This window comes from Lepus europaeus, unplaced genomic scaffold (assembly GCF_033115175.1).
Source record: "Lepus europaeus isolate LE1 unplaced genomic scaffold, mLepTim1.pri SCAFFOLD_3_1, whole genome shotgun sequence".
NCBI classification, from domain to species: domain Eukaryota; kingdom Metazoa; phylum Chordata; class Mammalia; order Lagomorpha; family Leporidae; genus Lepus; species Lepus europaeus.
In genome coordinates, this window is record NW_026909276.1 from 6886406 (window position 1) to 6958494 (window position 72089).

General features: G+C 41.0%; 3 pseudogenes; 2 read left to right on the top strand and 1 right to left on the bottom strand.

The window, feature by feature from the left end:
* Positions 1-6290: 6290 nt before the first annotated feature.
* LOC133755158 (BRISC complex subunit Abraxas 2-like) lies at positions 6291-7465 on the top strand (annotated as a pseudogene).
* Positions 7466-25381: 17916 nt separating this feature from the next.
* On the top strand, positions 25382-36561 carry LOC133755159 (protein-L-isoaspartate O-methyltransferase domain-containing protein 1-like; annotated as a pseudogene).
* Positions 36562-47656: 11095 nt separating this feature from the next.
* On the bottom strand, positions 47657-48032 carry LOC133755145 (small ribosomal subunit protein eS24-like; annotated as a pseudogene).
* Between the last annotated feature and the right edge of the window lie 24057 nt (positions 48033-72089).

Here is a 72089-nt window from a genome sequence, read left to right on the forward strand (position 1 = left end):
TAAGCAAAGGGCTCCCCTGTTGGTCTTTGGTCACTCTTCAGGTGCTTGTGAATAGGTCTGGTGGCAGGCTGTTCCCAAATGCATGGAGATTCATGATTAGAGTCATCTAGGAATGTTGGGAAAGACTGCAATGGCATATCTCTTTTCTCTCCCCAGCTTGGTCTCCTTAGTTACCACCATGTATTTAGGTGACAATGCAGGAAGATACACCAGTCTCTGTTGAATTTATGACAATGCAATTGCAATTGAATCCTATGAATGGATCTTCCTTTATAAGAAAATGGTCAGCCTCCCATCTTGGCCTGAGACTTCTAAATGCATCCAACATTAGTTCCAGTTTTATTTTATTTTTTAAGATTTATTGATTTATTTGGAAGTCAGAGTTACACAGAGAGGAGAGGCAGAGAGAGAGAGGTCTTCCATCTGATGGTTCACCCCTCAATTAGCTGCAATGGCTGGAATTATGCCAATATGAAGCCAGGAGCCAGGAGCTTTTTCCAGGTCTCCCACGCAGGTACAGGGACCCAAGGACTTGGGCCATCTTCTACTGCTTTCCCAGGCCATAGCAGAGAGCTGGATCACAAGTGGAGCAGCCAGGTCTTGAACTGGCACCCATATGGAATGCTGGTATTTCAGGCCGGGCATTAACCCCCTATGCCACAGTGCCAGTTGCTCCAATTTTATTTTGGTAGGACTCTTGTCCAGGTATAGCAGGCCAGAGAATAATCAATAATGTCTTTCTGGCTGGTGCCATGGCTCATTAGACTAATCCTCCATCTGCGGCACTGGCACCTCAGGTTCTAGTCTCAGTTGGGGTACCAGATTCTGTCCCAGTTGCTCCTCTTCCAGTCCAGCTCTCTGCTGTGGCCCAGGAGGGCAGTGGAGGATGGCCCAAGTGCTTGGCCCCTGCACCTGCATGGGAGACCAGGAGGAAGCACCTGGCTCCTGGCTTCGGACGGGCACAGTGCAGTGGCCGTAGCGGCCATTTGGGGTATGAGCCAACGGAAGGAAGACCTTTCTCTCTGTCTCTCTCACTGTCTATAACTCTCTCTCTCTTTCTCTCTCCCTCACTTTCTAAATCTGTCTGGCAAAAAAATAAAATAAAAATAAATAAATTAATAAAATAATATATTTTGCAACATTTACATTAACATTTCTTTCTCCATGAAGGATTTTCCTACAGAGAAGCAACATGAAAGACTTGATTTTTCTCTTCTATTTCATGGAGTTGCTAAGGGAATAATTCTCTCATTAACCATTGGAGTGATTGCAGTGAATTTAAGTGAGTGGTGAACACAGGAGATGGAGCTAAGTGAAGGCAGAAGTTCACAGTGCAGTGGGGAGACAGACACTTCTGCAGTGAGCTCAATCAGTGTTAGAGGTACATGGAGAAGTTGAGCAGCATTGAGTGAGGAATAAATGAGAGGGTTGGATAGAAGAGCAAGAGGGAGTTATTCATTTGTGGTCACCATTTTATACTTAAAAATATTTTCTGGGATACATTAGAACATTTGGATAAATTCTTTTTTTCCTCTTTCAACATTTTGTTTATTTATTTTCAGTTTGTATTCAATGCTAATCAATTCCATAAAAAGATGAGTTACTATGAATCAAAGCACAATTACAAAACACATATATAATCCAAAATAGAAGGACAGTATTTAGATATGAAGCAAAGTCACGTTCATTCACACACACACAGTGGACTCAGATCTGGCCAACCTGGTTGTTCCCAGGCTGGTTTGTAAAGATGGTAAAATGTGACTGTGGAGAATAAGATTTCTGCCAAAGCACTCTTGGAGAAGACATTTTCTTCCTAGTACACAGCGTGTGGCTTCAGGGACTAAGTACAGTTTATGGCCCACTAACAAGAAGAGCATTGAGCCTTGTGGGAATGTTGGCTTCCCAAAGACATGCAGCTGCTTCCCTAGACATGCTTATCTAATATGTCTTCCTAAACATGTTTCAGAGAAACCTTAGAGTTAGATGAGCACATGCATGAGCTGTACAATATATGGTTCTAATCCTTATCAATAAAGAAAACACACCGGTTTAGTCTGGCAGCACTTTTCAGAGGAACAGTTCCCATGTCCTGTCTCTCCTTTCACTTGCACACCCCAACATCTGGTGCCTGAACAAGGACCCTTGGCACAACATGCAAGGGGTGGCTCACCACACCTGGCAAGGGTACAGAAACATTGCTCATCTCTTCAAGATCCTGGTGAGTCATTAAGATGTGGAATTCCCTGTACCCGGTGCAGTGGAAACATAAAGCTGGGCTGCTTTATCTCCTTTAGAAAGAGGGACACTCTTTTTTTTTTGGACAGGTAGAGTTATAGACTGTGTGTGTGTGTGTGTGTGTGTGTGTGTGTGAGAGAGAGAGAGAGAGAGAGAGAGAGAGAGAGAGAGAGATATCTTCCTTCCATTGGTTCACTCCTCAAATGGCCATCACGGCCGGCGCTGCACCAATCCATAGCCAGGAGCCAGGTGTTTCTTCTAAGTCTCTGAAGTGGGTGCAGGGGCCCAAGGAATTGAGCCATCCTCTACTGCTTTTCCAGGCCATAGCAGAGAGCTGGATTGAAGTGAGGCAGCTGACACTTGAACCAGCACCCTTATGGGATGCTGGCACTCCAGGCAGCAGCTTTAACTGTTATGATACAGCACCAGCCCCATCAAAGTCATTTTAAAAGAAACTTTCTGTCATTGCCAAAATCAGTTACTCAACCTTCAAAAAATTGTCCAGGGTCTGGAGCTGTGGAACAGAGATCAGCTCTCTGCTGATCATTTTAAGAGTAGTTAATTTTGTACTGATGGTCCTCTTCCCCACTTAATGCTGTATAATTGGTCAGACCTGGTTAATGCCACTCTTAGGAACATTGGTTATTATCCTCACCCTGTCTTTTATGACCTTGTCTAAATATGAGCAGAGTCGGCAAACTTGGAAGCCTTCCATAGCCTTGGCAACTCATGACGAGAGCCTAGGGTGGTTACTGGTGCCATAAACTAGAGTATCAATTTGTTGGGTCAACAACAGGAGTCACTGTGCACTTGCTCCTCATGTGGGATCTCTGTCCTTAATGTGCCATACATTTTGATTTAATGCTATAACCAGTACTCAAACAGTATGTTTCACTTTGTGTTTCTATGTGGGTGCAAACTGTTGAAATCTTTACTTAATATATACTAAAATGATCTTCTGTATATAAGGAGAATTGAAAATGAATCTTGATGTGAATGGAAGGGGAGAGGGAGCGGGAGAGGGGAGGGTTGCGGGTGGGAGGGAAGTTATGGGAGGGGGAAGCCATTGTAATCCATAAGCTGTACATTGGAAATTTATATTCATTAAATAAAAGTTTTAAAAAAAGAGTAATTTTGAAATTATTTCAAACTTACAGAAATACCATGAGTGAGTGCCATTCATTGAGAATGCCCAGTCATTATCCTTTTAGCACTTTTGCCCCTGATCCAAGATGTTTCTGCTAAGTATAGGGTGGTCCCATGATAAAAAGCATATGAACCCCAATTTAGGGAACCAAAATAAATTCCTCACTATAACCCAATCCACAGAACTATTACATTTTTTCCAACTATGTTAAAATATCTTTTCTCCCATTGTGAGTCAATGTTATTTTTCTAGAATTCTCCTTGACACTTTTCTAATATGAAAACTCTTAATAAGTATCAAGAACAGAGATGACTCAAGCTGGGTCTATCCAGTGTTCCTTTCTGAGAAAATGTGCGCCCTGTATTCTCATCAGAAGCTCCCTGGTCTGCTGCTGGGCTCTCCTCAGTCTTCCATCCATTCCATGATGCATGCTATCAACTTGGTATTTAGTGAATTTCTGCCAGATTGATTCACATGCAACCTTTTAAGGATTTATTTATTTATTTTGAAGGCAGAATGACAATGAGAGAGGGAACTATATCTATATCTACATCTATATCTTTTAAAATGATTTATTTATTTATTTGAAAGTCAGTTACACAAAGTGAGAAAGAAAGGCAGAGAGAAAGAGAGAGAGAGAGAGAGAGACAGGTCTTCCATCTGCTGATTCACTCCTAAATTGGCTACAACAGTCAGAGCTGTATCAATCCAAAGCCAGAAGCCAGGAGTTTCTTCCAGGTCTCCCATGCAGGTGCAGAGGTCCAAGCACTTGGGCCATCTTCTGCTATTTTCCCAGGCCATAACAGAGAGCTGGATCTCGATATCTCTCTCATCTCTATCTCTCTCATCTCTATCTCTATCTCTATCTCTATCATCTCTATCATCTCTCTCTCTCTCTTTCTCTCTCTCTCTTTTCTATCTCTATATATCTATGCTGGTTCATTTCCAAAAGAGTTACAAGCATAAGTTCTTTGTCAAGCTGAAGCTAGGATGAATGTTTCCTGGTCTTCCACATGGGTGGCAGGGCCCAAGGACTTGGGCCATGTTCTGAAGCCTTCCCAGGTGCATTCACAATATGCCTGATCAAAAGCAGAGAAGCTGGGACTTGAAGCAGCACAACATCACTCTCAGGTGGAATGCTGGTGTGGCAGGCAGTGGCAAAACTTGCTGCACTACAGCATTTGCATATACTGTGCTATATACACATTTTTATTTCTTTTTGGAATGTGTGGACTTTTATTAAAAATATTCTAATATTATGACAGTATCCTATTTCCTATAAAATTTTCATCCAGTACCTTTGATATTCATTATTTTTAATTATCAGCACTTTATGAAATGCTGGTGTTTTAATTCCCAATATTGTTTCTTCATTTATATTTTGATCTAGCATCAAAGCTAAGGGCTCACTCTTCTGTCTTAGTTATTGTGTCATTATGTGCTATATCATTGTGAGTTCATAGATTCTTATCTTGTTAAAGGTATTATAGTCTGAAATTATGTGTTCTGATGCTCAAGTTATTCCAGATCCTAGTGGAATCCTCTTCAACACACCAAATTAGGGTCCCAATATGTACAGTTGGTGTAAGTACCATCCTAGGATAAAATATTCACTAATTCTTATCTCCCTTCCCTGAACTGCATTTCCCTTAAAGCTGCCATTTCTTTCTTCAAATCTTGTTATTATTAATGAAGATTTACAATTCAACTGTATCCTTCAATGTTTTCTCTGGAGATGTTCTTTAGTACTTAATTAAAAGGCCATTTTACAAACCAAAATCTCATCAAGTCACACTCCTCTTTCAACTGTGTGGATGGTTTCCCACTGACCTTTGAACAGGGACCATAGGACTTACTGTGGTCTTTAAAAAGACAATGCTATGGGTAGTACTCTATTAGGTCTTGTCTACCAGCTGTCTGCTCGCTATTCTCTTCTTACATGCTAGGACTCAGAAGGCTCCCAGTTGTACCACCAACTTTACAAATTTCCTCTCAACCCATCCAAAATTACTAAAAGTTCCAAATGTGAGGCTAAACTTTTTTTTTAATAAAAAAGATTTTATCATTTCATTTGAAAGGTAGAGTTACAGACACAGGGAGAAATAGAGAAAGATCTATCCACTGGTTTACTTCTAAATAGCCACAACAGATTGAGCTGGGTCAATCTGAAGCCAGGAGCTAGAAGCCTGGGGCTTCACTCTTCTCCCCCACATGGATACAGGAGCCCAGGCATTTGGGCCATCTTTGACTGCTTTCCCATACCAAAGCAGAGAGCTGTATTGGAAGAAGAACAGCTGGAACTTGAACTGGCACTACAGGCAGAGGCTTAGCCCACTATGCCACAGTGCTAGACCCTAAGTTTTTTTAAAATAAGATTTACAGTATTTTAAAGGCAGAGATAGAGAGAGAAGGTTGCAGGGAGAGATAGAGATCTTCCATCTGCTAGTTCATTCCCCAAATAGATGCAGTAACAGGGAGATGGGTCATAATGGAGCAGCTGGGACTCAATCCAATGCTTACATGAGATGCTGCATTATAGGTAGTGGCTCCATGTGCCAGCTACTTCATTTCTTCTTTCAAAGGAGTTCTCATCTCTAAGTGATTCAGAAAGATGTACCAAAGGACCTTTGAGGTGGTTATGATAAATTATCTCTTTTAAACTTTAACTTCCACAGAGAACACACAGAGAATTCCACAGTTTATAACTAAATTATAAACCAACACAACCTCATTCCTTGAGAGCGGCCTAACTCAGAGGAAATGTGTAATGAATACTAATCTCTGGGTAAAAAGAAATGATCATGTCCATAAAGAAGATTGCAGTATAGCTCAGCTGAACAGACAAAGGATAACATGATACTGTTAGTCAATAGCAACACAAAAATGTAATAAGTGATTATTTAAGATGCCTGATATTAAAATAATGCACTCAGAGAATTTCATCATTACAGCCTCCATTTTGGACTACACCTTCAACACTATAAGTTTCTATATCACTAGCAGCAATGTGGGTCATGAAATATTGTTGCTGAGAGAGAGAAGACAAGAAGCAACTTTTAGCATCAGTGACTGGCACATTAGCAAGACAGAACTTCTGCAAGTAATTGAAATCCATAACTAACAGGTTTATTCAAAACTTCATTTTCTGTGAAAGTGAAATTAAGAGAAGAGATTTGGGACAGAATTCTTAAAGATACGTGAAAGAAGGTTATTGAGTGGTACGTAACTTGGCAAACCCGCAGCAGTAGGTTTTATATAAAGAACAGATCACCCATAAACAGCTCACTCACACCATCAGAGTGCCCAATCTTGGTTTCCTTCTCTTCAGCTTCATCTTCATTATCAGTAATTTTATTCATGTTTTAGAATTTAGTTCAAATTGAAGGTATAATCAGAGGATATCACTACTCCTAATCTAGGTAACACTAGTGAGAAAAAATACAGTGGCTTCAATGGAAAATGCTCCCACCTTTCAGTGTTATGCCAAACTTATTAAAGAACACAATACTGGCATTTTTACAATGATGGAGTAATAAAAGTCATTAGGGCAATTTATCAGGTTTATAATGCACATCAAGAAAAAGTACTGGCAGGGTGTGCAGGTAAAGAGCACAGTGTGCAAATTGTTGGACATTGTCAGGCAGAAGTGAGAAAATTAAGACAAACTATGCTGGGTAAAAATACATAGGAACAAAAAGATTTCAGCAGGCAATGTTAAGCAGAGAAGCACCACATGGAAGTATGGAATCATTGTTTATTTGTTGGATGCCCTATTCTGGGTTCACAGCTGGGAGGTAGAAATACACTTGGAGACACAGAGGTCCTTGATCCTCTTCATGATGACTTTTACCCAACCAAGACAGTATTCTCAGTCATTCTCACATGGAAGCAAGTGTCTTTATGCCTTGACCTCAGCTGTGGGCTCTTTCAGTTATGCTTCCTCCACTGCTGGACTTAAGTATCCCACAAATGGAGCACATTTTCTTCCCCAGCAGAGCAGCTGGGGACAACAGTGGGGAATCAGATGTCAATGATTGTAAAAATGTAATTGACCCTACAGAGCCCTCTAGTGGTGAATAGTCACATTCAAATGATTTTGACCCATGATATATCCCAATAAGGACCCCAGCAACACTCAGACCTCCTGGAGTTAATTAAACCAAAGATGCTCTCCAGTTAGCACACCTTCTCTTGCTTGTTATTGAGAGAGGCGCTTGCGGACTTAATCTAGGAGAGCTTCCTTGTCAAATGCTTTGACCCCCAACAGGAGAGTTCTTGCACACAGTAATCATAAGCCTCTCTCCCTGGTCCATGTCCTTGGATGCAATGTGGAAGGAAGGAAGGAAGGAAGGAAGGAAGGAAGGAAGGAAGGAAGGAAGGAAGAAAGGAAGGAGAAAGAAAAGAAAATTGCATTCTGGTGCAACTCATGGGTTTGCTGTAAATTTAGGTAAAGTGGGGGCCGGTGCTGTGCCATAGTCATTAAGCCTCTGCCTGTGGCACTGGTATCCCATACAGGTGCCAGTTCATACCTCAGCTGCTCCACTTCCAATCCAGCTCTGGGCTAATGACCTGAGGAAGCAGTGGTAGACAGTGCAAGTACTTGGACCCCTGTACCCATGTGTGAAGAAGCTCCTGGCTTTAGATTGGCCCAGCTCTGACCATTGTGTCCATTTGGGGAGTGAACTAGCAAATGGAAGACCTCTCTCTTGGTCTCTCCCCTTGTCTATCTATGCCTGCTTGTCAAATAAATAAGTAACTATTTTAAAAAATTAGACAAAGTGAAATTTATCTGTGTAATTTCTGTTCTATAAAGTAAATCAGAAATTAGAGACTAAGCGTAATTGGTTTTCAAATTTCCTATACATCAAAAATTTACCTCCTGCAGTATCACACAGTAAAATTTACTTTTTCAAAGAGGAACAAGTTTAACAAGAGCCTTCAAAGAGCTTTCTATGACAAGCCAAATTCACTGTTGCCAGAAAAAAATTTGTAAATTTTAGGAAGGCTGATTAGAGTAAATCAGATATGCCTTCTCCTAGCCACATGACTTTGTGAGATTAAGAAAGTGCTTTGTTTCAACTTTTTTCTACTGATGAATATTGTCACTTGAAATTTTTTTCTCTAAAATTAAATATTAATGACCAGTAATCAACCATCCAAATAAGTACATGATAATATACATTAATTATTTTTTATTCAGCACATCATAGTGACAAATGTAGAGTAGTAACACATTTATAGTCAGTTCTGGACTCTTTATTAAAAATAATTGTTTCTATGAGTCTGCTGTGTATCCTGCTTCCCATGTTGGATCTTTCTCTCCCTTTTTGATTCTATCAGTTAGTATAGAATGGTAGTTTTTTCACTTTATGTTGCTATATGGGCAAACTGTTGAAATATTTACCTAATATGTACTAAACTGATCTTCTGTATATAAAGAGAATTGAAAATGAATCTTTATGTGAATGGAAGGGGAAAGGGAGCAGGAAAGGGGAGGGTTGCGGGTGGGAGGGAAGTTATGGGAGGGGGGAAGCCATTGTAACCCATAAGCTGTACTTTGGAAATTTATATTCATTAAATAAAAGTTAAAAAAATTGTTTCATAGTATCTTTACACTTTGTGTTTCTGTGTGGATGCAAACTGATGAAATCTTTACTAATTATATACTGAATCGAGCTTCTGTATATAAAGATAATTGGAAATGAAAAAAAAAAACCTGGTGTTAAATTGGAAATGGCATAGAAAATTAATCAATTTTAAAAAAATATTATGTAGGATCTCTGTCTTTAATGTGCTGTACACTGTTATTTAATGCTATAACTAGTACTCCAACCGTATTTTTTTCACTTTGTGTTGCTATATGGGGGCAAACTATTGAAATCTTTACTTAATATATACTAAAATGATCTTCTGTATATAAAGAGAATTGAAAATGAATCTTGATGTGAATGGAAGGGGAGAGGGAGCGGGAAAGGGGAGGGTTGCAGGTGGGAGGGAAGTTATGGGATGGGGGAAGCCATTGTAATCCATAAGCTGTACTTTGGAAATTTATATTCATTAAATAAAAGTTTAATAAATGAAAAAAAATAATTGTTTCATTTTTTCTTGAATCTATTCTGCTTTCTTTGTTTCTATTTTTAAAAAAGATTTATTTATTTACTTATCTGAAAGTCAGACTTACAGAGGAGGGAAAGGGGGAGATAGGGAGAGAGAGAGAGAGAGAGAGAGAGAGAGAGAGAGAGAGATCTTCCACCTGCTGGTTCACTCCCCAAATGACTACCATTGCTGGGATTGGGCCAGGCAAAAACCAGGAGCATTGAACTCCAACTGGTTCTTCCATATAGGTGGGAGGTGCCCAAGTACTTCAGCAATGTTCTGCTGCTTTCCTAGGCACATTAGTAGTGAACTGGATCAGAACTGAGACTTGAACCTGAGTTATCTGGGATGCCAGCATTGTGAGCAGCTGTTTAATCTGCACCAAATGCTGGCCTCTCTTCTTGATTCTTAAAAGAAGGACACAGTAATGTCTACCTAAAGAGATATGTACCAGACTTGAGTTTTACTATGGACAGATGACAGACACTGTAGATGTAGCTGAGTTTATGTCCAAGGGATATGACTCATTTAAGTTTCTTTTTTTTAAAAGATGTATTTTATTTACTTGAAAGACAGAGTTACAGAGAGAGGTAGAGCCAGAGCAAAAGAGAGAGAGAAAGAGAGTGAAGATTACTTTCTTTCCACTGGTTCTCTCCCCAGTAACTGCAATGGCCAGAGCTGAGCTGATCTGAGCCAGGAGCCAGGAGCCCGGAGCTTCTTCCAGGTGTCCCATATGAGTGCAGGGGCCCAAGAACTTGGGCCATCTTCCACTGCTTTCCCAGGCCATAGCAGAGAGCTGGATCAGAAGAGGAGCAGCCAAGACTCGAACTGGTGCCCATAAGGGATGCCAGTGCTGCAGGCTAGGGCTTTAACCTGTTGCATCATAGCACTGCCCCCATTTAGATTCTTCTAACAAATCCTGGTGTTAGCTTGACTTGTAAATAGAGACAATTAATAACTTGCACAATAACCTTGGTAAATAACAGAGATATCTTTTGTTTATTTAGAAGGAGACTTTTTAAATTTTTTATTTCATAAATGTGAATTTACAAAGTGCAACTTTTGTATTGTTGTGGCTTCTCCCCCAACCTCCCTCCCTCCCGTGGCCCTCCCCTCTCCCTCTCCCATCCCACCCTTTATCGAGTTTCATTTTCAATTACCTTCATATACTGAAGATCAACTTAGTATATATACTAAGCAAGGATTTCAACAGGCTGCATTCACACAACCGCACAAGGTATAGGGTATTGTTCAACTAGTAGTGTTTTTAAGTTTCATAGTAAAACACATTAAGGACAGAGATCCTACGTGGAGAGCATGTACCCAGTGACTCCCGTTGTTGATTTAACAATTGGCACTCTTATTTATGACGTCATCAATCACCCGAGACTCTTGCTATGAGCTGTCTAGGCTATGAAAGTTCCTTGAGTTCACCGACTCTGAACTTGTTTAGTCAAGGCCGTGTCACAGTGGAGGTTCCTTCCTCCCTTCAGAGAAAGGCGCCTCTCTCCTTGATGGCCTGTTCCTTCTGCTGGGGTCTTGTTCACCAGGGTCTTTCATTTAGATTGTTTTTTTGCCACTGTGTCATGGCTTTCCATGCCTGTGAGACTCTCATGGACCTTTTAGCCAGATCCGAATGTCCCAAGGGTTGATTCTGAGGCAGGAGTGCTGTTTTGGGCATTTGCCATTCTATGAGTCTGCTGTGTGTCCTGCTTCCCCTGCAGGATCATTCTCTCCCTTTTAATTCTATCCTTCATTGTTTGCTTACACTGGTCTAGAAGGAGACTTTTTAAAGTAATTACATAAAGAATATAAGGAGGGAATAGCATTTTTTTTTGGACAGGCAGAGTGGACAGTGAGAGAGAGACAGAGAGAAAGGTCTTCCTTTGCCATTGGTTCACCCTCCAATGGCTGCTGCGGCCGGTGCACTGTGCTGATCCAAAGCCAGGAGCCAGGTGCTTCTCCTGGTCTCCCATGGGGTGCAGGGCCCAAGTACTTGGGCCATCCTCCACTGCACTCCTGGGCCACAGCAGAGAGCTGGACAGGAAGGGGGCAACCAGGACAGAATCCGGCACCCCAACCAGGACTAGAACCCTGTGTGCCAGTGCCACAGGCAGAGGACTAGCTTATTGAGCCATGGCACTGGAGGGGCTAGCATTTACGCCACCATTTGTGAGAATGAAATCCTATATGGGTGCAAGTTCAAGTTCTGGCTGCTACACTTCTGATCCAGCTCCCTGATAACAGCCTGGGGAAACATCAGAGAATTGGCCAAGTGCTTGGGCTCCTTCATCCATGTGGGAGGCCTGGAAGAAGCTCTCGGCTTTGACCTAACCCAACCCCTGCCTTTGTAGCCATTTGGAGAGTGAACCAGCTGATAGAAAATCTGGCTTTCCCTCTTCTCTGTAACTTTGACTTTGTAATAAACAAATAAGTCTTTTATAAAATGATTATAAATAAAAATAAACTCTTTAGAAATAGGTGATTTAGGAGGTCATCAATGCGGCTGAGGAGGTTATGTCCTACCTGCAATGCTGGCATCCTTTATCAGCACCTTTTCAAGTCCTGGATGTTCTACATCCTATTCAGCTCACAGCCAATGGCCTGGGAAAGCAGCTGAAATGACCCACATGATTGGGCTCTGCCATCCACATGGAAGGCCAGGATGAAGCTTCTTTCTCCTGGCTTTGGTTTTACCCAGCTCTGGACATTGCAGCCATCTGGGGAGCAAAGCAGCAGATGGAAAGTCTCTTCGACTCTGTTTCTCCATCCTTACAAATCTGCCTTTCAAATGAGTACAATATATCTTTAAAAAGAGAAAAAATAGGTGATTTTATCCAATGTTAAAATGAATTCTTCAAAGTTTCTTCAAAGGTACTTTATTATAGGAAATAGTTGAAAATATTTATACCCTTTTTATAGAGATTTTTAAAATTTATTTGAAAGAATTATAGAGATAGCTATAGAGATAGAGATATAGAGAAATATATATATATATATATATATATATATATATATAGAGAGAGAGAGAGAGAGAGAGAGAGAGAGAGAGAGAGAGATGAAAGACCTTCCATTTGTTGGTTCATATCCCAAATGGCCACAATGGCCAGGGCTGGGCTGATCCAAATCCAGAAGCCAGGAGCTCCTTCTGGGTTGCCCACATAGGTGCAGGATCCCAAATACTTGGACCATCTGGGACTTGAACTGGTGGCCATATGGGATGCCAGCACCATAGTTGCTGGCTTTACCCACTATTTCCACAGTGCTGGCCCTCAATTATTTTAAAATGAATACAAAATAAGTTGCATATTCTACTTACAATCAAATAGATTAATAATAAGTATATTTGTTTTAGGAACCTCTAATACTTTCAATCATTATACCAATTTAAAAACCTTAGTACATCAGCTTGAACAGATATGGAGATCCAGGTTGGGTAGATTTTTCTCTTCTGTGGAATTAACATACATATATTATATAATCCTAATGATTTTTAGTTCTTTAAGCTTTATATAAAAGCACTCAAAATTTCATGGTTATAAAATTAAATGATAATGTATATTGCCCACGGACCTTTTGAAATAACTTCTTATAAAATATAGGGGCTGGCACTGGCATAGCGAGTAAAGCCACCACCTGCAGTGCCAGCACCCCATATGAGCACTGATTTGAAACCCAGCTGCTCCACTTCTGATCCAGTTCTCTGCTATGGCCTGGGAAAGCAGTGAAAGATGGTCCAAGTCCTTGGGCCACTGCACCCACATGGGAGACCTGGAAGAAGCTCCTGGCTCCTGGGTTCAGATTGGCACAGCTCTGGTTCATTGTGGCCAATTGGGGAGTGAACCAGTGGATGGAAGACCTCTCTCTCTCTTTTTCTCCTCTTTCAGTGTAAATGTGACTTTCAAATAAATGTCTTTTTTAAAAAGAAATATTATATACAATTAGTATGCATACAGGCCACAATCTAATACCCCTGAATAGCAGCAAGTTACAGAAAAATACAGAGTGAAGGAGTCTGGAGAAATCAACTTTGCTTCATTTGATATTTCAGGTGAAACTCAGTCCTGTATTAATAATCATTATGAGCTACAACTTCTTGTATTTCATGTTAGTGTGTGAGATTTTGTAAACTAGTTATGCTAGGTCATATTGTAGATCTGTCAGATTTCAGAGAAATCTCTATACTGCCTCTAGTAACGGTTGCAATAGTTTACATTCCCACCAAAAGTGTACTAAGGAACTTTTCCCCCTACATCCTCACCTGCATTTATTGCTTCATAATTTTTTTGTATGAGAGCCATTCTAACTCTGGTAAGGTGTAACCTCATTGTGGTTTTTATTTGCATTTCCTGGCCAAGAGCTTGGAGCTTCTTCTGGGTCTCCCACATGGGTGCAGGGACCCAAGGACTTGTGCCAATGTTACTTCCCACCACTACTTGGGTTGACTACATTCTATATCAGAGTAGCTGGGTTTGAGTCCAGGCTCTATTTCCAACTCTACTTTTGACCAGTGCATACCCTGGGAGGCAGCAGGTATGTGGTCCCTGCATCCACATGGGAAACCTAAATTCAATTCTAGATTCCTGGCTTCAGTCTACCTTGCCCCAAGTGTTGTGAGCACTTCAGAATTGGATCAGCAGATGGAAGACTTATTCTATCTCTCTCATATTAATTTAAAATATTTGGAAATGCAAGGGACATAAAGGTCATTGAAATTTGAAATTTGACATGTAAAAAAGCCATAGAATTTTGGCATAGAAAAACCAAAATAATGTTTTTATCTGGTTTTGTCCCTATACATATTCTCTCCTTCATGTGACTATAATTTTATTTATATATATCACATTAACACATGATATGCAGTTTTGCTACATTCCTTTTCCATTTTCTTTTTAAAATGTTATTGGTTTATTTATTTACTTTAAAGACAGTGTGACATAGAGGGAGAGATGGAGAGAGAAATCATCCTTATTTTTGTCAATTTAAATAATTATGGGACAGATTTTCTGTATGTGGGATCATTGCATCAAAACATAATGAACAGAGAGTTTCCTAAAAATCTTCATGTTCACTTCCACAGAAGCTGTGACAATTTGAATTCCACACAGAAATCTGTGAGGGAGCTAATTCCTCATGAAAACATTTTCAATTTGGGGGACTTTTGCTACTGCGTTAGGTGGCAAGTGTATATCTCTATAGTTTTCCAAAAATACCAAATTTATGCACCATTTAGCTTATGCCTTATTTTTAGCACTTGTGTAAATATAATTTATGATAATGAAATGTATCCCTTCAAAGTACAATGTTGGGTGAGTTTTAGTAAATATAAACATTAGTGTAACCACCACACTTGAGATTTCTAATAATTGCATCATTCCAGAAAGCTCCCTTTGGATTCACTCCCTCAAATAGCCCTTATCTAAGACAACCACCTTACCACATTTTCTCCAGGATGGTGTTTTTAACATTTTTCAATGATGAGAATATCTGTGGTTCTATAAATTTACTCTAGGTGATACAAAATTTTAATCCCTAATTAATGACCCTTATGAATAGATCTTTGGTGAAATTCTTGTAAAAATATTGGTGTGTGTGTGTGTGTTTTTTTTTCTTTTCTCTTGGGAAAATACATAGAAGTGCAGTTGATAACTCATGTAATACGTGTTTTAATTGTGTAAATTTGTCAAGCCACCAAATGTTCCATTTATATTCTGAACAGCAATATATGAAAGGTTCAGTGATTCCACATCCTAACCAATGTTTGGTATCCTCAGTGTTCTTAAATTTAGTCAGTCTGCTGGTATTTAGTGATATGTGAAAGTGTTTTAATTTGAACTTCCATTAATAGGACTTATGTTGAGTTTCTTTTCTTGACACTAGTAGGCATACACAAAGCTCCTTTAAAACATCTTTTGAAGTATTTTTCATGTATCCTAGGACTTACTGTTTTATTATTATTGAATTATTAGAGTTCTTCATATGTCTGATTTAAAAAAGTTTGGCTTGGCTGTGGGCATTTCATGTAGCAAGTAAGATGCTGCTTGGGATACTTACATTCATATCCGAATGCCTGCTTGCAACTTTTGGCTGCACTTTGGATCCTACTATCCATACAGGAGCTTGGAATGAGTCCAGGGCTATGATTTTTAATTAGGCACTGTGAGGCTGTTACAATCATTTGGGGAATGAAGCAGCATAGGGAAGATGTTCTTCTGTCACTGTATCTCCCTCTCCATTCCTCTCTTTTTAAAAAGATTTATTGGCTGGCACCACGGCTCACTAGGCTAATCCTCCACCTTGCGGCACCGGCACACCAGGTTCTAGTCCCGGTTGGGGCACCGATCCTGTCCCAGTTGCCCCTCTTCCAGGCCAGCTCTCTGCTGTGGCCTGGGAGTGCAGTGGAGGATGGCCCAAAGTCCTTGGGCCCTGCACCCCATGGGAGACCAGGAGAAGCACCTGGCTCCTGCCATCGGATCAGCACGGTGCACCGGCCACAGCGCGCCTACCGCGGCAGCCATTGGAGGGTGAACCAGCGGCAAAAAGGAAGACCTTTCTCTCTGTCTATCTCTCACTGTCCACTCTGCCTGTCAAAAAAAAAAGGTTTATTTATTTTTTTGGAAGGAAGAATTACAGAGAAGTAGAGACAGAGGCAGAGACAGAGAAATCTCCCATCTGCTGGTTCATTCCCCAAATGGCCGCAAAGGCTGGAGCTGGGTCACTGAAGCTTTAACTAACCTTTAACACTTTGATTACATGAGTGCATTAGTTAAATATCATCAAATGAAATCAGGTCAGTTTTTGGACTCTAGTAATCATATATTTGAAAAACAGAGTTCCAGAGAGAGAAGGAGACACCCTCCACAAACACACGAGAGAGAGAGAGAGAGAGAGAGAGAGAGAGAGAGAGAGAGAGAGATCTTCCACATGCTGATTTACTCCCCAAATGGCCACAACAGCCAGGGCTGGGCCAGGCTGAAGCCAGGGGTCAGGAGGTTCTTCTGGGTCTCTCATGTGGATGCAGAGGCCCAAGCACTTGGGCCATATTCCACAGCTATCCTAAGTGCATTAGCAGAGAGCTGGATTGGAAGTGGAGTAGCCAGAACATGAACTGGCACCCTTATGGGATGTCAGCACCACAGGCAGCAGCTTTATGCACTATGCCAAAATGTCATTCTCCCATTTTAACTCTTGGTATGAGGTAGTTGAAAATCACAATATTTGATCTTTCTTAAAATTAGCTTTACTCTTTTATGTCCTTTTCATTTTAAAGTATGTTTTTCAATTAGAAGGTGATTTTTCATGAGGACACACACACACAGAGTTGTTGGAATTGTAATGGCATTTCTTCATATTTTAAAATAAATTTGGGGAAATTCATGTCTTGAATTACTGAATTTTCTTAGCTTTATTTGTCTGAAAGTCAGGGTGACAGAGGGAAAAATAGAAATGAATCTTCTATCTGTAATTTTAATCTCCAAATACTTGTAATAGACAGAGCTATGTGAAGCCAAAAACAAAACAAAGATAAAAACAAATCAAAACTCAAAAACACAATAATCTATCTAGGTCTGCCACATGAGTGGCAGGGGCCCAAGCACTCAGTATATCATTTCTGTCCCCCAGACACAGTAGTAGAGAGTTATATCAGATGTGGAGGTGGGATTTGATCAGAAGTAGACTAATATGGGACATTAGCACCCCAAATGGCAACTTAACCCACTGCATGACAATGACCACACCGACATTGAGTTTTATAGTCAATGCAGGTATTATGACTTTCCACTTCATTTGGATCTTCTTTATATACTATCATGAATATTTTGTTTTTCATAGCATGGGGTATTACATAATATTTGTTATTTGTTCCCAAGTAATTTTTTTTAATGGTTTTGTAAATAGTTTTATTTCATTTAATTTTTTGTTCTTAAAACATATTTCATTGAATTTTGCATGCTCACCTTCCTTGCTGGGGTTTCTTCTAGTACATTCAGTTTATTTGATATTTTCCAAATATTCTCTTGTTATCATTCAAAAATCTTTTGAGAAAAAATCATTTAAATTCCAAATATTAATGTGTCCTTATTTTCAAACTATTTTTCTATTGTAATCTGTTTTATATTTCATTTTTATTCTGCTGTGATCTCTATGTATTTGGTTGTGCAAATATGGGATTGTTTTCAAATTATTTATTTTTAATTTTAAATTGTGATAAAAATGTATAATATCTATGAATAAACATAAAAATTGTGTATCTATTTATGGGACAGCATGTGCTATTTTGAAACATGCATACATTGCATAACATTCAAATCAGGGTAAACAAATCTATCTCCTCAAACATATTATTTCTTTTTTTTTAAAGATTTACTTATTTATCTGAAAGGCATATTTACAGAGAGAGAGAGGAAAGTTTTCCACTGCTGGTTCATTCCCCAAATGGCCAAATTGGCCAGAGCTGGGCCAATCCAAAGCCAAAAGCCTGGAACTTCTTCTGAATCTTCCATGTGGATACAGGGGCCCATGGACTTAGGGCATCATCTACTGCTTTCCCAAGGAATAGCAGAGAGCTGGATCAGAAGTGGGACAGCTGGGACTTAAACTGGCACCCATATGGATGCTAGTACTGCAGGCAGTGGCTTTACCTGCTACGCCACAGCATCATCCCCAAATATATCATATCTTATGGTGAAAATACCCTAAATTATTTCTATTAATTTTCATTTGTTTTAAAATTTCTTATGGTAAACAAATTTCATTTATTTCATAAATACAGATTTAGGAGCATAGTATCTAAATAAACATTTGACATTTACTTAAAATAAAATAAGCATTATCATTATGTATTGTCACTCTACTGTGCAATGCAACAACAGAACTTTCATCCCCAATGTGTAGTGTAGGATTTTACTATCACTTGTACCATTTACATTTCCCTATCCTCTCTCACCATAGTCACTTCAGACTCTGGTAACTATCCAAATACCCTGACTTCTGAGATCAGCTTTATTATATTTCACATATGAGTAGAATTTTGTGACTTATTTTTCTGTTCCTACCATACTACCTAGATCCCCCTAGTAACAGGTGTGTTTCCTAATAGGGCTTCAGACTGCCAACTCCCACGTACCTCCCCATGATGGCCCCTGGAGTATGCTGGGAAAACCGGGAGGCACCTGCTGCAACTCTGATGGAAGTCTCATTCAAGAGGTGACAGTGACAATGAGTTTTGTACATTGAGCATGAATCAGCAAGGCCCTGCTAGAGTGGTAGAACATACACACCCACAGGATACTCATGGACTTATTTTATCCACATGCACAGTGGCACAACCATGAACTACACAGGGGAATGCAGTCCAGGGTGGGGAAAGCAAGAAACAACTGGAGTACAGCAGGAGCTAGTTTGTCAACCTACAGAAAACTGACCAGTCTCTTGCTGCCTCTGCAGGGCCAGAAGAGAACAGGAGGAGAGTAGGACTTGGAGAGATGGGGCTGCTCTTTGTGACAGGGATGTCTGCCACTCTGAGTCAGGGTCCTCCCAGTGTGCAGATATCCTAGGTACTCTCAACATCAGCCTTAGTGTTGGGCACATGAGTGTCAGGAAAAGTAAGCGTGATCCACCCCTTAACCCCTCACCTGCATCAAGAAAAGTGTCCCTGTTCTTCATACAGATTGTACAGCTCAAGATCCCAGGCAGGCTGTGCTCAGTTACACTCTCCCCTTTCCACTATTCCAGGAGGACTCCCTGGAGCCCAATGTTGACAGCACAAGAGAGATGGGGCAGTACTAGAGCAGAAGGCATCAGATTGGATCAGCAGGGCTGGTGTGAAGACTCTTATGTGGAGGAGGTTTTACCATTGTATTACTCAGTTTTTATTGAAGGAATGGAAGCAGAGTATGGGAACCTTAGGAAGATGTAGTAGGTTTGTGTGGGGCCTCACTGCAAAAATTTTGATTCAAAATTAAAAGGGCTTAAAAAGCTGTTACAAAATATAATTGCATTGGGGGAAGGAGGATGGGTTTGAGGTAGAGGCTTGCAGGAACCTGGGACCTTGTATAGCAAGTGTAGAAGGCACTGGTATAGCTGGTCACATGGAATACCTACCGCAGATCTTACTTTTTGCCCGTTTCCTAGAGAGACCCCAAGATCTATCCCTGGAGATTTTGGTTATTCAGTGTGTTGAGGAGGCTGACTTTGGCCCTAGTATCTGTGGAGTGTACCATTGTGACAGGGCTGGTTCCATGATGTCACTGTTGCCTAGCACCCCTCTATGTTCTACTGCAGTTAGAGGCTTACTGACTTGGAGTTGTTTTTTTTTTTTTTAATTTAGGAAGCTCATTCATCACAGGAGAACACAGGTGGCTGGGACCTGCTTTCTTCATTTCCTGCTGAGTTTGGGACAGTCCCTACAAGGTATGTGGCCCTGACTTCTCCTGGCTAATGAGGAAGGTGATATTTGCTATACTCCCAGTGGTGTCCACTGTATACTGCATATGAATATAGTTGTTTCTGACCCTGTGGGATGGGTGCAAATTTCCCTTTGATATGGATCTGTGGAGGGACATAAATCCCTAGGGAGCCATTATAGTCAACAGTGATCTCAGAGCTGTGGGTGCACCAGACTTCATGACCTATAATGTGATGGGAATGGCCCTTTATGATGGAAAATGTGGCTGCTGGAGGATACTCATAACCCAATCTGTGTGAGGAGCAGTCTTCCTGTGTGTCAAAGAAGTTGGACAAAGACCCTAAGTCTGATGCTCCCTCTGTCCCTGTACTTCAAAGAAGTCACCTTTCTGGAAACTAGACTCCAGGTGTCATACATCTGTCTGTGGACCTGAATCTTCCTTTGATGAAATGGACAAGAGCTCTGTGAGGGGTAGTTCCCTGCAGTTATCCAGTATTGTTTTATGTACATGTTTTTGTCTTGTAGCTTCTAGCAGATGTGGGCCCTGAAGGTGTAGTAGGCAAAAGGGTGAGCAGACACCATGGCCAAGGATGAGAAGTTACAGACCTGGATACTCCACAAAGGAGGAAGAATCCAACCTTGTTCTGTGCCTGTGGTCACAGGGCCCTGGGATCCCTCAGGACAGACAGGCTGCCCTGCTGCCCCTAGACTCCAAGTGCCTCTGGTCATTCACCTGAGTCTCCTTGTTGGTTGCAGCATTACAAAGGAGGGAAGCAGGTGGGGCCTAGGGAGGAGAAGGATGCAAGCTGCTGCCTAGTCATAGATGGGTTGGGGGTCCTGCAGTGAGTCATTGGTCTGCATCTCATCCTAGTTGTGAGACCATTTTTAGAAACACCTGCCTTGAGATAAGACAGGTCTCCGTAGGGTTGGGACCCTGTTTCTGGCTGCCATCACAGTGCTCATCCTGGTGAACATTAGATTAGAGCTGACTGACCCGGTGAGTGATCCAGGGTAACTGGCAGGGATGGAGCTGGATGTGAGGTAGTTGTGGTTTATGCAGTGCTGAGGCCTCTTCTGCACAAGGGGAGGGCCATTCTGAGGTCTCACTCTGTGCCTGATTGAGCTTGCCTTTTTCTGCACCATTATATAGGTTGTGTCCCAGGGTTAAAGACATCTATTCCTTAATTGTGGCCAATGGTCAGAAAGGAGCCAGTGGGTCCCTGAGTCTCAGGGGGTCAGGCTAAAATCTCTTAAAGAAGGACCAAGGGGAGCCACCATCTTGGAAAAAATACGATCCAGAAAATAAGAATTTCAGGGTAGGCCTTGTAAGTGTGCTTAAGATGCAAACAAACATGAAACTGTTCTTCCTATCTGAGACTACAGTCAAATTATGCAGATTTCCAAAGTCTGGTGTTCCTGGTGTAGTCAATGGAATCATTACAATATAAGATGGAGGTGTCTTCTAACTTGATGTAGGCTTGTGGGGCAGCTTTGGTTTTTTTCCTTGATGGATATGCAGGGATGTGCCTGTGTTATGTTCCTACTTATCTCAAAATCTTCAGTAAGTTCTTGCTAATTGTAAAACTTGCTCTGAGGTGTTTTGTGGGAAGTTAGAAAGTCAACTATAACAGTTTAGTTGGCTGGGAGAGCAATGCAACTTCCTATCTGAGACAGACTGTGGTCATCCTGAAAACCATCCAGGACAGTTTGAAGGCCAACTCTATACTCATGAAGGAAACTGTGGGCACTGAGGTGGCAATGTCTTAGGGTTCTGTGTCCCAACTCAATGTTGTAAAGGAGAAAAGACAAGAATCAGAAAGATTCCTGGGAAACTCAGATCTAGCTGAGGTAACCATCAAGAGGGGCTAAATTCCAGCAATTATAGTGGACAATATTGACAAGTAATGGTTCAAAGATCATAAAAAATAAGAAAAGCTATATTTTAGCAGATATGGGGTGCACAATAACTTTTGAGTCGTAATAGTTTAATGACTAGATGTGTTGACATGACTTCGGATATGTAAGTTTCTATCACTTGAACTAATGGTTCCATAAAACATAGACACTGTTAAGAATTCAATAAAAATGCTAATATGCATGTGCTTATTTCCAACCTGAAGTAATTTTTCCCATTTGTTCTCAAGCCTCATAGTGAGCATCAAGATAAAATTGCCTCAAATACACAAATATCAAACAAACTTGAATTTATTTGTTTTAAATTTTTATTTTCTTGAAAGGCACATACAGATACAGAGAAATAGTCGTTCATTTCTCCAAATGTCCACAATACCAAGTGCTAAGTCAGATAAATCATGAGAGAGGAATTCAATGAGTACCTCTCATGAAAGGAGCAAGGAGCCATTCACTTGAGTTATCATTTGCTGCATCCCAGAGTGTACAGCAGCACAAACCAGAAGTAGTCGGGATGTAAACCCAGGCATTCATGTATCAGATGAAGGAACACCAAATAGTGATTTAACATCTGTGCCAAACATCCACTCAATGGTGAGCAAATTGACATAAAAATATAAGGCCATCCTATAATAGCATACTGGGATGTTATAGAAGACCAGGCAAGATTAGCCAGAGCTGGCCCAGATCAGCAGCACTGTCCACCAGACCTCCAGTACAAAATTCACACCTAAAATAATTATTTTTAAATTTCATGGCACCAGGTGCTGTTATTTCAAGCAATTAGGATTGCCAGCTTTATCAAATAAAAAGTGCAGAATGGTCTAATTGGATACATACAGTACATTGAAATACCATACATTTTGAATACCATAGTGGGCAAATTCCCAACATTATCATTTTAGTCTGATATACTGAATATACACTGGAGTAACATTAATAACTTTGAGAATTAATTTTCTTTCTTTCTTTTTTTTTTTGACAGGCAGAGTGGACAGTGAGAGAGAGAGAGAGAGAGAGGGAGAAAGGTCTTCCTTTACTGTTGGTTAACCCTCCAATGGCTGCTGTGGCCAGTGCACTGTGGCCAGTGCACTGTGGCTGGCGCACCATGCTGATCCAAAGCCAGAAGCCAGGTGCTTCTCCTGGTCTCTCATGCGGGTGCAGGGTCCAAGCACTTGGGCCATCCTCCACTGCACTCTCAGGCCACAGCAGAGAGCTGGACTGGAAGAGGGGCAACCGGGATAGAATCTGGCACCCTGACCGGGACTAGAACCCGGTGTGTGGGCACCATAGGTGGAGGATTAGCCTAGTGAGCCGTGGTGCCAGCCAATTTTCTTTTTTAAAGATTTATTTATATATTTGAAAGTCAGTGTTATACAGAGAGAAAAGGAGAAGCAGAGAGAGAGAGAGAGAGAGAGAGAGAGAGATATTCAGTGCATTGGTTCACTCCCCAATTGGCTGCAATGGCCGGAGCTGGGATGATTTGATGCCAGGAGCCAGGAGCTTCATCCAGGTATTCCCACACAGGTGCAGTGGCCCAAGGACTTGGGCCATTTTTTGCTTTCCTAGGCCATAGCAGAGAGCTGGATTGGAAGTAGAGCAGCTGAGACTTGAACTAGCACCAATGTGGAATGCTGGCACTGCAGGCACTGGCTTTATCTGCTACACCACAACACCAACCTTGAGAATTAATTTTTAAATTTGATTTTGTGGAAGCATATAATATCATTTTCATGTCATAATTGACTTTTTCAATCTTTAACATTATGCTACATATCTTGATCAACATCTTTTTTTCTTACAAAAAGAGCTTTATTATATGTTTTTATTCTTTGCTTCAATACTGCATATCATGATTTCACTTATTCTCACACTGGAAGAATGTTTACCAACATTTATTTACCAAAATTTATATATTTATTTGAAAGACAGAGTTACACAGAGAGAGGGGAGGAGAGAGAGAGAGAAAGAGTGAGAGAGAGAGAGAGAGAGAGAGAGAGAGAGATCTTCCATCCACTGGTTCACTCCCCAGTTGGCCGCAACAGCTGGTGCTATGCTGATCCGAAGCCAGGATCCAGGAGCTTCTTTTGGGTCTCCCACTTGGGTGCAGGGGTCCAAGGACTTGGGCCATCTTCTACTGCTTTCCCACTCCATAGCAGAGAGCTGGTCTCAAACTGGCACCCATATGGGGTGCTGGCATTGCAGGCCAGGGCATTAACCCACTGTGCCACAGCGCTGGCCCCCAAAATTTATTTTTTTTCAAGTTTTAAACTTCATTTCAAATATAGTCATGACAAACATCTAAATAATTATACACTTCAAATCAAAATTTATTTTGCCAGGGATTCCAAGGTAGCAGAATAGAGAAAGATCATACTACACTAGGCTAGAAGAAAATAATAAAAAAAGGTGAAGAAAGTGCATTTTCAGGAGTGAGTTGGAGGGAAAACTGCAGTGAAGATTCTGTGGAAGGAGGCGAGATATTGTGGATCTGTATGGAAGGTGCAGATGTGCAGCAATGTGCACAGACACACCACATAACCCCAGAAGCCAAGAGCTGGAGAAAGTACCAGCTTTGGAGGGTGAGGTGTGATCAGACTGCAGCACCCTGTAACACTGGTGATATAGTCGGAATGAGAGCCTAGTAGACTACACTTTGAATCTGGCCTGGAGACCTGAGGGGAACAGGATGCATGCTCACCCAGGAAAAAAAGGGGCATAATTCTTTCTACCCACCTGTCTCCCTCACACACACAACAGTGCCTGGAAACCAACTGAAAGAGGGTGGGTGCCATTTTGTACATAAGTACTTAGCAGCTATAGCAGCTCTTGTGCACTTGCCCAGAAACTAGCAAGGACAGATGCCATCTTGGCAGCTCCATGCAATGGGGGCAGATAAGGTGCCATGCTGACATTAGCAACAGTTGAAGAGACTCTTGTATGTGCCCAGTAACTGGTGGGAAGAAGGGGTGATTTTGAAATGATTAAGGCTGCAGCCAGTGTGTATTGTGCACATGTGGGATCCAGGGATTTTACCAGAGGGAAAAATCCATGTTTCCCACTGTCTTTGAGTCTGCTAGTTTGATGGGGGCTGGGCACCCATGTACAACTGTGAGGTGCCCCCAGCTTCTCAATGTATTGCTGGCACGAGGTTCAAACCATCTATGCAGTATACTCACATGCAGCTGGCTCTGGGAACATCTCTGCCTCTCTGTGAATGGGGCCAGGCTAGTAGGGCAGAGTGGATCCTATGTACAACATGACTGTGATTGTGCCTTGTGGGATAACACTATGGGAACCCTGCGATTGAGAGAGTACAGAGTGTTGCTGGTTTTCTGGGTAATTACTGTTTATAGCTCCACACACTCTGAGCTCCCTAATTAGGGTGGGACATTGCAGCAGGATCTGTGCTCATCCTTTGTGCAATTCATATACCAGCATAGGTGAAAGTTACACCCACTGCGGCCTAACACTCAGGCATTGGACACCTTAGAAGAGCAGAGGGAAAGGTGTGATGATGTCAACATAGGTGGTCATTCCCTCCTTTCTGTTGGCAATTAAGAAGACATACCATGTCCAAAATGGGTGTGACCCTGGATACTCACTCCATCCTGAAGCATAGACTAGAGCCCCCAGGACACACTCAGTTCAAGCATCTGGGTAGTCACTAAAAGAGCAGATGCTCCGCTAAGCCACAGAAGCATAGTTCAAAAATAATCCATCAGAGGAAATATCCAATAAATGTCTCCACAAATGCCTAAAAATAAATGCAGAAATTCAAGATAAAGAAAAAAGAAAACAACATAATTCCACCAAAGGAATGCAAACACTTCAATATTAGACTTTGAAGATGAAGAGGTTGATGAAATACCTGAAATGTAATTCAAAAAATTAATCAAAGGATTAAGAAGCAATGAGAAGGCCGGTGCCATGGTTTAACAGGATAATCTTCCACCTTGCAGCACCAGCACACCGGGTTCTAGTCCCGGTCGGGGCGCTGGATTCTATCCCAGTTGCTCCTCTTCCAGGCCAGCTCTCTGCTATGGCCCGGGAAGGCAGTGGAGGATGGCCCAAGTCCTTGGGCCCTGTACCCGCATGGGAGACCAGGATAAGCACCTGGCTCCTGGCTTTGGATCAGCGAGATGTGCCGGCCACAGTGGCCATTGGAGGGTGAACCAATGGCAAAAAGGAAGACCTTTCTCTCTGTCTCTCTCTCTCACTGTCCACTCTGCCTGTTAAAAAAAAAAAAAGAAGCAATGAGAAAAAATTCAAAAATGAAAGAAATTCATAAATGACATGAAAGAAAACTTGTTCCATAAAGTTGAGATTTTTAGAGAAACCAAAATAAATTATTAGAAATGAAGAGTTAAATATGTCAAATAAAAAGGCAGTGGAAAGTCCTAACAACAGACTGGTTGAGGCGGAAGAAAGAATATCTGAGCTAGAACACAATCACTGGGAATTTTTCAGTAAGAACAACAAAAAAAGAAGAAATTAGAAAAATTTAAAACAGTGTTGGAGACTGTTGGGATACTATCAAAGGACCCAGCATATGGGTCTTAGGAGTTCCTGAAGGTGTGGAAAGAGAAAATGGATTAGAAAACATATTCAGTGAAATAATTACAGAAAACTTCCCTAATTTGGAAAAAAAAAGAGAAGTCAAAGTACACGAGGCACACAGAACTCCTTATAGCCATGACAAGAAAAGTCTTCATCACAACACATTACAATCAAATTTTCAACAATAAAACACAGAGAAAAGATTCTAAAATGAGCATAAAATACCAAATTGCTCTCACAGGGTCTACAACTGCACTCACATCTGAATTCTCATCAGAAACTCTGCAGGCTAGGAGAGAATGGAGAGACATAATACAAGTCTTTGAAAAAACAGTTAACCCCGCATACTGTACCATGTAAAGCTATCATTTATGAATTAAGGTGAAATAAAGAGCTTCCATAACAAACAGAAATTGAGTGTCACCACTCGCTTACCCTTACAAAAGTGCCTTAAGAATGTGCTACACACAGAAACACAGAAAGTTAGACTTCATTATGAAAGAATGTGAAGGCAGTAAAAGTACAAAAGAAATATAAAGCAAACAATATGAATATATATAGAAAAAAATGCCAGGGCCAAGCCATTACTTATTGATCATAACCTTGATGTAAATGGCCTGAACTCTCCAGTTAAAAGATACAAACTTGTTGAATGGATTGAAAATCGAGACCTGTCTATTTGCTGCCTACAAGAAACACACCTCAACAGCAAGGAGAAATGCAAATTGAAAGTGAAAGAATGGGAAAAGTTATTCCACACTAATGGAAAGCAAAAAAGGGGCTGGTGCCATGGCTCACTTGGTTAATCCTCTGCCTGTGGTGCTGGCATCCCATATGGGCACTGGGTTCTAGTCCTGTTTGCTCCTCTTCCAGTCCAGATCTCTGCTGTGGCCCAAGGGGGCACTAGAGGATGGCCCAAGTGCTTGGGCCCCTGCACCCACTTGGGAGACCAAGAGAAGGCACCTGGCTCCTGGCTTCTTATTGGTGCAGTGCCAGTGGCCATTTGGAGAGTGAACCAATGGAAGGAAGACCTTTCTCTCTGTCTCTCTCTCTCACTGTCTATAACTCTACCTGTCAAATAAATTAACAACAACAACAAAAAAGAACAAGTGTAGTCATCCTAATATCAGACAACATATACTTTAACCAAACTATTGTTAAAAGATTCAAAGAAGGGCACTATGTGGAGATTGAGTGATCAATTCAACATAAGATGATACAATAATAAATGTTTAAAATCCAATGCCAGGGCATCTGGTTATTTACAAGAAATATTAACAGATCTAATGGGAGACATAGATTCCAATACAATAGTAATGAGAGACATCAACACTGATTTTCCTCAATGGACAGATCAACTAGACAGAAAATCAACAAAGAAACAACAGAGCTAATTGATATTATGGATTAAGTAAACCTAAATGATATTGACAGAGCTTTTCATTCCACAGTTGTAAGACACATTATTTTCATCATTGTATGGAACATTCTATATTATAGAACATATGCTAGGCCATAAAGCAAGTCTTAGAAATCTTAAAAATCTGAATCATGCCATGCATCTTCTCTGACCATAATGGAATTAAACAGGAAATTAACAACTCAAGAATTTATAAAACATATGCAAACACATGGAGACTGAAGAACATGTGCCTGAATGAATAGTGGGTCATAGAAGAAATAGAAATAAAAAAAAAGTTCTGGAAATGAATGAAGATAACACAACGCATCAAAACTTATAGAATACAGCCAAAGTAGTGTAAGAGGGAAGTTTATAACAATTGAATGCCTACATCAAAAATTTGGAAAGGTACCAAATAAACAAACTTTCAATACATCTAAGGTGTGGGGTTTCAAAAATGAATGAGACAGAACACAGACATTTTCACATACAGAGTGCTCCCCAGATTGCTCTGGCCAGCACTTTTTATTAGAGGATACCAGCAAGTCTAGAAGCTAGCAAGCACATAGGCACAGTTGGTGTACAACTTTAGGTGGAAAAGGAATCCAGTCTGGTGATCCATGACAGAGAACAGAGCAGTGGTGTAAATCTTCAAAGACAGGTCCATTCAAATACTTGGAAGTCTACAAATTCTGGAAAACATCCCAGGTACCAATTAATGTCCATTAGCCCCCTGCTGTCTCTGCTGCCACATTCCTTTGAGGGTAAGTGTGCCCATTCCCCAGCCTCTTTTGGTGGATATCAGAAACTGTGGCTATACCTCTAACTTCAGGGGAGTGTGTTCTCCTGAGAGACACTTAGGCAGCATCCTTTACTTCCCCCTTTTCTTTATTTTAAGCATCGATCTAGATTAGGTATGCATGAGATGATGCATGTATCAAACACAGGATGAGGACCATAATAACTGGTACCACAAAGTGCAGCAGCCAATGCAGCCAGAATCCCAATTGCCACCATTCAGGTTTAATATTTAAATGAGAAATTTCATTTTTGATGTTATCAATTTCCTTTTGAATTAAATTAGAATTATCTGTGATGTTGAAACAACATAATCCTGGAAATTATTGTCATCCAATTTGATGTTTAAGTGGTAAATAATCAATAGCAGCACAATTTTTTAATTTAACGAATTCATTTTTACATAGATACAACTTTAATAGAACAGTGGTTCTTTCCCCCTAACCCTCCATCCCCCTCCCATCCCACCTCCCATTCCCTCTCCCATCTCCTTCCTCATTATGGATCATTTTTAGTAGGACTTTATATACAGAGGACCAACTCTATGCTAATCATAGATTTCAACAACTTGCCCCCATGCCAACACACAACATGTAGGGTGCAGTTTAGGGAGAGAATTTGCAGTTGATTCTTATATTACAATTCAATAGGGACAGAGGTCCTACCTGGGGAGCAAGTGCACAGTGATTACTGTTTTTCCTTTAACAATTAACACTCTTTTTATGATGTCAGTGATCATCTGATGCCCTTGTCATGGGCTGCCAGGGCTATGGAAGCCTTTTGTGACCATAGACACCATTGGTATTTGGACACAGCCATAAGCGAAGAGGATGTTCTCTTCTTCCTTCAGAGAACAGTGTCTCCTTTGATGACCTTTTCTTTCCTCTGAGGTCTCACAGAGATCTCCATGTAGGATTTTTTTTTGTCAGAGTTTTGTCTTTCCATGCCTGAAATGCTCTTGCAGGCCTTTCAGCCTGACCAGGAAGCCTTGAGGGTTGATTCTGAGGTCAGAATGTTATTTACTGCAAAAGTCATTCTAGGAGTCTGCTGTGTGGACTGCTTCCCATGTTGGTCCTTCCTTCCTTTTTAATTCTATTTTTTTAACCAGGTACTTGATGTTATTTATATTATCACTTTTAAACTTAGACTGGTCTATCTGTTGAAGCATAATTTTGTAAAACACCTTCATGAATTTGAATTAACTCTAAATGCAGCTATGGCCTTAGCAGTTTTTTTTTTTTTTTAAATAGGCAAGCTCTTCTAGGAAGATGGGTGATAACAATTCCAAAAACAGGATAACAACACAGGGTTTCCTACAGGTATCTTTACTTCAGGAGTAACAGTTGTTAAACAGTAAGAGCCAACAGGGAGGGAAAAGCATAACATAATGATTAACAAGATCAAAGTAGAACTGTATGTAAGTTGAGTAAAAATAGTGGTAAATAAAGTCTCAGGAGTTTCTAGAATGTGTTTCTGTTGTGCAGAAGCAATCAGCAATCAATGACTTCATATCTCCCCAGGTGGTCGATTTGTCTTGGGGGACTTGCAATGAAGTGGCTTTGTTTTTGATTCTTTGAAAGAGGGTGAAACAGTGGCACTGATTTTTTGTCTTCTTTAGTTGTAAAGGAGGAATTGTATCCTGTAACTGCTGGTGCCAACTCATGGTGCCTGTAGGTCAGACACAGTGGGCTGGAATCCACACAGGACCTGTAAAGGCATAAAACAGAAACAAACCCTCTTCCCCATGTTTTGAGTGGTTTAGAGCCCTTTGAGTTAGGATGGGGGGGCTACTTATAAACTAACAGTCGTGGTTCTTCATGAGCTGGATGGGAATGCTGTTGTGCTAGGGTTTTAGAATCAAGAGAGGTAGAATTGAATTTTGAAAAATAAGTTAAATGATTAAGTGTAAATAAAAGAATGGCCATTTTATGATTAATCTCCCCAGGGGTGTTTCCCCCTTTTCTTTTGTTTTTGAAGAAGAGTTTTAAGCATATGATGGGTGTGCTCAACAATGGCTTGACCTGCAGGATTATGGGATATCTTATAATATCTTATAATTGACAAAAATGATTGAATGCAGAAGAGGTATAGGTGGGCCCATTATCAGTCTTTAATTGAATAAGTAACAAATCTTACATTATGGATAATGCTTTACTTGTCAAGATAAAACTAATGTAAATGGTTTATACCATCATCCTTCCTCCAAATAGATTTTTATAAACAAATGTCTGGGCTTGATTTATTAAAAAAAATTGAACACAATGACATAGCAAGTAGATTCTCCTTTAAGTGGAATTGTCCAAATGTAACCTGAATGGGTATTAATAATAACATGTCAATAAGAGAAGGATTTTGATAAAGGACAGTTATGTCCATTTGTCAAAGCTCATTGGCATGATGGCTTGGTTTTGCTCTTATTGGCTCCATAAAGACCATGTGGCTATGCCTGGGCATGACAGATCCCCTGTCACACTGTTACCAGATCTGGTACCTGCTCCAATCACCACCATTTGCCAAGGCTAGAGGAATGCTTTCAGGAACATATCAGCTTTGTGAACTTAGAACTTTCTATACCATATGGATAGCAGTTGCTGCCCATGTCCTGGACCTCAGCACATGTCATTGTCATATTTTACATAAGATCACATCAGGGGAACCATCATCCTGACCTTGATTTGACATCTGCAGTCACAGCCCTGTTGGCCTGACAACTGCACCTGGGTGGGATGGGAGGAGAGGAGCAGTTGCTAATGAGCCCAGCTGGCTGGAAACTCCATTTCAACTACCACACCTTGGTTACCATGGGTTTGGCAAGCTGCTTTTTAGTAAATTATATATTTTTGGAAATGAACCAGTGTCAGTTGACAGACTTCCTGAAAAAAAAACAGCCAGGTGGGCTCAGCCAGCAAGCCCTTCTCTCCTTAGACTCAGAGGCTCAGTGGTGAGGGGTAGCCCTGATGAGTAGCCAGGGAAGATTGAAGGCAAGCCCTGGGAGGCCCTCTCAACCAGACTTTCCTTCACATTTGAATGTACAACCCATCCCACCTGTCAGAAGGCCTCCACCCTTAGGCCTTGCTTTCTGCTGTTATGCTGTTTCTCAGGCCTGCAGGTCCCTCTCCCACCGCACACTAAGAGCTGGAACAGGTGGCCTGGAGGGAAGGACAGACACCATGGGCCACTTGGGGTAGACACAGAAACATCAATATCTGCCATAGAAGGTGTCCCATCCTCTTCACTCACAGCTAATGTTAAGCCCATTTCCCTCCATATACATGGCTTGCTATAGTCCCTACTGCCACGACAGCATTTTGCTCCCTCCCATCCATGGAAGGGGCCAGGCAGAGACCTCATACTCCAAGTACAGGAAAAATAAATAGAGGAAATATATGTTTTGAACAATAAATATGGTATCTAGAATGTAACACTGCATGACATTTAAAAATGTTACAAAAGCGCTTTTATAGAATTATAATCAATATATATCATTTGGACACAGTAACACAATGGAAACCAGTAACTTTATTACTGCTATTGATTCTGAAACAGACAATAAAGATAGACTCATTTATTTGATGGGAGGAATGTCTCTGAAAGAGTGGAAATTGAAATGATACCATACACTGCCTTTAAGGGTGAATACACACGTAACTGAACAACAAGGAAGATTGTTTTTCACTAGGTTGATGTCTCAAATTAAAATGTCTAACTCATTAAAGTTAGAGCATCTTATCAACCCCATCACACCACACTCCTTGTCAACCTCCCAAATTCACCATCTCTGTATATTAGGAAAATGATTTTTTTTTTTTGACAGGCAGAGTGGACAGTGAGAGAGAGACAAAGAGAAAGGTCTTCCTTTGCCGTTGGTTCACCCTCCAATGGCCGCCACAGCCAGCACACTGCGGCCAGCGCACCACGCTGATCCGAAGCCAGGAGCCAGGTGCTTCTCCTGGTCTCCCATGGGGTACAGGGCCCAAGGACTTGGGCCATCCTCCACTGCACTCCTGGGCCATAGCAGAGAGCTGGACTGGAAGAGGGGCAACCGGGACAGAATCTGGCGCCCCGACCGGGACTAGAACCCGGTGTGCCGGCGCCGCTAGGTGGAGGATTAGCCTGTTGAGCCATGGTACCGGCCAGGAAAATGATTTTTACCTAAAAATATGCACACTATAGGATAATCATTTTTATTTTCAATATTTATTTTGATCTTCTGCTTTGTTTCAGTTTGTCTGTTTTTGAATAATTTATTTTCCATCCATAATCAGATTTTTAGGCCCTATGCTTTTAATGTTAATTTTCCATGTAAAACCTTCAAATGTATTAAAATTGTATTGTTATTTTTCAATTCATTTTTGCCTTTTTAATTTTATTTTTGAATAAAGAACAAAGAGCTAACTTTGAACATTTTGCTATATTTTTTCATGTGTATCAAGAAGACTTGCATAAAATCTGTTTAGCTTATCTTGATTAATAGCTGCTACTGTAATTCACAATACATGAGCAAAAATATCTGTTGTGATGTATTTTCTTGGTAACTAAGATGAAAGTGGAAGTCATTGAGATAATTTTGTTGGAATGTTGATTATAAAGGAGGAAGTTTTACCTGCAAAATCATTTTCTTTATCCCTTCCTAGAACACAGTGTGTTGGTCATATATGTAGCCATGAGATAAGAGTATGGAGACTATAAGCCACATGGTCATGATCATGTTAATGTTACACTCTCAGACTACTGTATTATCCCCAGATCATATAATTTGGGGAGCTTGTTAGAAAAATACAAATGATTTAGAAAAGCCCATGAGTTCAATTATCTATTATACTCAATCAGGTTTATTCTTAACTGAATGGAAACAATATTTTATTTATTTATTTATTTATAATCACTATCAATCACCCTCCTTATCTCTTACCCAGGTTGTCCATTATGGTAATTTAGTCTCCCACAAATGATGCATGAAGCCCCTCTGGTATTAGGGAAAAGACTTCCCAGTGTCTGTCCCCCTCAGCTTCAACACAATCCTAGCATTACTTCAGGAGCATAACTGTGAAAGATTTACCAAATCATATAGATATATTGTAGATGATACTATTTTTAGAGTCTAAAACGATGCTTGTTGTTCCTCTTTTCTATTAAAAGAGACAGCTGGGGAAGCAGGACACACAGTAGACTCATAGAATGGCAAATGCCCAAAACAGCACTCCTGCCTCAGAATCAACCCTTGGGACACTCAGATCTGGCTAAAAGGTCCATGAGAGTCTCATAGGCATGGAAAGCCATGACACCATAGCAAAAAACAATCTAAATGAAAGACCCTGGTGAACAAGACCCCAGCAGAAGGAACAGGCCATCAAGGAGAGAGGCACCTTTCTCTGAAGGGAGGAAGGAACCTCCACTGTGACACGGCCTTGACTAAACAAGTTCAGAGTCGGTGAACTCAAGGGACTTCCATAGCCTAGACAGCTCATAGCAAGAGTCTCGGGTGATTGCTGACATCACAAATAAGAGTGCCAATTGTTAAATCAACAATGGGAGTCACTGGGTACATCCTCCCCACGTAGGATCTCTGTCCTTAATGTGTTTTACTATGAAACTTTAAAACACTACTAATCGAACAATACCCTATACCTTGTGCGGTTGTGTGAATGCAGCCTGTTGAAATCCTTGCTTAGTATATATACTAAGTTGATCTTCAGTATATGAAGGTAATTGAAAATGAAACTCGATAAAGGGTGGGATGGGAGAGGGAGAGGGAGAAGGCCACGGGAGGGAGGGAGGTTGGGGGGGAAGCCGCAACAATACAAAAGTTGCACTTTGTAAATCCACATTTATGAAATAAAAAATTTTTAAAAAGAGACAGCTGATTATAATTAATTTAATCAAAACAGCAGTATTATTTTTACTTCAATATGACTTCATTATTGTAGTTTTTTCCTACAATAAGCAAACGTGTAGAGAAAGCAATTTTCAAGACATTTCTTAAAATTTTCCCTTTAAATTAATAAATAGATGGCAGTCAGAAAGCTAGAGAAATTAAGAAAAGGTATTATAATTTAAATAAATACCTATTGGGGACATACTAATACTTGCCTGTTAATTATACACATTCAATTCTTGCTAGTAATGCCTGGCTTATTTTGTTATCACTTATTTTTATCCACAAAATAATTGTAATCGTAGCACATCAGGTTAATCTGACACTTAGAGTGTACACAGCAATCCACCTTCCTGATAATTCACTTGTGAGGAAGCAGATAGTGGCTCAACTAGATGGGTTCCTCCCACAGACACAGGAGACCTGGATTGAGTTTCTGCCTCCTGGCTTTGGCCTGGCCCAGCTGAAGCTATTTAGGGCACTTGGGAATGGAACTAAAAAGAAGATTCATTCTCTTCTCTCTCTGTCCCCCTCTCTCCCTTTCTCCCTCTCTCTCCCTCTCTTCCCCTCTCTCCCTCTCTCCCTCTCCCCCTCTCCTTCTCTCCCTCCCTCCATCTCTACAATTCTACCCTTTCAAAAATAAATAAATAAATGAATTTTTTTTTGACAGGCAGAGTTAGACAGTGAGAGAGAGAGACAGAGAGAAAGGTCTTCCTTCTGTTGGTTCACCCCCAAATGGCTGCTATGGCCAGCATACTGCAGCGATCCGAAGCCAGGAGTCAGGTGCTTCCTCCTGGTCTCCCATGCAGGTGCAGGTCCCAAGCACTTGGGTCATACTCCACTGCCTTCCTGGGCCGCAGCAGAGAGCTAGACTGGAAGAGGAGCAACCGGGACAGAATCCAGCCCCCAACCAGGACTAGAACCCAGGGTCTGGCACCGCAGGCAGAGTATTAGCCTAGTGAGCCATGGCACTGGCATGAATACTTTTTTGAAAAGATTTATTTTATTTGAAATGCAGAGGCAAGAAAGAGAGGTCTTCCATCTGCTGGTTCATTCCCTAAATGGCTGCAGCTGCTGCAGCTGCGCCAATCCAAAGCCAGGAGTCAGGAGCTTCGTCCATGTCTCCTGCACTAGTGCAGGGGCCCAAGCACTTGAGCAATCTTTGACTGCTTTCCCAGGCCACAGCCGACAGCTGGATCAGAAGTGGACCAGCCAGGACATGAACTGGAGCCCATATGGGAAGCCAGCACTGCAGGCAGCAGCTTTATCTGCTATGCCAAATGCCAGCCCCAGTGAACACAATTTTAAAATAATACATTTTTAAAAGTTGGCGGTATTGTGGCAGCAGCTGGCTTCCAGGAAGCTCACCAATTATTAAGAGCCTGGCCCTGCACATTGCTACAGTGAGCTGGGCTGAACCGCTGTGCCACAGGTCCTTTTAGAATAAATCATGGGATTGAGCTTCATTCAGATGTAGTGGAATACGCCAAGGAAAAACTGGAGAGCTTTGTCAAAAATAATAGCTTTGATAAATTTGAGTTCTGTGAACCTGCATTAGTAGTTGGTAACCACCTCTAGAAATGTCTTACAGTTATCAGTATGATCAAGTTTATTGTGGTGCTAGGGTCCAAAAAGGCCATGAAAACTATGTGAAAATTTTACTGAATGTGGGAGGCATGCTAGTCATGCCTATAGAAGATCAGTTAACACAGATTATGTGACCGGGACAAAACACTTGGGAAAGTAAAAATATCCTTGCTGTTTCATTTGCTCCACTTGTGCAGCCAAGTAAGAATGGTTATGGCAAGCCTGCTTCTGTGGGACTCCTCCCTGTGCTGTCAGGAACCTGCAGGACTTGGCTTGTATTTATATTCACAGCCCACTTAGAAATTTCATAAACAATGAAATGCAGGCCAAGGTTCTACCCAAAAGGAAAAGAAAGAGAGTGAAACAGAATTAACAGGCACGTCCTTGTAGGTAATCAGCTTATGCCTCAGCCTCTTAGTGAGGAGGATGAGAAAATGGAAGATCCCAAAGAAGAGGAGAAAGATCACAGTGAAGCTATGAAGCCAGAAGAGCTGCCTCAGAATTCATGGAGAAAGAAAATCATCAGCTGCCCTCCCTGAGTCTTTAAAAGCTTAATTGGCTGGCACCACGGCTCAGTAGGCTAATCCTCTGCCTGCAGTGCCGGCACACCAGGTTCTAGTCGGGGCACAGGATTCTGTCCCGGTTGCTCCTCTTCCAGTCCAGCTGTGGCCCAGGAGTGCAGTGGAGGATGGCCCAAGTGTTAAGGAGACCAGGAGGAAGCACCTGGCTCCTGGTTTTGGATTGCTACAGCCCGCCAGCCGTGGCAACCATTTAGGGAGTGAACCAATGGAAGGAAGACTTTTCTCTCTGTCTCTCTCACTGTCTATAATTCTACCTGTCAAATAAATTTTAAAATATTTCTTAAAAAGAAAAAAAAGGGCCAGCACCATGGCTCACAAGGCTAATCTTCCCCCTGTGGCACCGGCACCCCAGATTCTAGTCCTGGATGGGGTACCGGACTCTGTCCTGGTTGCTCCTCTTCTAGTCCTGCTCTCTGCTGTGGCCTGGGAGTGCAGTGGAGGATGGCCCAAGTGCTTGGGCCCTGCACCCGCATGGGAGACCAGGAGAAGTACCTGGCTCCTGGCTTCGGATCAGTGCAGTGCTTTGAACTACAGCGGCCATTGGGGGGTGAACCAATGGAAAAGGAAGACCTTTCTCTCTATCTCTCTCTCTCACTGTCCACTCTGCCTGTCAAAAAAAAAAAAAAGCTTGATTGACATGTTTTACAGACAAAAAACAGATTGAGAATAAAAAATGCCTACTGATAATTCCTGTAGACTTGAGCATGCAGCATTTGTTAGGAGTTAAAATAACTATTTCTTTCATCAGAGTGAATTTTAGGGAGGAAAAAGTATAACTTGTTTCTGTTAGTAACAAAAATAATGTACTGAGACATTAAAAAGAATCCCTTTTATAAAATCTATTTTTTTAAAACTTGGGAAAATGCTGCTGTATAAGAGTCACCCACAATGCTGGAGCTCTTAAACCAAATACTTTTTTTTATTTTATTTATTTTTTTTTTATTTTTGACAGGCAGAGTGGACAGTGAGAGAGAGAGAGACAGTGAGAGAAAGGTCTTCCTTTTGCCATTGGTTCACCCTCCAATGGCCACCACGGCCAGCGCGCTGCGCTGGTCTGATGGCAGGAGCCAGGTGCTCATCCTGGTCTCCCATGGGGTGCAGGGCCCAAGTACTTGGGCCATCCTCCACTGCACTCCCTGGCCACAGCAGAGAGCTGGCCTGGAAGAGGGGCAACCGGGACAGAATCCGGCTCCCCGACCGGGACTAGAACCTGGTGTGCCAGCACCGCTAGGTGGAGGATTGGCCTATTGAGCCATGGCGCCGGCCAAACCAAATACTTTTTACACTGAACTATAGAAAAATGATCCTTAATAGACCTTGAAAATCGCCAGAGTCAAGATAACCTCACTAACTTTAAATACTGAAAATATAAAGGAGCAATAAAAACTGAGGGTTATATTAAGTGTATATATATTTTTTTTAACAGATAGAGTTAGAGAAAAAGATCTTCCTTCCATTGGTTCACTCCTCAAATGGCTGCCACAGCCGGAACTACACCGATCTGAAGCCAGGATCCAGGTGCTTCCTCCTGGTCTCCTACACACTTGGGCCATCCTCCACTGCCTTCCCAGGCCACAGCAGAGAGCTGGACTGGAAGAGGAACAACCGGTACTAGAACCTGGCACCCATATGGAATGCCAGTGCCGCAGGCAGAGGATTATCCTAGTGAGCCATGGCACCGGCCCCAAGTATATACTTTCTAATATTCACTTGCTGTGCTCTTAAAAACCTCTGAGAAAGCAGATATCCCCACCCATCCACACACCCCCCCCCCCCACACACACACAGGTCTTTTGGCAACAGATTAAAAAGCAAAAGTTGCAGGGCTATAAAATTTCATGAAACTTGTGTTTTTTAAAAGATAAATTACTTCATATGTTGCATTATTATTGCACTCATATATTGCCTGGAATATATTTACAGCAATTCAGAAATAGTAATTGCAACAAAAGTAAGGTAAATAGGTCTACAGAGCATTTGATTTCCTTATAAGATAAGTTTTCATACAGAAAATAAAATAACTGCAATTCAAATCAGATTTATATGCTTAAGAAACAGGCAAAGAACTTGAACAGATGTTTTTCACATGAGGAAATTCAAATGGTCAGCACATGAAAAAATACTCAGGATCACTTGCCATCAGGAAAATGCAAATAAATACCAAAATGAGGTTGCACCTCACCCCACACAGAAATCAATAAAAAAATTAATGCTGATGAGGATGTGTGGAAAAGGGTACCCTAACCACTATTGTTGGGGTTGTAAACTAGTACAGACGTTGTGGAAGACAGATGTCCATCAACCAATGACTGGATATAGGAAATGTGATACACACACACACTATGGAATACTATTCAGCTGGAAAAAAGAAATCCTGTATTTTGCAATAAAATGGATGCAACTGAAAAACCATTATATTTAGTGATATATGCCAGTCTCAGAAAGACAAATACCATATTATTTCCCTGATCTATGGTAACTAATAGTATACACAAAAAGTTTTTATATGAGCAAAAATGACATTTTGATATTCAATATTTGTTTACAGCCTTGTCTCTGCTTTTGAGGAACAGTGCTATTTCCTGCTTACTCTTTGTTGAATTCTTTACTTAGTTTAGGGTTAATCTTATGAGTGTAATAGATTATGAAAATGGATTATGAAAATTATAGCATAAGGAAGGAGGAGGAAGGGTGACAGCATGGGTAGGAAGTATCTCTGCATGCCCAAATTTGTTATATGAATTCTGTTTACCTTAAAAATAAATTAAAAGGGACTGGCACTGTGGTGCAGTAGGTTAATTCTCCACCTGTAGTGCTGGCATCCCATATGGATGGCAGTTCTAGTCCCAGTTGCTCCTCTTCCAATCCAGCTCTCTGCTATGTCCTGGGAAAGCAGCAAATGGTCCAAGTGCTTACGCCCCTGTACCTGTGTGAGAGACCAGGAAGAAGCTCCTGGTTCCTGGCTTCTGATTAGCCCAGCTCCTGCCATTGAATTAACCGGTGGATGGAAGACCTCTCTCTGTGTCTCTCCCTCTCACTGTCTGTAACTCTACCTGTTAAGTAAATAAATAAAATCTACAAAAATTAATTAGTTAAAATGGAAAAAAGAAAAAAGTATGTGAAACCAAATCAGATTACTCTGCTGGAATTTCATCAATGACTGTTAACTTCCCATTAGAGTTGTGGTTGTGCTGCTCATTCTAACACTTAGGAATGATCTTTCTTCCTAACGTTCCTCTATTAAGTGGACACCTAGACTTTAGTAACCAGAGGTAATTAGGAAGAAAATCTCATGAGCACATTGTGTGGGATTAAACAGAAACTTTAATTTTGGTTCTAAAGAGCAAAAGGCTAGTATATGCCAAGGTAATCTGATGTAAAGATGAAGAAAATTATCATAATGGGCAGAGTACACAGAAACTTCTCAAACAATCTGGAATTATGTCAGTGTGCTACATTTTGGTGAGGATCAAACATGTAGTTAAAAAAGAGACCAAAGAGTAAGAAGAGTTACTGACTTTGTAAAACAAAGACAGTGATCTTGTGATGAAGAAATTAATGTTTTAAACAATTCAACCATAATTCCAAGTTCTGATATTTGCATTTTAGATATGAAAATGAGGCTTACTATATATATATATGTATAAGCACACACACACATATATATATATATATATATATATATATTTAAAGATTTATTTGTTTTGAAAGTTAGAGAGTGAGGGAAAGACAAAGCGGTAGTTCTTCCATTTGCTGGTTAACTCCCTAGATAGACACTATGGCCAGCACTAGGCCAGGCTGAAGTCAAGAGCTAAGAGCTTCATCTAGGTCTCCCACATGGGTGGGTCATGGCCAAATCAGCCATCTTCTGTTGCTTTTCCCAGGTCAGTAACAGGGAGCTGTATTGGAAGCATAATAGCTGGGACATGAACCCATGCCCATATGAGATTCTGGCATTTCAGGTAGTAGCTTTATCCACTATGTCACAACGACAGCCCCACAAAAATATTTTTAAGTTTTTAACATCATAAGAATTTTTATTTGAAAATAACATATTCTCATATAAATCACATTATGTGCCTATGCCCTATATTCTTGACCTTAAATTCCAAACAGGATCAAATCTAGTTAAGGTAAGAAAGTAGACCATGGAATTACTGGGATGACCTCGATGGGGATTCCCTTATGCCACTAATCCCTGACACTCTGAATCTTTCCTGAAATCAGCGATCACAATGAAGTGACTGGCACAGCCTGCCACAATCTTTCCCTGAGTCAGGCAGCCTCTCTGGGTGTTGATCCAGGTCACTGAGGGTTAAACCATACAGCAGCATGTCCCTGGGAGACAAATCTTGTCCCTTCTGCAGGGTTTGAGCAAATATACCGGTGACAAGAAGAAAAGTGAGGAGAGTGAAACACCTCAGATATGCTTTTGTCTCCACAGCTGAGAGTGAAACAGGAGCAACTAAATCTTGTCTGTATTCCCACTTCCTCCCAGGCTGCGGGGCCAGGACCCACCAGCAGAGAGTGCTGAAGGCTTATTTCATGTCTCTTACTTCTTGTTATCATTGAAGGTGCCAGAAGTTATTTATCCTTAACCATCCCCTCTACCTGGGTCAAATGTGTTTAAACGATTATTGTTCATTCAAAATGCACACTAATAGAAAACAATCAATAATATAATATTATACATTTGCTAATGATCTAAAAAAGGCTACCAATGACAAGGACAACAAATAATCATTGGTTTAACTTACAGTGATTTTTTTTTTTTGTAAGACTTCTAATTAGAAGTTACAAACACTTTATCTTCAAGCTCCCCTTCAGACAATGTGGCTGTTGGGCCAGGAAGAACTGGTGGGGCAAGAAGCTGGGGAGCGACTGAAAGAGCGAATATGGAGAAGCCCAAAAGGAGAAAGTGGAGAAGCAGGAGGGGAGCCCGACCCAGCCGAACAGTTTCCTCGGAGAAGAAAAAATGGCTACGCTAGAGGGGCTGGCATAGGGAATGGTGGCATCTGAGGAGGACACAGTCACTGCCGGTGAGGGCGCCCCTCACTCCCCCAGGCTCCGGGTGGTGAGGAGAGTGGCCCGGCCCACTGTGCAGCACCCAGCACTGCCATGGCCACCCCCATAGCACAAAAAAAGGCGCGGGTTCAGCCTCTACCTGGGCTCCGTGTCAGGCTTGCCCACTGTCTTCTACTTGGCGCCAAAGCGGCCTTCAGACAGGGTCCATGACTGGGAAGCAGCAAGCAGCGAGGACCTGCTCTTGTAGTAGGCAGGTGCAGGGAAGATACTGGAGAGGAGGGCGGCCCCGGAGTGCCGCCGTAGTCACAGGGACGGAGGCGTGTTAACTGTCAGCGTCTCTGACCCTGGTGCCATCGCTGCCCCTGTAACAGGGAAGAGGCCAACGTTCCTCTTCCCGGCTCAGTGTCGCCCCGGACAAGGGCGGGTGAGCACACCATTGGCTCATGGGAGTGACTTGGTCCATCTGGGCCCCTGAGTGTGGGCCGAGATTCGGACGGTGTGGCCCCTGGTACGCCTGGGCTGGAAGTGACACAACCCAAGGCCTCGGAGCGTCATAAAGCCTAGCAGACACTGTGGCTGTGATCCAAGCTCTGAGCCGAGGGCAGCGAGGAGGGACTGCTGGGCGCCAGGAGCCTCTACTGGGCCTCCCATCGCATGGATTTCTCAAGCGCTAAGGAAGCCTTGAGAAAAGAAGCGGGGACCCTCGCCCGCGTGCTGATTTGTGCAGCCTTGCCACAGAACAGAACGCCTGAGATCGGCAGTGGTTGCCGTCCTGGGTAGGTATGGGGACTTTTTGTTAGTTCCTGAATGCCGAGTTTTTTTTTTTTTTTTTTTTTTAAGATTTATTTATATTGTTTGAAAGAGTTACACACAGAGAGAAGGAGAGGCAGAGAGAGAGAGAGAGAGAGAGAGAGAGAGAGAGAGAGAGGTCTTCCATCTGCTGATTCACTCCCCAGTTGGGCAAAACAGCCTGAGCTTCACCAACATGAAGCCAGGTGCCAGGATCTTCTTCTAGGTCTCCCATATGGGTGCAGCAGCCCAAGGACCTGGGCCATCTTCTATGCTTTCCCAGGCCATAGCAGAGAGCTGGATCAGAAGTGGAGCAGCTGGGTCTTGAACTGGGGCCCATATGGAATGCTGGCACTGCAGGGGCTTTACCCACTATACCACAATGCTGGGCTGGCCCCATTTCCTGGCTGCTGGTTTTTATTTCGTCTTCGAAGACCCGAGATTGTGTTACAGGTATTCCTTATACATCTCTGCCCTCTTCATTATGATTGTCTCTTGTCTGGAAAGGTGCAGCAGGTTTTGATCTTAGACATGCAGGCCGCACCTGCCTTCATCCTCATGCTTTGTATGTCACAGAATCTATACCAATAGATTATTTCCCCTCTGTATTTTCTTCCACATTAGGAACAAGTACTGACTCCAAGACGGATGAACTAACTTTTTTTCCTTCAACACTTCCCATTGGAGATTTTATCAGCTTTCCCCACCCAACCTGTCCATAAACTTATAATATTTCTGTTTGATAGGAAATGCTTGAAACACACCTGTTTTCTCTTCCTGCTTTTTCTAACCTTGCAGAGTAGGGAAAAAAACTAGATTTGTGTAACTTCAGGGTGAACCATATATCCTGAGACTGAAGAGAGTCAACAGATGTTACTGTCAAATCATTTTCTGGTAAGATTGTTTTCCCTAATTTATATGCAAGGTGCCTAAGGTAACACAATATTTGTATCATGAATCCTTAAAAACAGCACTCCATTGTGCTTGTTTACTCAAAAGAATTAAGTTTTTAATATTAAGTAATTCTTCCAGATGTAATGTAAAACTTACATATGAATGAAGGGGTTTTGAGACTGCACCTGTACTAGATTTTAAGTAGATAATGTTTTTGTGTTACTTATAAGTTTCTGATTTCTTTCATGCAATACTAGCTGGGAATGAAGTCCTGTTACTTCCATTTTACTGAGGTGCTGCAACTGACCCAGATGAGAAATGTGCCCATGTTACAGGTGTAATAAGTGAAAACATGGTTGTGATCTAACCCCTTGGACATGTTTGTTCAGGCAAACAGCTGTATCAATTTACCCCATTTGTAACAGTGTTCAGATTTTCTTTTAAAAACTAGTTGTTTAATATTGAAAATATTGTCAAGGATTCATAACCTTTATTTGCTTGCCCAACTCTTGTTTCCCTGGAAGAAGATACACATGTATGCATGCACACAGATTATGCATAGTGTCAGCTGAAGTCAGCACTGCTGTGGGCCATTTGTTGTTGCTCTTGTGTTTTGATTATAAGTCTTTTTAATGAGAACTTTAAAAAGGTTTGTGACACTTATTGTTTTATGGTAAAAAAAAAAATACAAGTGGTATGGCAATGTGTGTGTTCCTGTTAAGAATGATCCAAGTTTTTGTTAGCAGTCTTTGAAGTGAAAGAGTTTGACTAGGGAGTTACTTCAGAACTGCCAGGCTCCTAGAGGTTTCTAAAGCAGTAAGCATTGGGTGAGGCAGTGCATGTGCACTTCTTAGCATCACAGGTAATTCTGATGCACACTGATCTCATTCCAAACATCCATGACAAAAGATAGCAAAACTTTGGATGTTTCACCTTCTGAAATGCAGCTGAGGAACTTTTAAAATCTTTGATCCTTTTAGGAAATTATGTATTGATAGAGAGGTCAGTGCTAAGTGATGATACATCCAACAATCCTCAGCCCTTTTACCCTCAAACCACACTGGAACCCTATAGGATGTGCTTTGTTTCTCTGAACCCTTAATACAGTACCTGGTGCAGAGTGAGTGTGAAGCGGATATGAATGCTTTTCCCAAGGACATTGTATGATGAGTGATATTTCATTGTTCCAATGTGTACAGATGAACTCAGTTAAAACATGGTTTGGTGACTTCCTTGAGCTAGGATGTAACCAGGGATTCCTTGCCCAGGGTTCAGTGGATTGACCCCTTTGTTCTCTCCATTGTACCAGTGATTCCCTGGGCAGATCTTTTTGACAACACTTACCAGGCTGTTCTATCATCAGTCTGATTGATTTTTCTGTCAGCTGCTGAGCCAGAACTGTATTGTACCAATTTATTTTGCACAGAATAAACATTTTGCCATCAAATGTTATTTTAAATCTGTAAATAACAAATATTGAGTCAATGAAAATAAAATTTTGATTAGACAGTGGTTGTAGATGTGCTAAATTTCTCAAATTATTATAAAACAGAAATTTTTACTTGTAAATGTTCTGATTTTTGTGTGCATAAATAATATTTTAATGTAAATTAATGACTGATAACTTTTGTAGTCTTAGATGGGAGATTTAACACCTTCATATGTATTTGTCTACAAGTTTATATCACTGTTCTGTAATAGTACATGTTTATTGCTATATATAATAATCTTATCAGACATGTAATTTGTAGAATTGCATATGGCTGTAAAATAACTTTAAACCTCGACAATTTATAAATGTGAGGCTAGCAGTGACCTAGAAGTTTGGGGTGAGGTTCAACTAAGAATGGCTGTCCACAGGCAGGTCCTATGGTGACAGATAATAGGAACTTTATCCTGGACTGGAAGTTTGTGTACACAAACATAACAAGTGAACATGGCTATCAAAATGATCCCAGGCATGGTGGACACAGGTCTGTTCATCAACATGGCTGAAACAGTCTTCTTTGGGATTCAGGAGGCTAAGTGAATGTGTGGGAGAAACCCTTCTGTTGACTCCATGAGGAGCAGATGTGTTCACCTCGATCTCCAGCCCACATTCAGGATGGACATGCCTTTCCTGGAGCCTTTGCCTTAATATATCTTTGTGTGGGTGGAGGGACTAAATCCAATCTTCTGTAGTACTGTTACTATATGTCTTTATAAACAGAAATTTAAAGATACATATTTTACTATTAAAAATATTCAGTTTATTTAGTGGGAGACACAGCAGACTCATAGAATGGCAGATGTCCTAAATAGCACTCTGGCCTCAGATATCAGCCCTTAAGGCATTTGGATCTGGCTCAAGAGCCCATGAGAGTATTTCAGGCATGGAAAGCCAAGACACTTTGAAAAAAAAAAAAAGACCTAAATGAAAGATCTCTATGAGTGAGATCCCAGTGGAAAGAACAGGGCCATCAAAGAAGGAGGTATCTTTCTCTGAAGGGAGGAGAGAACTTCCACTTTGACTATGACCCTGTTGAAATAAGATTGATGTCGGCTAACCCTAAAGGCTTCCATAGCCTTGGCAACTCATGACTAGAGTCTAGGGAGATTACTGATGCCATAAACAAGAGTGTCAAATTGTTAAATCAACAACAGGAGTCACTGTGTACTTACGTCTCATATGGGATCTGTCCTTAATGTGTTGTCCAATGTGAAGTAATGCTATAACTAGTACTGAAACAGTATTATTACACCTTGTGTTTCTGTGTGCGTGCAAACTGATGAAATCTTTACTTAGTATATACTAAATCAATCTTCTTTATATAAAGATAATTGAAAATGAAATAAAAAACTTGGTGTTAAATTGGAAATTGCATAGAAAATTAATCAATTTTTAAAAAAAAAATCATGTAGGATCTCTGTCCTTAATGTGCTGTACATTTTGATTTAATGCTATAACTAGTACTCCAACAGTATGTTTCACTTTGTGTTGCTATGTGGGAGCAAATTGTTGAAATCTTTACTTAATATATACTAAACTGATTTTCTGTATATAAAGAGAATTGAAAATGAATCTTGATGTGAATGGAAGGGGAGAGGGAGTGGGAAAGGGGAGGGTTGTGGGTGGGAGGGAAGTTATGGATGGGGGAGCCATTGTAATCCATAAGCTGTACTTTGGAAATTTATATTCATTAAATAAAAGTCTAAAAAAATTCAGTTTTTATATAAAGCAGAGTTTGATTTCATGGTTTGTCTGAAATATTTACCAAAAAAAAAATAATAGGGCAAAAAGGGGAAGACTATCTCTAAAACCTTTGACTTGAGCCTGCTGGGTAAGCTTCTGAATATTGGGTTTGCTGAGAAATGAATATCAGAGTTTTTCTTGAAGCTGATAACATGAAGGACCTGGCCAGCAGTGATCTTCTGATGCCTAACAGGATGCTTTGTTTCCTTTTCTGCCATTATCTGTTGTGTTTTTAGTCTGTTCTCATTGTAATCATGCACAATACAGTTACTTATGAAGATCAAGTTTACAAAGTCTGCTGAGTGGAGCAGTGTGACATGTAGTGACTCAGAATGTAAACTCTCAGGGGCAAATGTGGTAGTACCTTTGCTCAGATCAGGGAGTTGTTCAAATCCCTCATTTTTGAAGAAGTTGGCCAGAAATACTTGCCAATGCTGCCAGAGCACTGCTGCAAAATGTGACATGTTTGTTTTTTAAATAATTTTCTTTTTGTTGTTAATTGTTTTGCTGTTCCTTTATTATCACTGGCATGGTTTGGCATCAGATGTCATCATGTCTTTATATTCTTTGAAGATTCAAATAAAAAGTGTGGTGCCAAAAGAAGAAATACAAAATAAAATTCAAAGATAAGATTAGTAATATTTTTATGAGAATAATGGTATCAGTGACTCAACTTTGACAAGAAATGTATAAAAGTTTTATTATTTGGTGAGATCCTTCAAGGTATGCTCAGCAGAGAACCTGGAAAACTTTCTTTAAAGCACTGCTGCTGTGAGGGGATGATTGGGTTACAGAAAAAAAGTATTCCAACCACTGGTTGGACTTCATCATCCAAGTGCAATTTGCTAGAATAAACAGTGCAGGAAAAGGAAAAGCTAGAACATGGCTGTGCCTGAGATTGAGCTAATAATTGCCCCACACTCAATTATTTGCAGCACAAAGTAGTCACTGTAGACTGTCATCATTTCTTCTTTGTAGTTTCTCCTGCATCATTTAACTGAGTAAAGCACTAGTACCCCACAGTTCACTCCATACATTTATTTTTTAAAGTTGTACAGTTTATTAATTCTTATGAAAAATTCACAAAATCACCATAAAGTCAATACAAAATCTTTACTCCTTCAACTTTTTGCCAGCACTAACATTGGATTTGGCAGTTCCCCTGAACTTCTTCAATGTGTTGTAACACTCCTGTTGCTGTTGTGTTGAGATCTTTTTCTTCTCATACAGGCTATGTCTTGCAAGTCAATGTTTGATTTCATTTTTTTAACATAATCCAAGGAATCATAAATCATACCAAAGTCCATTGTCTTGCCACCGCCAAAATGGGTTCTAAAACCAAATACAAAGATGACATCAGGAGTTGTTTAGCACATTTTGGCTAGTTTTTCCCAAATCTCTGTGGAACAGTTGCCTGCCCAGAGTGGAGCATGTCAATGACCATTTGTTCCCTCTGAAGTGGTCGGTTAGTCATGAACTTCCTGGTACAAATAGTACTGTGTCATTCATTATGTCAGCTGATCACTACAAAAAGAAAAATGCTACTATATTGCTATAAATCTCAAATAAAATATAATTTAATTCAACTGAGACAAAAGTTATAAAGAGTGATACCTGGGGCTGGCGCTGTGGTGCAGCAGTTTAAAGCCCTGCCCTGAAGTGCTGGCATCCCATATGGTTGCCAATTCTAGTTTCGGCTGCTCCTCTTCTGATCCAGCTCTCTGCTATGGCCTGGGAAATCAGTAGAAGATGGCCCAAGTGCTTGGGCCCCTGTGCCCATGTGGGAGACCCAGAAGAAGTTCCTGCCTCCTAGCTTTGGATCAGCTCAGCTCCAGCAGTTGCAGCCATCTAGGGAGTGAACCAGCAGATGGAAGACCTCTCTCTATGTCTCTACCTCTCTCTGTAACTCTTTCAAACAAATAAAATAAATCTTTAATAAAAAATAGTGATACCTTATTCATAAAGTTACAGTCCACAAATAAGATAAAATAGCTGTGATTTTTTATATACTTTCACAGCAGTCTCATATTCACAAGAACTAATCTGATGAAAACAAGTTGATATTACAAAAACAATACTATGACAGATAAATTTGGAATGTTCTTACTGTGAATGAACAGATCAAACATGGTAAAAAGTTTTATAAAATAAGATTCTACTAGTTAACCTTCAAGTACTAAGAAAAAAATCTGTTGTTCCTCAAAACAAATATTGTGCATGTTATAATCACTGATCAGCATGCAATATTGAAATTATGGCAAAAAATAGAATACATATATATGATTGTACTTTGGATAATTCATGGAAGAATGGAATTAAAGATGTGTTTTGAAATCCATTTATAATTTTCATAGCATAAATATTTCATACAAAATTCAAAAATTTGTTGTATACATGGATTTCAAAATTCCATTTTCGGGGCCAGCATTGTGGCATTGCAAATGGTGCCTACATAAAGAAATTGGGAAGACAAAAAATAAATGAGCTATCAATGCATCTCAAGGATTTAAAAAAAACACACACACAGCAAACCAAACCCAAAACCAGTAGAAGAAAGAAATAATTAAAATTAGAGAAGAAATTAACAAAATTGAAACAAAAATACAAAATATCAGCAAAATGAAGAGATGATTTTTTGAAAAAATAAAACTGATACATCATTGGCTGCACTAGCAAAAAAAAGAAGACCCAAATTAATAAAATTAGACATGAAAGAGGGAATGTAACAGACACCATAGAAATAAAAGGAATCTTAAGAAATTACTACAAAGAGCTGTATGCCAACAAACTAGGAAGCCTAGAAGAAATGGATAGATTCCTAGACATATGCAACCAACCAAAATTGAGCCATGAACACACAGAAAACCTAATCAGACCCATAACAAAGACAGAAATTGAATCATTAATAAAGGCTCTCCAAAAAAAGAAAAACCTAGGACTGGATGGCTTTACTGCTGAATCCTACCAGACATTTAAAGAAATAATCCCAATTCTTCTCAAGCTATTCAAAATAATTGAAAAGGAGGGAATTCTCCCAAGTTCTTTTTATGAAGCCAACATCACCTTAATCCCTAAACCTGAAAAAGACGCAACTGAGAAAGAGAACTACAGACCAATTTGCCATGAACACAAATGAAAAAATTCTGTACAAAACTCTAGCCAAACAAGTCCAACAACACATCAGAAAAATCATTGACCCCAACCAAGTGGGATTTATCTCTGGTATGCATGGATGGTTCAATATTAAAAATCAGTAGGAGCCAAGATGGTGTAATAAGAAGGGAGCAAAATGAAGAGCTGTTTTTTTTTTTAAATAAACGAAAATTGACACCCCATTGGCCCAACTAACTAAAAAAATAAAAGACCCAAATCAATAAAATCAGAGATGAAAAAGGGAATGTAACAACAGACACCACAGAAATAAAAAGAGTGATCAGAAATTACTACAAGGACTTGCCAGCAAACAGGGTAATCTATCAGAAATGGATAGATTCCTGGACACATACAACCTACCTAAATTGAACCATGAAGACACAGAAAATCTAAACACTCATAACTGAGACAGAAATTGAATCAGTATTAAAGGCCCTCCCAGCAAAGAAAAGCCCAGGATTGGATGGATTCACTGCTGAATTCTACCAGACATTTAAAGAAGAACTAACTCCAATTCTTCTCAAACTATTCAGAACAAGTAGAAAAGAGGGAATCCTCCCAAATTCTTTCTATGAAGCCAGGATCACCTTAATTCCTAAACGTGAAAAAGATACAGCATCAAAAGATAATTACAAAAAAATTTCCCAGATCAACATAGATGCAAAAATCCTCAATAAAATTCTAACCAATAGAATGCAACAACATGTCAGAAAGATCATCCACCCAGACCAAGTGGAATTTATCCCTGGTATGCAGGGATGGTTCAACGTTTGCAAATAAATCAATATGATACACCACGTTAACAAACTGCATAAGAAAAACAATATGATTATCTCAATAGATGCAGAAAAGCATTTGATAAAATGCAACACCTTTTCATGATGAAAACTCTAAGCAAATTGGGTATAGAATGAACATTCCTCAATACAATCAAAGCAATTTATGAAAAACCCATGGCCAGTATCCTATTGAATGGGGAAAAGTTGGAAGCATTTCCTCTGAGATCTGGTACCAGACAGGGATGCCCACTCTCACCACTGCTATTCAAATTATTACTGGAATTTTGAGCCAGGGCCATTAGACAAGAAAAAGAAATTAAAGGGATACAAATTGGGAAGGAAGAACTCAAACTATCCCTCTTTGAAGATGATATGATTCTTTATTTAGGAGATCCAAAGAACTCTACTAGGAGACTATTGGAACTCATAGAGGAGTTTGGCAAAGTAGCAGGATGTAAAATCAATGCACAAAAATCAACAGCCTTTGTATACACAGGCAATGCCATGGCTGAGAAAGAACTTCTAAGATCAGTCCCATTCACAAGCTACAAAAAAATCAAATACCTTGGAATAAACTTATCCAAGGACTTAAAAGATCTCTATGATGAAAATTACAAAACCTTAAAGAAAGAAATAGAAGAGGATACCAAAAAATGGAGAAATCTTCCATGCTCATGGATTGGAAGAATCAATATCATCAAAAGCAATTTATACATTCAATGCAATACCAATCAAAATACCAAAGACATTCTTCTCAGATCTGGAAAAAATGATGCTGAAATTCATATGGAAGCACAGGAGACCTCGAATAGCTACAGTAATCTTGTACAACAAAAACAAAGCCAGAGGCATCACAATACCAGATTTCAGGACATAATACAGGGCAGTTGTAATTAAAATAGCATGGTACTGGTACAGAAACAGATGGATTAGACAATAGAACAGAATAGAAACATCAGAAATGAATCCAAACATCTACAGCCAACTTATATTTGATCAAGGATCTAAAACCAGCTCCTGGAACAAGGACAGTCTATTCAATAATCGGTGCTTGGAAAACTGGATTTCCACATGAGGAAGCATGAAGAAAGACCCCTGCCTTACACATTACACAAAAATCCACTCAAACATGGATAAAAGATCCAAATCTATGACCTGATACAATCAAATTATTAGAGAACATTGGAAAAACCCTGCAAGATATAGACAGCAGCAAAGACTTCTTGGAAAAGACCCTGGAGGCACAGGCAGTCAAAACCAAATTAACAATTGGGATTACATGAACTTGAGAAGTTTCTGTACTGCAAAAGTAACAGGAAAGTGAAGAGGCAACCGACAGAATGGGAAAAATATTTGCAAACGATGCAACAGATAAAGGATTAATAACCAGAATCTATAAAGAGATCAAGAAACTCCACAACAACAAAACAAACAACCCACTTAAGAAATGGGCCAAGGACCTCAATAGACATTTTTCAAAAGAGGAAATCCAAATAGCCAACAGACACATGAAAAAATGTTCAGGATCACTAGCAATCAGGGAAATGCAAATCAAAACCACAATGAGGTTTCACCTCACCCCAGGTAGATTGGCTCACATACAGAAATCTACCAACAACAGATGCTGGAGAGGATGTGGGGAAAAAGGGGCACTAATCCACTGTTGGTGGAATGCAAACTGGTAAAGCCATTACGGAAGTCAGTTTCGAGATTGCTCAGAAACCTGAATATAACTCTACCATACAACCCACTCCTTGGAATTTACCCAAAGGAAATTAAATTGGTAAACAAGCTGTCTGCATCTCAATTTTTATTGCAGCTCAATTCACAATAGCTAAGACCTGGAACCAATTTAAATGTCCATCACCGGTAGACTGGATAAAGAAATTATGGGACATGTACTCTATAGAATACTATGCAGCAGTAAAAAACATTGAAATCCGGTCATTTACAACAAAATGGAGGAATCTGGAAAACATCATGCTGAGTGAAATAAGCCAGTCCCAAAGGGACAAATATCTTATGTTCTCCCTGATCAGTGACAACTAACTGAGCATCTAAAGGAAACCTGTTGAAGTGAAACTGATACTATGAGAAACAATTTTTTTATCCGCCCTTGTACTGATTGTCGAGGAACAACTTACTACTTTATTACTCTTAGTATTTTTTTTGTTCTACTTAATACCATTGGTTGAACTCTTTAATTAACACACAATTATTCTTAGGTGTTTAAATTTAACTGAAAAGTGATTCCTGTTAAATATAAGAGTGTGAATAAGAAATGGAGGAGATGTACAGTTCAGCACATGCTCAATCGGACTTACCCCTAATGGTAGAGTTAGAAACGTGCTAGGGGATTCCAATTCAATCCCATCAAGGTGACATGTACCAATGCCATGTCACTAGCCAAATTGATCAGCTTTAGTTCATAATTGATCACAATGATAGGATTAAGTGTCAAAGGGATCACATAAACAAGACTAGTGTCTGCTAATACTATCTGATATAATTAAAAAGGAGAGAATGATCCAACATGGGAAGCAGAATACACAGCAGACTCATAGAATGGCGGATGTCCTAAACAGCACTCTGGCCTCAGAATCAGCCCTCAAGGCATTCGGATCTGGCTAAAAAGCCCCATGAGAGTATTTCAGGCATGGAAAGCCAAGACACTCTGTCAAAAAAAAAAAAAAAAAAAAAAAAAAAAAAAAAAAAAAACCTAAATGAAAGATCTCTGTGAGTGAGAGCCCAGTTGAAAGAATGGGCCATTAAAGAAGGAGGTAACTTTCTCTGAAGGGAGGAGAGAACTTCCACTTTAACTATGAGCTTGTCTAAAAAAGATCAGAGTTGGTGAACTAAATGGCATCCATAGCCTTGACAGCTCATGACAAGAGCCTCAGGTGATTACTGATGTCATAAATAAGAGTGTCAATTGTTAAATCAACAATAGGAGTCATTATGCACTTACTCCCCATGTAGGATCTTTGTCCTTAATATGTTGTACTATGTGAATTAATGGTATAACTAGTACTCAAACAGTACTTTATACTTTGTGTTTCTGTGTGGGTGCAAATTGTTGAAATCTTTACTTAGTATATACTAAACTTATCTTCTGTACATAAAGATAATTGAAACTGAATCTTGATGTGAATGGGATGGGAGAGGGAGTGGGAGATGGGATGATTGCAGATGGGAGGGTATTTATGGGGGGGGGGAGCCACTATAATCCAAAAGCTGTACTTTGGAAATCTATATTTATTAAATAAGTTAAAAAAAAAAAACAGAGAACCCAAGATATGCTACGCATGAAGTTCTCATTTCCTAGCTCAGTTACTAAAACAGCAAAGAAGAAACTCTTGAATAGAATTAGACTCATATTCACCCTACTACTTAGAACAATTGAAATACCTCAAGAAAAGCTAGAGGTCAGAATCAAATCACCCTGCTCTCTAACCTTTTAAGCTACAGGAGCTGACTGACAAACTGAGGAAGTTTCCAACTAAATGCAAACTGTAAAAAAAAAGAAAAGTTGCAACATGGAAAATTACAATCAAATATGGGTTGAAAAACTCTAAGAGCAGAGTTCAAAAATCAAAGATCAAAACTTCTTGTCAACTTTTTTCCTAACAGAAAACCTGGTTGTTTTAACATTAACATGTAGGACCAAATTCTATCTTCATGTCGATGTGCCTTTTGTATTAATGCTCAATTTCCAGAAACTCATGTGGCCAATTCCATGATAACCTCAGCCAATCTACCACAAATCTACAACACTTTATATTTTCTTCAGCTGATTGTCCTGTTTTGTTCCTCTTTCTCTGTGCCAAACACCATTGTACTTTAGGGCAAATATTACCTTTTCCTTTATTTAAAACATATCTCTTATATTCCATAACTTCACTAAAAGTATGTCTGTGTATCACAGTTTTGTAACCTTTTCTCTTAAATTTGGTTACCATATACTTGTTAGAATTATTCCTTATTCTAAGTAACTTAATTTCTAACAAAAGCTTAGTAAACAATTTTGAACTGACATACTTCAATAATTGATGAAAGCACAGTTACTTGTAGGTCCAGTGCCTTTTATATAATTTAAGATGTCAAGAGTTCATGAATTTACATTTAGGAACATTTACCTCTTTCAGGGGTTAATCTGGTAATGCACGACTATAGTAAAAAGGGTGGTCCTTACTAGCACTTCTTGCAGGCTTATGCCAGGTGCTTGGCTGAGGGATCTACACATCTTAAGCTTTTTGATCCTCATCACAGCTTTCTGGGGCTATAACTATGGTTATCTCTACTTCTCAGTTAAGACATGACAAACATACCCTGAGTAAATTTCCTCTAGTCACAAGTGAGCATAAATTCTAACATGATAAAAAGCTTCAGAATATTAGATAATATGAACTTACCATGTGTAAAATGTTTATGGAAAATATGTATCATGACAAAGTTACGCATGGATTATCAAAAAATTTTTATTCCAAAACAAATATACAATTTTTCTTCCCACAAACTTTTTCAAGTACAATAATGTTGCTCCTGGCAGTTATGGGAGGGGGGAAGCCATTGTAACCCATAAGCTGTACTTTGGAAATTTATATCATTAAATAAAAGTTTAATAAATGAAAAAAAATAAAAATAATAAAATATATGTTTATGCATTAAAAAAAAAGAAAAAAAAGCTGTCAAATAACAGATAACTCTTCCAAAGCCAAGAAACACTTCTTTAGTGAGCCAGAGTGTTCTGCCCCATTCAGTCCTACAAAGTGATCACAAGCCAAAAAATGTTTCATTCTCAGCCTAAGTCAAATTCTCCATTTTCTCAAACTCCTTATCAACCCAGTGTTCTTTCAGGTAAGCTCCTTCTCGAATCCCAATATCCTGGAGACCTTTCTTTGAAGTTTCCTAATTAACACTGCACTCATGCTCCAGTCCTTTCAGAAAGGTCCCTCCTCCCAAATTCTCCTTTCCCCCACTTTTCCTAAGGATTTTCCACAGGCCCCATCTCATATCCCATGAATCCCTGCTACAGCTCTTGCAAAAGTCATCTGCTTTCAGCAATAATATTCTTCCCTTTTCCTATCTATCCTCGGATGGAGACACACACAAATTACATGTTCTCCCCTCTCCCAGCTCTTTCAAGGCACCTAACCCTCAACCAGAGTTTCCCTCCAGTTCTGTCAACCTTGGTCCTAAACTCTAAATCCTGACCTTTTTTCTCAGTCTTTCAAATCCAGAAGTGCTGGGGTTTTACTCTTTGTCAACAGCACACGACTTTCCCCCCAGGTCTACCTCCCATGCCGCCACAGCCAAGTCTTCTCGGCCCCCTGATTCCCTGCAGAACCCCAGAGAAACTCAGTCCCCAATATCCCTTCTTCCCCTCCTGTCTCTGTGGCCCCTAATTCTCCTCTAGGTGCCCTTGGACCCCAGATTTCTCCCCATACCTGCGGCCCCTCTCTGCTGCAGGACAGAGGCCCACCTCACTGCCTCCAGGGCTTGGGGGTCCTTTCCCTTAACCTTGGTGCCCCCAGGCTGCTGACAGCGTCGGTCCGGCCAGACTGGCTCACCTGCTGTTCCTGTCCCGGAGGAAGGCACAGGCGGCCAGGTTAAGCCAATGCCGAGCAGCATCTGAAACTCGGAGAGGAGCACGTCGTTGTTGAACTTCGGTATCACTTTCAGGTCCAGCTCCAGCCCCGTGTCCTCCAGGGCCTGGCCGACTCCAGTCTCTGCTCCTCTTCACGTCTGACCCTCTGCTGCTGGGACCCTAAGAGGCCTGCTGCCAGCAGGTGCTGCAAGTGCACTCCACTGGGGTAGGCCCCGGATCTGTCACTGCCTCAAAGATAAACTCAATCACCAGTGAGCTCCTCAGGCCAGCGCCGTGGCCGCCACCTCTGCTGAAGTCCCAGGCTCCCCCACGGCAGCCCCAGGCTTCCTCACTGCACAGAAGCCTCCCACTCTTCATGGACTCAGCCTTCGCCAACGTCCAGAATTCGTGGTTGCTACTTCTGCCACTTGGTGATATCGCACCTGCTGTGTCACACGCCCGGCCCCGCCCCTTCCTCCTGGTCTCACTTGTCCCCCTCCTACTTTCACTTTCACCTGTCCCGTGGACTCCATGGAGTTGACTGTCTCAGAGAGCTTTTCCCTTCCCACTGACCCGGGGGCATAGGGCCCTCTTCTGACATCTCTAAGTAGTAAACTTCTACTACTTCATAGATGTGGTTGAGTTGCCTTGACTCACACTGAATCTAACTTTACTGCTGGTCAGAGCTCTCCTAGAGAGGCCACCTTGGTAGAAATAAGCTAGAAACAGATCAGACAAGTCTCAAGGGCATCTGGAAATCTTAATACGTGTCCTGTAGAAGGAACGCCTGGTTGTTGGCTGCACACTCCCCTGGGCCCTCAGTTCCCTCTGTGACATGTCCTGCCTGGTGGCCATGGTTTTGCGTGAACTGCATGCTCCTGGACATGGCGTGCACTGCAATGTCACTAGATGATGGACGGTAACAGTCCCATCCTCTGATGACCACTGTTGTATATGCAGTCTGTCAGTGACTGTCACGTTGGCACGTGGTGACTGTTTTCTTAGAAGTTCTGTAATGGAGGTTAATAGCTCCCAGGTGTGTGAGTATCCAGGCCATACCAATTGGGGTTGAGTGGTGGAAACCAGGCCCTCAGGGCACATGGCTTTCTGTAATTCTCTGATCATCTTCAATGTATGTATATACTGTATTTATTTATTCCCAAATAAAAATTATGTTTAGAGACATAGGACAAGAATATCTGAATTGTTTGTTATAGCCTCCTTTAAGTCAGAAGTTTGTGTTGCTTGTGTTTAACTTTCCAACTCTCCAATAAGAGTTTTTGACGCTGCCAATTCTTTCTTCCGTAGTGCAATGATAATTGATAAGATAAACAATCATAGTTTCAATTATATACATACATATTTAGAGATTTTTTGAACATGTATTTTTGGCACAATCCACTCTAATTGATCCTTCTAGCTGTTAAAATTTCTTGTTTCACAGTATAGTGGAGAGTGTTTCCCAACACAGATTTTCAACTCTTTCATGTTCATATTAGAGACAAAATATATTATAAAATCTCATTTTGTTGCAGTTATACTTCACAATAAAAACAATCTACACACTAATTGAATATCCCTATTTTGAATTTTTTATGTGTTTGTACATAAAGATTGAAATGGCAACAAAGAAAACTAGGTTAAAGTAAATGTCAAAGGGCTGGCACTGTGGTGCAGTGGGTTAATGCCCTGGCCAGAAGCGCCAGCATCCTATATGGACACCAGTTCAAAACACAGCTGCTCCACTTCCAGTCCAACTCTCTGCTGTAGCCTGGGGAAGGCAGTGGAGGATGGCCCAAGTCCTTGGGCCCTGCACCTGCATGGGAGACCAGGAGGAAGCACCTGACTCCTGGCTTCAGATTGGTGCAGCGCCGGCCATGGCATCCATTTGGGGAGTGAACCAGCAGATGGAAGACCTTTCTCTCTGTTTCCCCTTCTCACTGTCTGTAACTCTAAATCTCAAATAAATGAATAAAATATTTCTTTTTTTTAATTTTTTTTAACTTTTATTTAATGAATATAAATTTCTAGTATACAGCTTATGGATTACAATGGCTTCCCCTTCCCATAACTTCCCTCTCACCCTCAACCCTCCCCTCTCCCGTTCCCTCTCCCCTTCCACTCACATCAAGATTCATTTTCAATTCTATTTATATACAGAAGATCAATTTAGTATAAATACTTCAACAGTTTGCACCCACATAGAAACACAAAGTGGAACATACTGTTTGAGTACTAGTTATAGCATTAAATCAAAATGTACAGTACATTAAGGACAGAGATCCCACATCAGGAGCAAGCGCACAGGGGCTCCTGTTGTTGACCCAACAAATTGACACTCTAGTTTATGGCGCCAGTAACCACCCTAGGCTGTCGTCATGAGTTGCCAAGGCTATGGAAGCCTTCCAAGTTCACCGACTCTGATCATATTTAGACAAGGTCATAAAAGACAGAGTGAGGATAGTAACCAATGATCCTAAGAGTGGCCTTAACCAGGTCTGAACAATTATACAGCATTAAGTGGGGAAGAGGACCATCAGTACACACAGGTTGGGAGTAGAGCCATTGGTGGTAGAGTAGAGGTTATGATTACAAAGGAATGAGGCCCAAGTGCGCTAGACAGGATCTAGAACAAAGGACAGAGTCATTATTAGAGGAGCTAAGAAAGGTGCTGTCTAAGCTACAAGTAATTTTTCTGATTGAGAGGCAAATAGAACCTGATAGAAGGGGCTTGATAACAATCTGTTGGGCTTTAGGCCTTGTAAGTTTAGAGGCCCAGACCTATCTATCTCTTCAAATGGGGTATATCCTAAGGGAGGTGTGAACCTCCTAGGGGAAGGCACTCTGTTGACTTTCATTACTTGGCTGGCCTGGGAGGAGAGCTGGCCAGGTAAAGGCAGGGGGCATCTCTAACAAGAAATTTACAGTTCTGCCTGCAATGTTGCTGACCCTACTTGGCTGTCCCCTCAACTGCAGTGGTCACTTTGGAAGTTGGGCTGAGTGAAGGGCTTTTCAGCTTGGAGCCAATAAGATCTGTGGCTCTGACCTGGGCATCCTTCGATTCCAGGGCAGGTCCATTTCCAGTGATCCAACTCTTGGCAGAGCTGCCAGGGCTCTTCACAAGCTGACTTCTGCTGAAGCCCAGGCTTACCACATTGAAAGCCACTGCAGTGGACTGGTCTGTTGGGTCTCCTTGAGGGCAGATCACTGTACAGATTAGCCATTAATAGGCCTGCCACCCATTGCTTCTGATGCCTAGCTTTCTTTTCCTCCTGGTTTGTGTTAAAGCAGACCAGATGATGCAAGCCAAGGGAGTGCCTGTGTCGCTTCTCTAATCTTTGGTGGCCTGAACTACAAGACTATAGTCACAGGCATGTTCTGTAGTAGTTTTTCTAAGGTAGACAATGCCCATGAGGAAAATTATATTCTCACTTTAAACTTTCTTTCCCTTTGGTCTGAAAGGGAGGTTTTTTTTTCTACTTACTGTATACTTCGCTGATGGTGATGTGAATCTAGCTATGAGATTATTAGTTAAGTTCTTATTTTGGTTATGCTATTACAGAAAAATGTTAGCCATCTCTTATAAGGTCTAAAGATTAAATTGTGCATCCTACAGATTCCTTCATAATAGAATTAGTTCCCTACCTTGAAGAGAATAGAGAAGTGAAAGAACAAGTTGGGCTTAGAATAGAGAAATGAGGGAGCAAGTCCTAGATCACTTGCTGACAATAGCAATATTACATGAATACTTAGCAAACCGTTTCAACCCTTGTGGGGAAATTAGTTACATGATGGACCCCAGGGGAAGTAAGGTGGGCGGAATCCAAAGTTGTTTACCACTAAAACTGATTGGCTGCGCAACATCAGGGGAGGTAACAAAACTAGTAACAAGTGTATAGACATATGGCTAGTCCTATAGAAAGCCCCCCGTAAGGTGAATTTTCAAGTGATTGGCTGGTCCTTAGCCCTGCCCCAATGACTCTGCAGTTTTGTACTATAAAAGGTTCTGTTTCTCAGGAAGTAAATGAGTCCTTGCTAGACTTGGCTCCCCGCTGCGTCTGATTGTCTCCGGGATCGGGAGGCTGGGGAACGGGCGAGCTGCGCACTCACCTTTCCTCGGACCCAGTCCATCCTGTACGGGTGGACTAAGACCCAGCATCTGGCGCCCAACGTGGGGCACGAACAGTTACATTTCGGCCGAGGCCAAGCGGTCTCTCAGGGTGAGTGAAACCTTTATTATGGGTAATTCTATTTTTAAGGCAGTCTGGGATACAGAAGAGACAGAGGAAGATATCGACAGTAGGAAAGATGAGGAGACACAGACAGTGGAGGTTAGAACAAAAGTAAAATTTCCTCCCCCCGCCTACATTTCGGTGGAGTCCAGGCCCCCGCCATACGCGCCTGGGAGCGAGGAGGGAGCGTCATTCTGTGTGGCCCCACAGAGGGACCTGTGTGACCTAAATCCCAATGGCCAGCCCTCCACTGAAAGACAGGGGCTTGGGGAGGTAACCTATGTGAAAGCTTGTCCGGTGGATATAAAGCAGTGTAAGGAATTGAACTCTGGGCCTGGGAACTCGCCGCCTCAGGCCTACCCTGTTAATTTAGCTCCGGGGGGTAATAGGCCCTTGGAATGGTACCCGTGGGAGGCCAAGGACCTCAAAGAACTCCGCAAGGCAGTAGCAGAGGATGGCCCAAACTCCCCCTGGGCCCAAAATTGCTACAAGATATAGCCTATCATCCATGCATCCCCAAGGACTGGTTGGACGTGGCCAAAGCAGTCCTCACGAGTTCGCAGTTCATAAAGTGGTGCGCCTTCTTTAAGGAGGAGTGCCGGGTGAGAGCCGAAGCTAACCCAGCAGCCCAGCCAGCTATCCCTATTACATACACTATGCTGGCTGGGACGGGGGAAGGATTCTCTACAGGGATCCAGCAAGCTGCGCTACCTGCTCCGTACCGTGAACAAGTGAGGCAGGCAGGACTTAATGCTTGGTACAAGCTGGATGAGGGGCCCACTGAATCTCCCATCGCAGGGATGCGACAAAAGCCAGGAGAGTCATTGCCAGATTTTGTAGCTAGGGTCGAACACAGTCTCCGTCGTAAGTTGCCAGCTGGGGACCTTTGGGATCAGTTTGTTAAAATGCTGGTTTGGGAAGGAATGAATGCTGATCATCGGAAGGCCTGCACTGGCCTGAGGGAGGCTCATAAATCCCCAGAGGCAGTTAAAACTAAGGTGGGACTTCCAGGTGTGGCGGCAACCCCTAAAAGCCCAACACTGCCTCAACGCACTGCGCCTCCAATTCCGCCCATGTGGCCACCCCTTTATGGTTATTCCCCTCCCTTGAATCGCCCGCCGCCATCTTGTAAACAGCGTGCCTACCCAACCCCACAGCCAGTCCTGCTAGGCCCCGACATGCACAGTCTTCCCTGTAAATGGGGGACCACGGCCTTTCTCTGCACTCTCTTCCAGTCAGTGTAGCCTGTTGCACCCTTGCAGGCCACAGCCAGATACTCTAGGGAGACTAGTTCTCGGGCTGCTTTTTTCCTCTCCATTTACAATTCAATGCTGTCCTCACTAGGAGGGAGAAGAAAAAATGCCTTTGGCTACCCCTGGCCTTACCTAAAGGAACAAAAACCTTCATCCATTAACCCTTTCCAACCTAATGAGTCTTTATTTGCAGTTAATAAGACTTTTTCTCCAGCACTACGGAAGCCTCTCATTCCCTGCCACTTTGTTTCAGATGTGTTTCCCTGTCCTAAGCAATGGGCTCCTATGCTGATGACCAGCTCTTTTCTGTGCAGCTGTAGTTAACTTATCTAAGAGTTTGCACATGTCTTGAAGGTTTTGTGTTTTATTAAATTTGTCTGTCTTTAATGTTTGAGTGATTACCTAACTCTGATCAGATCTACCCCACAGCTTTGGTTATACGTACTAGTTCTTGGCTGAGCGATTGGACTCTCTAACAGTTTAAATTCTCAAATGGAGTCCAACAACTTTGGGACTTCCAGTAGGATCCCTGGAACTCTCAAAGGATGGGACTCTAAATTTGTTAAAGTAACAACTGTTTGAGCCTATTCAAATTATGCAGTGTATTAAAATATTGTAAATGATGTCGGACCTATGTTGTATTCATGTTTTTGCTTTCCAGCTAAGGTGGTCTTATAAGTTTTTATGCTTTAAACTTGTTTCTTTTACAGATCTGCTTTTGCAAAAACTATAGTGTCTCTTTTTAACAGTGTCTGCTTAATGGGTTACTCTGCCATTTCTAAAGTTAGGTCATGTAAGCTCTTTTTAGCTCTGTTAAGTAGTTCTAAGTTATGTAATAATTTTGTATACTAACTCTTATGTTCAAGGTGTTTATTTCTGGTTTATTCAATAACAAAAAACATAAAATTCATGTTCTGTCAAGGTAATCTATTGTGTACTCTACTGTCTCTGTTAAGTTCAAATTGATGAAAAGCATTGCTAAATACCTTTATGATAAGATCTGGTCTAAAAGTGTTAAGATCATCCTGTCTAATAAAGGGCTATCATTTCAGGAATTCTATTCTAACCAGATACTCTAAGTTCTCTTGGCACCTTTAACAAACTTTCTAAAAATCAAAGTTCTAAATTCTCTAAACTTTTGGTATCTTCAAAAGGGCCCCTGGAGATATCAAAAGATATACAGAGATAATAACCAATTGGGATGTTTAAAAGTGCTGTCAAGATGTAAAATGATTCAACACTCTATTAAAATTCCTCACAACCCACAGGAACAGGCTAATGTGAAAAAAAAAAAACCATCAATGCCTTAAAAAACAGTTATTAAAACAAAAAGGGGGAGTGGCTACGCCCCATCTACAGTTACATAAGGCCTTGTTTACTATCAATATTTTAGATTTTTCGAAAGGGTCAAGGGAGTCAAGGTTCCAAAAACATTGGGGACATTTAACCCCTAAACCACAGATGCTCGTTAGATGGAGAGACCCTCTCACTCGACTCTGGAGAGGGCCTGACCCACTGATTCAGTTGGGAAGAGGATTTGGCTGTGTGTTCCCCATAGGGGAGTTGACTCCAATTTGAATACCGGCCAGAAATATCAGGCCTATGCCCGATGCAAGTAACAACCCACCCAGGGAGCAGTTTGCCCCTGAGGGAGATCCCCTTGTCTTTCCTCTTCCAGAAACGGATGGAGATCCAGAGGCAGGTGATGATGCGGACGCTACTCTTCACTGTGATCCTGACAAGAAGTGCCCAGCCCAGTGACGGGGGATTCAATGACCCAAACGTGATCATCAAAACACTTCAGGAGGACCTAAAAAAGATGAAGAGAACTCCAAGAAAGCCCTCTTTGGACGGGCCTTAATGGACTCTTTCCCTACCTCTTCTCTCTTCTTGGACTGCTTCTTACCCTGCTTTTAATCCTTGCTATTGGCCCAATAGCCTTATACAGTTTATACAACAGCACATAGAGGCAACAAGGGTAAGACAGGTTGAGGTTCATTACTAGAGGTTGCTAGCCACAAAGGGCTATGATCCCCTGAACTGGAGAAGTGTCCCTGGTGCTCTCTACATTGCCAACGACGGGTAAGATTCCGGATGGACCGGAACAACCTAAGACAGGCGGTGGAGAAAGCTCACCACGCTCCCATAATAACAAGTCACGCGACACCCCAAGACGGGTAAAGCACCCAGCGTCCTGCACCAACCTAAGACAGGGCTCATGGCCAAGCTGCCTGGGTTACCAATGATGGGTAAGGGCAAGGACAGCCAGGGGCAACCTAAGACAGGGACCACGTGCTAAAACAAAAAAGGGGGAATATGTGGGGAAATTAGTTACATGATGGACCCCAGGGGAAGTAAGGTGGGCGGAATCCAAAGTTGTTTACCACTAAAACTGATTGGCTGCGCAACATCAGGGGAGGTAACAAAACTAGTAACAAGTGTATAGACATATGGCTAGTCCTATAGAAAGCCCCCCGTAAGGTGAATTTTCAAGTGATTGGCTGGTCCTTAGCCCTGCCCCAATGACTCTGCAGTTTTGTACTATAAAAGGTTCTGTTTCTCAGGAAGTAAATGAGTCCTTGCTAGACTTGGCTCCCCGCTGCGTCTGATTGTCTCCGGGATCGGGAGGCTGGGGAACGGGCGAGCTGCGCACTCACCTTTCCTCGGACCCAGTCCATCCTTGTACGGGTGGACTAAGACCCAGCAAACCCTTAGATAAGAACTTAATAAAACATTTACCGGAAGGTCCAATGCCTTCTATAAATTTTAAGAATCATGTATTTGAAAACACCTCTTAAATATCTAACATGGTGTAGTTTGTTTAACCAGTAAACTTAAGCACAACCATATAAAATGTTTTTAGTTTCTTTCTACCAACAAGTTTAAAACATATGATACACAGATTCAGGTCATACAAATTAAAATGTATCTTTGATTGATTTTAGCAGCTTAAATTTATGGACAATCTTATCTAAAAGCCATTTAAAATAAAATTATTAATAAAATTTCCCCATGTGGACATACAATATGTACGCACATATAACATAGCATAATAGACCAATATCAAAATCCAAAATATCTGGTTGAAATAAGTCTAGTCACAAAGACAACAGTTTTTACAAAGCAAAATGGAGTCATTTGGGCTACTATCACAGTTAAAATGCTGCATGTAAAATCTTTACTGCTATGTATATTATAATGAAGAGTAAGATTCTGGTTGTTTTTTTTTTTTAAACAGTCATGTATAATTACTGGCCACAGGAAACTGTATTTTGTTTTTTTTTATTTTTATTTATTTATTTTTGACAGGCAGAGTGGACAGTGAGAGACAGAGAGACAGAGAGAAAGGTCTTCCTTTTGCCGTTGGTTCACCCTCCAATGGCCGCCACGGCCAGCACACTGCAGCCGGCGCACCGAGCTGATCCGAAGGCAGGAGTCAGGTGCTTCTCCTGGTCTCCCATGGGGTGCAGGGCCCAAGCACTTGGGCCATCCTCCACTGCACTCCTTGGCCATAGCAGAGAGCTGGCCTGGAAGAGGGGCAACTGGGACAGAATCCGGCGCCCCAACCGGGACTAGAACCCGGTGTGCCAGTGCCGCAAGGCAGAGGATTAGCCTGTTGAGCCATGGCGCCGGCCTTTTTTTTTTTTTTTTTTTTTAAATTTTAACTGGGGCATCTTTGAAGTCTCACCCAAGTGACTTCTACTACTTTTCTACATCTAGGGAGGCTGTTAAGAAAACCCAAGTGTTCCTTCTTTGCACCAGTATAAATTCAAGTCAAACACATGGTCCTTCATCCCAGCCCAAACTGTAACTCTTACAAAACCAGAAACAAATCTCCTTTCCCTGCTATTTCAAGTTATGTGTTTGAACCTCCTGGGAAGCCACTCTTCTCTCTCCAGAAATTCATTTTGTGTGAAATAATACATAACAAATTCTCATAGTCTATGTGTGTGTGTGCACACATGGAATCATTGTTCTCAATATCCAAACAAAGTTTGAGTGAGAGTCTTGTTTGTTTCTACACAATGGCAATAACATGTATCCACATAGGTTACTTAATATGGTTACTCCTGCTATTAGCTGAGTGGGCCTAAAAGTAACTTCTTCTCTGTAGCAGCATGCATACCTCATAATCTGATCCTCAGTTTTCATGCCATTCTCCAATTAAAGGCACCCAAACTCTTCAGATGAATGACTGAGTTAAGATGAGGCAAGTAATATACAAAGTAAGCCAGGAACATCTTGCAGCACTAGAAGTAATGAAGTGCTGAAAAGAAATGGTTGTGAGTATGGCCAAGAATACAGAAACCAATTGAAAAACCTCCTGATGACCAAAGTTGGAATATGTTCATAAGAAAGTAAATGAAATATCATTGGAATATACCCAAGATATAAAATAGCTATCTATAAATCTACACTTACAGAAACAACTGGATGCATAAATACATATGATAGAGCATAAAAACCCTATGCAGAAGAGTTTGTATAATTTACATGTAAACTCTGCTCTCATGGAGAAGTTATAACATTCCAAACTGCTAGTGTAAGCTGTTCATAATAGCCTTCATCTAAAAGTAACAGATGTAGCCAGTGTTGTTTTGCAGCAAAGAAAGCTGCTGTGAGCAATGCTACCATCCCATATTAGAGTACTGATTTGATTCCCAGCTACTCCACTTCCAATCCAGTTTCCTGATAATATGCTTCCCCGGGTTGGGGATGGGAAGGGCAACAGAAGATGGGCCAAGCATTTGGATTCCTGCATCAATGTAAGAGACCCAGGTTGGGCTCTAGGGTATTGGCTTTAGCCCATAGTAACCTTGGCTGCTACAGGCATTTAGGGAGTGAATTATTTCTGCTGATTGCCAGGTTGGTCCAGCCACCCCTGTGTGTTGGCAGATAAAAATCTACTCAGGGGCACATTCAGGTAGAAAAAATGTGAGGGCCAGGGGACTGCAGATTCACAGGTCTGAGCCCTGCCTTTCAATGTTCATATACTTTTATTTGCTTTACATGGGTCAGGGTTGAGGGTCAGGTAGCCTAAACCATCTCTTGTGTAGGCATATCTGTTCCCTAGGGCTGTGGCCTTTTGCATGCTCTAGGTCAGCCTCTGCAGACACAAGTGTTGCCTGTTTTTCTCTGCCTCCAACCTTTCACATACATTTTAGAAAACCAAGAATTGACAGAAGTGGTAGTTAATAGAATGACAAGTCAGCTACTAAAATGTCCAAATCATGAGGGAGGGAGTAGTTGGTGATGGAATATGATGTCATCACCTTCAATGGCTTCCAATACCTTTATGGCTCATCAGTGAAGTTTGATACTGTTCATCAATGAAATATTTTCATTTTTCCCAACTTGAACTCATTCATCAATTCAGACTCTTAAGGAAGAAGCTTGGATAATAGAAAAAGTAGAAACATGGTAATATGTGGCCTTACTATTTCCCTGGGAGCTATATCACAGTGCTAAGATGATGTCCAGCACCTAGTATTATCACATAGACACTCAATTAATATTTATTGAATGGCTTTATGATGACAAAAATGTCAAAACAACCTAAGTGACCAATAAATTTAACCTGCCGGGTGGAAGCGGAGCCGTGTGCGGCGGGAGCCAGCCGGGCGGCGGAAGCGGAGCCGTGTGCGGCGGGAGCCGTGTGCGGCGGGAGCCGTGTGCGGCGGGAGCCGTGTGCGGCGGGAGCCGTGTGCGGCGGGAGCCGTGTGCGGCGGGAGCCGTGCCACAGAATCTCGCCAGCGCGGGAACCAACGGAGGAGGGTAAGACCTCAGAAACCCAAGACATTGAGGGGGGAGGGAAACAGAGGCCTCACCCTTCACTCAACAAGCAAAACAAAGAGCACTGCGATTTTACATATCTAAAGCGCAGCCAAACTCAATAACTTTAGCAAAACTGGAGAACACATTGAGGGCTGAATAAACTCTTGGTGTGGTCCCAGAGGTAGATCAAACGAATACTCACAGAGGCCAGATTTCAACTACCCTCAACTCCACTCCCAACTGAGTCAAAAAAAAAAAAAAAACATAAATTATCTCCAACATGCCAAACAATAAACATAGAAGCCGAGGTAACAAAAGCAAGGAAGACACTATGACGCCCCCAAATGAGAAAGACACGCCAAAGCAAGATTATGAAGATGAAGAGATAGAGGAAATGCAAGAAGCAGATCTCAAAAAAGTGATAGGAACATTAAGAAATTCTCAAAAACAAATTCTTGAACTACAGAAATCCTTAATGGACAAGATAGAAAATCTCTCCCGTGAAAATGAAATATTAAGGAGAAATCAAAATGAAATGAAAAAACTAGTAGAACATAAAACTGAGATAGTGACAAAAAACCTCAATGAAATGAAGAACTCAATAGATCAAATGGCAAACACACTAGAGAGCCTTAAAAACAGAATGGGTGAAGCAGAAGAGAGAATATCGGAATTAGAAGACAGAGAACAGGAAAGGAAACAGTCAAATCAAAGAAAAGAAGAAGAAATCAGAAATCTAAAAAACACTGTCAGGAATCTACAGGATACTATTAAAAAACCCAACATTCGGGTTCTAGGAGTTCCTGAAGGCATGGAAAGGGAGAAAGGATTAGAAGGCCTTTTTAGTGAGATACTAGCAGAAAATTTCCCAGGTTTGGAGAAAGACAGAGGCATCCTAGTACAGGAAGCTCATAGAACCCCTAATAAACATGACCAAAAGAGAACCTCACCACGTCACGTCATAATCAAATTCACCACAGTGAAACACAAAGAAAAGATCCTAAAATGTGCAAGAGAGAAACGCCAGATTATTCTCAGAGGATCTCCAATTAGACTTACAGCTGACTTCTCATCAGAAACCCTACAAGCCAGGAGAGAATGGCAAGATATAGCCCAGGTACTAAGAGAGAAAAACTGCCTGCCCAGAATATTATATCATGCAAAGCTCTCATTTGTGAATGAAGGTGAAATAAAGACCTTTCACAGCAAACAGAAACTGAAAGAATTTGTCGCCACTCGTCCAGCCCTGCAAAAGATGCTTAAAGATGTATTACATACAGAAACACAGAAACACGGTAGCCAATATGAAGGAAGGTAAAGGAAGGAAACCTCACAACGAAAGAACACAGGAATCTCAAACCAGATATCAGAAAATATCTTTGGCAAATGGCAGGGCAAAGTTACTCCTTCTCAATAGTAACATTGAATGTTAATGGCTTGAACTGTCCAGTTAAAAGACACCGATTGGCGGATTGGGTTAAGGAACAAAACCCATCTTTTTGCTGCTTACAAGAAACTCATCTTTCCAACAATGATCCATACAGACTGAAAGTGAAAGGCTGGAAAAAGATATACCATGCCAACAGAAATGAAAAAAGAGCAGGCGTAGCCATCTTAATATCGGACAACATAAACGTTACCATAAAAACTGTCAGGAGAGACAAAGAGGGACACTATTTAATGATTAAGGGATCCATTCAACAGGAAGATATAACAATTATCAATGTATATGCACCGAATCACAGGGCACCAGCTTATTTAAAAGACTTGTTAAGGGACTTAAAGGGAGACTTAGACCCCAATACAATAGTACTGGGGGAATTCAATACTCCACTCTCAGAGATAGACAGATCATCAGGACAGAAGATCAACAAGGAGACAGCAGATTTAAATGACACTATAGCTCAAATGGATCTAACAGATATCTACAGAACATTTCATCCTACATCTAAGGACTTTACATTCTTCTCAGCAGTATATGGAACCTTCTCTAGGATTGACCACATACTAGGCCGTAAAGCAAGTCTCAGCAAATTCAAAAGAATTAGAATCATACCATGCAGCTTCTCAGACCACAAAGGAATCAAATTGGAAATTAGCAACTCGGGAATCCCCAGAGCACGTGCAAACACATGGAGATTGAACAACATGCTCCTGAATGAACAATGGGTCATAGAAGAAATTAAAAGAGAAATAAAAACTTTTCTGGAAGTAAATGAGGATAACAACACAACATACCAAAACCTATGGGATACAACAAAAGCAGTGTTAAGAGGAAAGTTTATATCAATAGGTGCCTACATCAAGAAATTGGAGAGGCACCAAATAGATGAGCTTTCAAGTCATCTCAAGGATCTAGAAAATCTGCAGCAAACCAAACCCAAACCCAGTAGAAGAAGGGAAATAATTAAAATCAAAGAAGAAATCAACAGGATTGAATCCAAAAAAACATTACAAAAAATCAGCCAAACAAGGAGCTGGTTTTTTGAAAAAATAAACAAAATTGACACCCCATTGGCCCAACTCACTAAAAAAAGAAGAGAAAAGACCCAAATCAATAGGATCAGAGATGAAAAAGGAAACATAACAACAGACACCACAGAAATAAAAAGAATCATCAGAAATTACTACAAGGACTTGTATGCCAGCAAACAGGGAAATCTATCAGAAATGGACAGATTCTTGGACACATACAACCTACCTAAATTGAGCCAGGAAGACATAGAGAACCTAAACAGACCTATAACTGACAAAGAAATTGAAACAGTAATAAAGGCCCTCCCAACAAAGAAAAGCCCAGGACCAGATGGATTCACCGCTGAGTTCTACCAGACATTTAGAGAAGAACTAACTCCAATGCTTCTCAAACTATTCAGAGCAATCAAAAAAGAAGGAATTCTCCCAAATTCTTTCTATGAAGCCAGCATCACCTTAATTCCTAAGCCGGAAAAAGATGCAGCATTGAAAGAGAATTACAGACCAATATCCCTGATGAACATAGATGCAAAAATACTCAATAAAATTCTGGCCAATAGAATGCAACAACACATCAGAAAGATCATCCACCCAGACCAAGTGGGATTTATCCCTGGTATGCAAGGATGGTTCAACGTCCGCAAAACAATCAACGTAATACACCACATTAACAGGCTGCAGAAGAAAAACCATATGATTCTCTCAATAGACGCAGAGAAAGCATTTGATAAAATACAACACCCTTTCATGATGAAAACTCTAAGCAAACTGGGTATGGAAGGAACATTCCTCAATACAATCAAAGCAATATATGAAAAACCCACGGCCAACATCCTATTGAATGGGGAAAAGTTGGAACCATTTCCGCTGAGATCTGGTACCAGACAGGGATACCCACTCTCACCACTGCTATTCAATATAGTTCTGGAAGTTTTAGCTAGAGCTATTAGGCAAGAAAAAGAAATTAAAGGGATACAAATCGGGAAGGAAGAAGTCAAACTATCCCTCTTTGCAGATGATATGATTCTTTATTTAGGGGACCCAAAGAACTCTACTAAGAGACTATTGGAACTCATCGAAGAGTTTGGCAAAGTAGCAGGATATAAAATCAATGCACAAAAATCAACAGCCTTTGTATACACAGGCAATGCCACGGCTGAGGAAGAACTTCTAAAATCAATCCCATTCACAATAGCTACAAAAACAATCAAATACCTTGGAATAAACTTAACCAAGGACGTTAAAGATCTCTACGATGAAAACTACAAAACCTTACAGAAAAAAATAGAAGAGGATACCAAAAAATGGAGAAATCTTCCATTCTCATGGATTGGAAGAATCAATATCATCAAAATGTCTATTCTCCCAAAAGCAATTTATACATTCAATGCAATACCAATCAAGATACCGAAGACATTCTTCTCAGATCTGGAAAAAATGATACTGAAATTCATATGGAGACACAGAAGACCTCGAATAGCCAAAGCTATCTTGTACAACAAAAACAAAGCCAGAGGCATCACAATACCTGATTTTAGGACATACTACAGGGCAGTTGTTATCAAAACAGCATGGTACTGGTACAGAAACAGATGGATAGACCAATGGAACAGAATAGAAACACCAGAAACCAATCCAAACATCTACAGCCAACTTATATTTGATCAAAGACCCAAAACTAATCCCTGGAATAAGGACAGTCTATTCAATAAATGGTGCTGGGAAAACTGGATTTCCATATGCAGAAGCTTGAAGCAAGACCCATACCTTTCACCTTACACAAAAATTCACTCAACGTGGATTAAAGACTTAAATCTACAGCCCGAAACCATCAAATTATTAGAGAGCATTGGAGAAACCCTGCAAGATATAGGTACAGGCAAAGACTTTTTGGAAAAGACCCCAGGAGCACAGGCAGTCAAAACCAAAATTAACATTTGGGATTGCATCAAATTGAGAAGTTTCTGTACTTCGAAAGAAACAGTCAGGAAAGTGAAGAGGCAACCGACAGAATGGGAGAAAATATTTGCAAACTATACTACAGATAAAGGGTTGATAACCAGAATCTACAAAGAAATCAAGAAAATCCACAACAACAGAAGAAACAACCCACTGAAGAGATGGGCCAAGGACCTCAATAGACACTTTTCAAAAGAAGAAATCCAAATGGCCAACAGACACATGAAAAAATGTTCAAGATCACTAGCAATCAGAGAAATGCAAATCAAAACCACAATGAGGTTTCACCTCACCCCAGTGAGAATGGCTCACATCCAGAAATCTACCAACAAT